Source organism: Schistocerca gregaria, chromosome 1 (assembly GCF_023897955.1).
Source record: "Schistocerca gregaria isolate iqSchGreg1 chromosome 1, iqSchGreg1.2, whole genome shotgun sequence".
Classification (NCBI taxonomy): domain Eukaryota; kingdom Metazoa; phylum Arthropoda; class Insecta; order Orthoptera; family Acrididae; genus Schistocerca; species Schistocerca gregaria.
The window spans coordinates 7,500,762-7,572,850 of record NC_064920.1 but is presented as its reverse complement, the minus strand read 5'-3'; positions in this window follow the sequence as shown (position 1 = coordinate 7,572,850).

Below are 72,089 nucleotides of genomic sequence, written 5' to 3'. Positions count from 1 at the left end.
TTCTAATTTAGCTGTAAGATAGTATCTTATGAGGACATTAGGAACAACGAAACCTATTTATAATAAGGCGTCTCTAGACGATGAATTACGCACGTTTAATTCCATAACTGATATGCAGACGTCTCGGGATTGACTTTAGAAACCACCTATATATCACACAGTGGTGGGTCCTCGATTGCAACTAATCGACAAGATGACTTTCGTAATTTCTTGTCATGCACTAGAGCACTGACAATAACAATTGGTGACGTATTGTGTCGTCTAAGCTATTGTTGGTATCCTCAAGGTTCTGGGTTCGAATCTCCTTAGATGCAGTTTCTTTTCCTTTTTACCGAAACGACTGTAATCATTATTCTCTTCTTGTCTTTTTTTCTTTTTTTCGTAACTGTAACGATGGTGTGCGCTGCTCCAAGCAGCGTTCAGTGTATCACTCCCACAACTGTACGCCAGGTTCCGAACGCCACACAGCGCTGACGAATGTCAGCATCGACGCGATATGCGAGCAGCAACGGCCGATCGTCTACGGATGACCTAGTTGTGTCATCAGGAACCACTGAGGACAACCTGTTTGCAGCAGGATTAAGATCAAACTTGCCTGTGGCCCGACTACCGTTGACACCAGACTTTGGCTACTCTGGTGTTCATAAAAGAGCTGACTGGAGAGTGGAATGGCGCTGTGTCGCCTTCACCGACGGCGGTAGGCTAGGTCTGCAGGCGAGTGATGAATGCACTGGTGTATGGTGCAGACGTGATGGGGCGCCCACCAGAGTGCATTCGCCCGCGACACAGAGGCCCCGTCCCGGGCTTCATCGCTTACATCTCGCGGGCAAATTTGGGGTTTCTGCACGCTAAAGTGACCAGCACCCGCTCGTGCTACAGTCATTCGTTCGACATGAGGTTGATGTGATTTTTCAGCAGGACAATGCTTGTCCTCGTAGGGCTGCTGCGAAGTGTTCAACTACACCACTGGCTACGAGGATCTCTCGCGGACTGAACGCGTGTGGAACGTGATGAAATGGGGGCTTACTGGTTGTCCAAACCTGCAAAAGGCACTGGGGAATTGCAAGAAAAGGCGCAAGACGCTTGGGAAATCTACCATAGGCTGCGGTTCGGCACCTTTATGGGCAGTGATATCACAAATTGAGTCCGCCTTGATGCAAAACACCTTGTTGTTCATTTATTTCTTTATTATCACCAACTAATTTCGGTGACAAATATCACCATCATCTGTGGGTTTTTTTGAAATCTAAAACATGGATAAAATGGTATGGTGGTACAAACACAGTAAAATATTATTACATGTTTACAAATCGTCTTTTGAAATATAGTTTTATACTGATATTTTTATACTAACTTATATATTGTATGCTACAGGATGTTTAAGCAAATTATTGCCGCTGTTTGTGCCATATTTTCCGAGCTCTTTTTTTCTGTTGCCATATTTTTCTTAGCGGACATCATGTAATCTGCAACCATGTGGACGGCTGTTAGTAAACAAATACTCAAAGGTGAACTTCGTATGTCAGCCGTATATACTTGGGGTTCTATTGGTGTTGTGAAAACCAGTTATTTTGGTGTGTATTTAGCTGTTGCTTCGCTATTCCTGTACTCATGTTCGTTGGAGGGTGTGTGGCTGGTTTTTACACAGAGAAACTAAACTCTTGCACTTTGTTTACGATCCAGAATATTACTGTGGTGTCACCGCCAGACACCACACTTGCTAGGTGGTAGCCTTTAAATCGGCCGCGGTCCGTTAGTATACGTCGGACCCGCGTGTCGCCACTATCAGTGATTGCAGACCGAGCGCCGCCACACGGCAGGTCTAGAGAGACTTCCTAGCACTCGCCCAGTTGTACAGCCGACTTTGCTAGCGATGGTTCACTGAATGAATACGCTCTCATTTACCGAGACGATAGTTAGGATAGCCTTCAGCTACGTTATTTGCTACGACCTAGCAATGCGCCATTATCAGTTACTATTGATATTGTGAATCATGTATCGTCCAGACCGACGTTCATCATTAATAGATTAAAGTTAAGTATTCCACCAGCTACGTCGGTTTTTCTGAAGTCTAATTTCCTTGTCCTGTTCCAGACCTCACGCCAGCCTGCGTGAGCTAAAACGCTTGCCTTTCGGCCTCCCCTAGTAACACGGTGTTGGCTCTCCTGCCAACCACAACAATTACGCCATCTTGCTGTTCGCGTGAGTCGCGAGAGGTGTATCGCAAGAGGCGAGAAAGGCTATGAAAATCTGTAGGGCAAATTACGAAGACTTCTGTTCATTATTTATGTCTCCGTGTGTGTTTTGCATCAGGGCGGACTCAATTTGTGTTATTACTGTTTTTATATGCAATGGAAGAGTTCCAAGATAACCTTTATGAGCGTTTGCAGCCATCGAGAGCTGCCTGGGCACCCTTTACTGTGACGAGTGTGTATCATTTTGTCTGAATTGGCTATAGTATACGTAATAGGAACTATGTTAAACTACACACCGCCACAGTTGTCAATAAAATGATCTTGCCTTCGGGCGTGTTGAATTTTTATATTTTTTACCGGCAGTGTACACGTTCACGGTGAACGTTCTGCTGATTCTCCCGTCTTCCAATATGACTACTGTGTTCACACGCTCATCGTTGATACGGAGAGTCACGTTAGCGCCGTTACCGTTTCATTCATTTTGGCTGCAACTACGGCGGTTGGCTCGTAAAGAACATTCACTGGCACAGAGCGTCGACGGGCGGCCCACTCGACGGCGACGCGGAGCGGAACGTGGCGCCGTAAAGGCGTAATTTTCTGTTAAAAGTACTTATTAACGGTGCGTCATATAGCCGACAGAATTCTTCAGAATCGTGCGTGATATAAACTCACCTGCCACGTTTCGTCGTGGACGGGAACAGTATAATCATTGTTATGCCCACAAATAGACGATCCTTAGACGTGAGTGCTTGTGTGCAAGAGACCCAGATTCGCCTGTAAAAGTGCAGTTCCTACGTCGAACAACTGGAGAATGTAGTGAAAGTTGTATTAATGGTGTGTCACCTTAACTGGTAGTATAGCATTAAGTCGTTACCTCTGTATTGAGCCTTATTTCAGATGAGACATTCCAGCAGATTTACAGTCACGGCGCTGCAGAGAAAGGGATCCGAGGATCCGACGGCTAGGCTAAACTCTTCCAGCCGCCCAGCATCGTCACTATATCCCAGCCGCAGCGCTGACACGGGTTGCACGCACGCACGCACGCACGCGTCACTTCTCTGACTGCTCAGGCACCGTAATGCAGATCGACTGTCCCGCTAAATCGGTCCATCTCAGTCCCGTGGAAAATGCCAGCGACTACGCGGAACCGTCGTCATCCAATCATCCTGACAACGTGGTAGCTTCGTGGGGCCTAATCCCCAGTGAGTGCCTCCACAAGGGGACCGCGCCTACTAGTCAATTCCGGTTTCGTCCAAATTCGCTCGATCAGAAATGAAAGTGGCGGAATTGGCAGCACAAAATGTCCAAGCCTTCCGAAGAAATATGGCGATTTTCGCGCGGGTTGCGCCTGCCATAAACGTAGTCTTCAGACAGCGGGTGGAGCAGCGGAAACACTACGGAACGGTAATGCAGGGTTGTGGGGTCGAGTTGTAAGGTGTCAGGCAAATCCAGATAGATAGTAAAAGTATTCAAGAAAAAGTGAGAATTCTATCAGAGACAATAGCATAATAACGTTATGAATTTTAATATCGTTAGAATTAAGTTTTCTCTCCAATGCAAGCGCACAGGTGGCGGATACATCGTTGACCAGTTGGTTCTGACCCAACAAGTAAGTGAATGTATTGTCAGTCTTGGTAGTGTCAAGTCGTGTGAACAAAAGGTTTATGAAACGCGTGAGATCGTATGAGCTCATGTTGACGCCAAGTAGTGCGCGTGAAGTGCTTCTAAAACAGAAAATAAGGGATTCGGAAAGATTAGCAATGGCATATCGAGACTTTGACCGAATTGAGGTAGGGACCCAGCATGAAAATGGACAGAGAATAGAGGACAATGCAACAGACGATGCAGTATCGCGAGAAATAGGACAGATAACGCACCATAACGAGAATAATGTACGTCGAGGCATAGAAAACCTAGGTCAACATACGACAGAGGAGCAGGAAAGTAGAGAGACAGTCGATGAGGATTTAAACTTGCGTCTTGAATACGTAGAACCCATAGTACAAGTAATCAGAGCTCCCTCACCACAGAATACAAGGAATTCGAGCAGAAATGTGTCACAGCACAGTTCAATGCAATCGGTTGCGAACCAACACTTGGGTGAAAACACAGAGCGTAGGACGTCGGAACAAAACGTAATAGGACCCACCAATCTGGCAGAATTATTACAATTAATTACGGAAACCATGACAATGCAAAATAAAGACATAGCGAACCAAATTCAAATTCAGAATGCAGAAACCACGAGACAAATGCGTGAGATTAAAGAACAAAACATAAAAATTCAGTTACACCTAAGTCATATTGAAGACGAGGCAAAAGAATATCGAGAAGTGATTGAGAACAGACGTTGACAAGGTACAAGCGGACGTACAAACACTGCGTAATAACACTCAGGACGACATCAAAACATTACGTAACAACACCCACGGAGAAGTCAAGAAAGTAAAGAAACAGATAAACGAAATTACTAGACAAGCAGCAGGTACAGCGCGTGAAATTGTTAAAAACAGTGTGTTACACAAACGTATCACAAAAGCAGCGCTGAAAAGATATGATAACCGCATAGTCAAAATAGAAGCGTAAATAAAGCGACAATTTCAGAAATTGCGAACAGAGTTGTTGCAAACCATTGAAAAGCGTAGTGAACAGGATCGAACAAGCACTGAGTCTGCAACCAAATCCGTATCGGTAACAGCACCGGAAAAACAAGCAATTAACAAAGACATTACGCATTTCCGATTCCAATCACAGGCGGAAAGTAGCATATGTGAAATCAGACAGCCTGCACCGCGGGTACGCGAAAGTTACAGTCGACAATATCCAATGGATCTACCACAACAGGGAAGAACGAGGGGAGAAATGATCAGAAACGAAAGTGGCGAAGAATCGCGAATTTCATATGGAACTATGACGAAGTACGACAACGATCATTTCCTCATAGTCAGAAAATTTCAACACTTTCGAGAAGGAAACTCATTACATCCACGAACTTTTATTGATCAATTCCGAGTAGGATTACCAGAACACTGGACGCTACCACACAAATTAGACTTTATATGTGCACACATGTCAGGAACAGTCACAGAAACCATGCAGAATGTTGCAGCGACATGCCGATCGTACGAAGATTTCAGAGAGAAGTTTCTCTCACGATATTGGTCCAGCGAAGCACAGAACAGAGTGAAGTACGAATTATTACAGAACCCATATTTTGAAAATTCAGGAGAGAAGAGTCCCGTGAAATTTTTCGAAGTAATGGCAAACAGAGATCAATGCTTAGATGTACCATAGACGGAGAGTTGATTAAATTATGCGCGATGAAGCTACCATTGAAATACCAGCAATCATTAGTAGGTCGCGGAGGTGATGACGTCGAAGCACTTAAAGGTATTCTAAGGGAACTAGAGTTCACATTTTCGGAAGATGATGCAAGAAAAAGACGAAGCGCATGTGAAAACGAAAGAAAAAAAGCAGTGGAACCTACAAGACACAGTACGAAGAAACAATAATTACGAACCACGTCATAACTTCGCACCAAGAAACGACGATAGATTTCAACAAAGAACCGGTTATAGGTTTAGAAGAGAATATGGTAATAACTATAATTCACCCAGGAACGGCAACAACTATTACAGAGGGAATAACGACAACTGGAACGGGTACTGGAGAACCAATAGACCGACAAATTATCAACAAAGAAACCACTATCAACAAGCTGAACAAGAAAAGCGAATACAGATAGAAGATGTGGAGGTAAGATCACCAAAGCCCGATAAGCGTTCGAATTGACAGCTAAGTGCCCATGCCAAAGAGAATAACGCACCGACCCAGGACAATTGCAGCACCTTGAACAGAGAAGTAAAAATCTTATCACGAGAAGAAGGAAGAAACAAATCCACAGGGACCAAATGAAAAGAAGACAAGAAAATAACAATATCGTGTTGGGACGAAATTAATTGGGAGAATACTGACGAGGGAGATGAATTACCAGAGGCATGCACAACGAATGTAGGAGGAAAGGACGAAGTAATGAGTATTGCAGAGCTATTTAACATGGAAACCAGGGAAAGCGAATTCAATGAGGATAATACGCAGTCGACAGAAGTTGAAAATAAGTTACGAGTGGGCACACAACCCAACGTATATAATGAAGGAAGTTATGAAGCGATAATTAGTACATTTAGATGCCATTATGTGGAAGTAGCGACGAAGAAGGACAAGATAGACGAGGAAGAGGAAAAAGTAGAGGATGTAGAAGAAAGCGCAAATGAAGGAAGAAATAGAGAAGAGGAAATAAAAGAGAGAGAAGTGGCAGTCGAAGCTTATCCTACAGAAAGTTTGAATTCACAAGGGAAATTCCTAAAAAGACTCATGTATGATTCAGTGGAGGATTCGTTGATGCAAGAAGAAGAAGAAGAACAGAACCAACCCTTTCAAATTCAACCAATTGTGAAGGCCATGGTAAAGCATATCCCAGTCAATATTGTAATTGATAGAGGAAGTGAACTGACTGCGATCTCAGAAAATTTATTCATGCAGTGTAATACCAATGAGGAACTGCCAGTTCTGAAAACACGTAAGATTAAAGTAAGAGGTCCTATTAGAAACAATGCTGCGGAAGTTACGAGACAAACAAGGTTAACTCTTTCGTGCCAAGGTCAAAAGATCGAAGCCAACTTCGTGATTATACCTAAATTAAATGTAGATTTGATTATAGGTGCAGATTTTTTAAATGAGAGACGAGCGATAATAGATATGGGGAAAGGTTGCGTAACATTCGGGAATGTCACACTTCTCTTTGAGCAAAAGCTAAAATTAGAAGAGATACCAGTTATAAACAAACAATTAAGAATGACACGAGATAAAGAGGATGAGGAATTAGAATGGTATGCACAAAAGAAGGAATCGCCTCAACTCAAGTCCATAAAGAAATCGATGAAAAATTGCAAGAAGTTCAAGGTATTTCGGAACACAGTAAAAGAGAATTAGAGGGTATTTTACGAGATAAAGCAGAGGTACATTTACCTAAGGCTGGCAGTATTAAACACTTTCAGTACAAGTTGAAGATTAATTTTATTACTCGTAAATAATCAGCACAATATTTCAAGATTATGTTGCAGATAAGATCGCCAGGAGAAAGAAGAATGAAGATAGAGAAAGGTGGGAAAAAGAAAGTAGTTTCAATAATAACACCAATAGTACCAGAGATTAAGGTGAAGGGATAAGGCGTAGATAATCTAACAGCATGAAATACTAAAATGCTATACACCACGACACTACACAAAAATAAAAAAAAACCAATTTGAGGATTCTTGAGTAGACATTAAGACTCCAAATATCATAGAATTGTAACACGGAAACGGAGCTCCATCGCAGTCTTTAACACTGGTAGCATGCCGCGACAGCATGGACGTGAACCGTATGTGCAGTTGACGGACTTTGAGCGAGGGCGTATAGTGGGCATGCGGGAGGCCGGGTGGACGTACCGCCGAATTGCTCAACACGTGGGGCGTGAGGTCTCCACAGTACATCGATGTTGTCGCCAGTGGGCGGCGGAAGGTGCACGTGCCCGTCGACCTGGGACCGGACCGCAGCGACGCACGGATGCACGCCAAGACCGTAGGATCCTACGCAGTGCCGTAGGGGACCGCACCGCCACTTCCCAGCAAATTAGGGACACTGTTGCTCCTGGGGTATCGGCGAGGACCATTCGCAACCGTCTCCATGAAGCTCGGCTACGGTCCCGCACACCGTTAGGCCGTCTTCCGCTCACGCCCCAACATCGTGCAGCCCGCCTCCAGTGGTGTCGCGACAGGCGTGAATGGAGGGACGAATGGAGACGTGTCGTCTTCAGCGATGAGAGTCGCTTCTGCCTTGGTGCCAATGATGGTCGTATGCGTGTTTGGCGCCGTGCAGGTGAGCGCCACAATCAGGACTGCATACGACCGAGGCAAACAGGGCCAACACCCGGCATCATGGTGTGGGGAGCGATCTCCTACACTGGCCGTACACCTCTGGTGATCGTTGAGGGGACACTGAATAGTGCACGGTACATCCAAACCGTCATCGAACCCATCGTTCTACCATTCCTAGACCGGCAAGGGAACTTGCTGTTCCAACAGGACAATGCATGTCCGCATGTATCCCGTGCCACCCAACGTGCTGTAGAAGGTGTAAGTCAACTACCCTGGCCAGCAGGATCTCCGGATCTGTCCCCCATTGAGCGTGTTTGGGACTGGATGAAGAGTCGTCTCACACGGTCTGCACGTCCAGCACAAACGCTGGTCCAACTGAGGCGCCAGGTGGAAATGGCATGGCAAGCTGTTCCACAGGACTACATCCAGCATCTCTACGATCGTCTCCATTGGAGAATAGCAGCCTGCATTGCTGCGACAGGTGGACATACACTGTTCAAGTGCCGACATTGTGCATGCTCTGTTGCCTGTGTCTATGTGCCTGTGGTTCTGTCAGTGTGATCATGTGATGTATCTGACCCCAGGAATGTGTCAATAAAGTTTCTCCTTCCTGGGACAATGAATTCACGGTGTTCTCATTTCAATTTCCAGGAGTGTATGTTAGATGATTATAAGTAAACCTTTTTGTAAGAACCATTGTAAAAACTCCAGCAAGGAAGAGATGCAACGATCCACAAGTTGCAAATCGAGAAGTATGAAGAAAGAAAAGGACGTAATTAGCAAGACACGATTCCTACATAGCAGGAGCGTCGACAGAAGGGAAAGGACAGCGAAACCAACAGAAGGTCCTTGTATAGAAAGTGGGCAATAAATTTGCCATCTTGGTGGAACCCTGCTGGGATGGAACACCGAGCTCCACAGTGACAGACCCCTGCAGAGACGCGACGGAATGCCGAACGTCAGTATGGACAAACAAGAAGACACCCCACTTTCGCCGCTCGTAAACCCCAGGGCGCCCTCCGAGTCAGCGGAGCGAACCAAAAACGGCCTGACGAGAAGACCACTTGGGCAAGCCACCACTGGCAAAAAAAAGCATAAAAGTCACACTACTGCTATTAAACAGCACGCTGATGCACGAAACTGAAGAAGAACTTCCACAAAGTAAAAATGATGCGCCCAAACAATTTATCAAACTATTACTAGGAGAAGAACTTCAAAGCGACTAGTTATCAATAAATATTTCTATATCCTGCCCAGAGAAGAACCAAGAAGCAAGTAAGAAGCAGAGAAAAAGCAGGAAGAACAGAAGTTGAAGATTCACAAGATTGAGACCAAGAAAGAAGATGAGTGAAGAATAGACGACATACCTTCCCAAATCCCTACCCTATTGTAAACTAGTCGTCTGCGAAGTATTACAACGAAAAACGACAGCTTTCAGCGACATATAACGATGACTTTCACGCATACAAAGCCAGTAAACAACGAGAATCTGCACTCACAGCTCCTTTCCATTATGGGACCTCCACAACAGCAACACACACTTGCAAAGCCATCAAGGAACGACGAACGAAGCTGTACATCAAGTACTTGCCCACATCCATCTCGCTCAAGTCCATCACCTTCGTGCAAAAACATTCGCCAACCTCATGCTTAAACATTCACAGGATTGTGTGAACGTGTGAAATCAAATTATGTGCTGTAGAAATTGTGCAAAAGAAATGTGTGAAAAACTAAATAAGTTAAGCACACCTGACAACTAATAAACTAAAAAAAATAACAGTCATTGACTATGGACTTAAGTAAAAAATAGACTGTCGATAAAAACAAGTCATTAGTTCTGAAATGGACAGTATATAAAGAATATAAACGCTAAAACTATATACCACTTAATTTATCCTCATAAAAATAAAAGAATAACTATATTTTACTTATTTTCTCCTTATAAAAACAAAGAACAAAAAATATCTTGTTGGATGTTTTCCCTTTTTTTAAACATTTGTACCATTTATTAGGATGATATCTCAATACTTGTGTATGTATATTTCTTTGTCAAAGCAATTCTTGGAAATAATTCTTATTTGTTAGTGCAACAATGTTTAAATGAGTGTGTAGAAACAAAAACATGTTTACTTATACATGATATTTAGAAAATGTGTTAGGAATAGATTTTATTTAATTAATATATTTATATAAACAATATTTCTAAGAAAATCGATGTGAAAGACTCCTCAGTTTCGATAACAAACTTCTTAAAAAAACAAACTTCACACTTAAATAAAGAAAGAAAGTAATCAAAAATTAATAATAGCATAAAAATATCCTTCTCTTGTCATTTTTAGTTATAATGTGGAAGAATATAAAAATATAAATTAGTAATACAAACTAGCATAGAACAGAATAACGTGGCTGAACAATATGCAACAAAATTTAGATAAATTAGAAAATTTTTGACTGACTTAGACAACGATTCAATCATTGCCTAAATTCAGTGCAAAAATTAAGTTCGAAGGGTGGTGATATGTAAGGTGTCAGGCAAATCCAACACCTTACATGCAAACCCTGACATGATAAGCAAATCCAGTAGTATGTCACATAGCTCGGAATAAATCATGACATTAAATTAACCAAAGTAATACGAGTAATGAGTGAGCAAATGGAATACGACTGACTAACAGAAGAATGCCTAAATGCTTGTCGTACCTTCCCACCGTGAGACAGACGTAGTTCCGAGGGGAGAAACGAGGACAGAAGCCGAGAGCAGAACCGTGTTAAGCTAGAAGGCCCTACGATAAGGGACGGACACCCACGTCGGCAGCATACCTCTAAGACTACCACCCGAACGTTTTAGCGTGAGACTTTTTCGCGTCCCTGTTACGTCAAGGACCACCACCCCAGCCCATGTTAAAAGCTAGAGCCCTCCAAAAAAACAGTATAGATCTTATGGTAACACAAAAAGGGCCACTACCACCCGCAAGTTTTAGCGTGAGACTTTTTCGTGTCTCAGGTACGTCAAGGACCACTCCCCAGCCCATGTTAAAAGATAGAGCCCTCCAGAAGAACAGTATAGATCTTACGATAACGCTAAAAGGACCACACCAGCTGCAGGTTTTAGCGTGAGACTTTTTAGCGTCTCTGTTACGTTGCAAACTTTAAAAACATTGCCCCACCACGAAAAATATAACGTTTCTCATTGGATAGACAGAATTTTTGTAGGCGGAGCTTAAGGTTAACATTGAGACCCTGATTGGCCAGATGAAAACACAGCCAGATGGTTTTTTTACACCAACTCCGGTAAATTGTAGTAAGGAGAAGTTAGAGGAGAGTTAGTCCCGAGATGGCGAGGTGAGCGCCGGCCGCTGTCGCCAAGACGCTGCCTAAACACCGACAAGGTAACGAACGCACGCGATGCCGCATTTTTTGAGCGCATAAGGCTTCACTCAGAACTGCAGAAGTCTCATCTGTTACACCCCTTTTTTCCGTAAAACTAATGGTGATCGTTAATTAAAAACTCATGGTGTTCACATTTGCCACTTGAAGAACAGATCTGAAACGCGATGATTTTTCTTTTATATAGTTATTGAGAAGCCACATCAGCCACTGTATTTTACGACAAGTTAAATAAGTAATTAAAGATAATTGAGGGTCACTGTAGACCATTTTGATAGTTTTCTGTTTTGTGAAACTTAATTTAAACCTAGATTATAGATGTGATATGGCATAGGTCATCCTTCGATCTATTGTAGAACTTGGAAACCCATTCAGGGAATATTCGTTCACATTTTTGTTGAACGCAGTTGGTTTTTACCATCCTGTATTAAAACATTTCCTTTTATCAATAGTGCAATTTATAAACGATGTTTTGTGAGTAGAATAAAATTTCCAATGGTAAACTTAACTGCTTTTTCGACGTTATTTTACCAGCTAACTAAAAATAGGAAAGCCTTGAACCCTTTCCACTATATTTAGTTAGTATTAAGATTCTTTTACAGGGAGTGCAGTGGAGCTGACGCTGAGATCATTTAGTATTTGGTTATATCATCGCTAGTCACTAAACTCTTCTGAGTTCTACATGTCATGTGTGGTCTGGCGTCTCGTTACCAGCAACAGGTCCCAGGTTTAAACTAGTCAATTCCCTAAAGAAACACGCTCAGAGCGTCGTTGCGCGAAAGTGGTAGGGAGACACGATATAGAACAAACAGACACCACCATGAATGTTTAGAGAGTTCCTGAGTGAAAATAATATTTTTCTTTCTTATTTTAAATTTTTTACCGTGTTTACGCTGCAAATAACCCGAAATAATGGTCAGTGTACTGTATATATAAATATTTTTATGTAAAGCTTGCAAAGGGAAAGCAAAGATTTATTTGGCGGATGAGCACGTGGCAAAATATAGATAGGAAAGACGTCATTACTCCGCCAGAATCTGGGAAACTTGCAAAAATCTTATGCAAAACTTCTCTGATTTACGTGATGAAGCCTATGATCAAGAGAGCAATTATCTTGTGTTAACTGCCTCGCTGCACGGACGAAGATACGATGAGATTTTCAGAACGTTAGCTTGCCATCGCTCAGTATTAAAATGATCGTCACCAGATACACTCATTAGTGCAATCCTGCGATGTCTATCTTTACCGTCAGGTTCAGAAATGGATTAAAAAGCTTCAAAACTGCCCAATCCCGAAAATATTTCATGAGGATACATTCCATTGCCGATATTTTATTGAAATGACGCGTTGCGATTGTCTTGCTGCCAACCTGTGCGAAGTGAGAGAATGAATGTAAAATGATTTCGTTTCTCTACAGAAATCATCTAAAAAATGCTGTATTTATGTCCTGTGCAAGATAGCTAGAAAGTTACTGCTTCCCTGTTTTTAACATGAACATCACCCCAGCATGTGTAAATCATCAACTGCATAATAATAAACTTGTCTAATTTTACATACGATGTTCTCGCGTACGCCTTTCACTTGAAATTAATTTGCAATCCCAAATTTTCGTTATTCATCCCTTTTCATGCCTTTTACGAAAAAAGTATAGTGTATTGAGCAGCCGACCGCGGTGTTCTCGCGGTTCTAGGCGCGCAGTCCGGAACCGTGCGACTGCTACGGTCGCAGGTTCGAATCCTGCCTCGGGCATGGATGTGTGTGATGTCCTTAGGTTAGTTAGGTTTAACTAGTTCTAAGTTCTAGGGGACTGATGACGACAGCAGTTGAGTCCCATAGTGCTCAGAGCCATTTGAACCATTTTTTTGTATTGAGTATTACTGCGGTTTATTTGCAGTGTAAGTAATATAAACATTGAAAGTAAAATAAAAAGTCCTGTCTGCATCAGAGAAAGTCGACCCCACGACGCCGGCCAGGGTGGCCGAGCGGTTCTAGGCGCTTCAGTCTGGAACCGCGCGACCGCTACGCTCGCAGGTTCGAAACCTGCCTGGGGCATGGATGTGTGTGATGTCCTTAGGTTAGTTAGGTTTCAATGGTTCTAAGTTATAGGGGACTGAAGTTAAGTCCCACAGTGCTCAGAGCCATTTTTTTGACCCCACGACAAAAGGACTGCCCTTTTTTTTTTTTTTTTTAAAAAAAAAAAAGAAACGCTCCTACCTCCTTTGCCTTGGTTTCTGGCCAGGGCCCGCACATACCAGGAATCTGCAAGAAACCGGAAACAACGAGTAGACGCCGTCCCGTTATAAGCTGCCATTTTTTAAATTTTTTAAATTTAGTTTGATTCATAACTTTCGTTTTCTGATTCTGTTTTGTTGACCTACTTTTTAATGTTTTATTTTTATTTTATGTGTTTTTAGCTGTAAATTGATTATAAAATGAAACAAACCTCGTATACCGTACCAAAGACATTTAATAAACATGGTACCTGACAAAACTTGTGTACATTGTTCCTCTCCGAATTTCGAAAGTTATTAAGACGAGACTCAGACGGTATTGGCATGACCGTGAGGTTTTTGTGTATGCGCTTATCGTCGCAAATTCAATGGAATGACGCATGTCCTGTGGTATATTATAGTTCCCGTGGAAATTTTAATCTTACTAAAATCGCTATTCAGCACGTATTTCGTTGGATTAATCTCGCAAGCTCAGATTTAATTATAACTTATCTTCTTGTTTGTTAAAACAGCTCGCCTTGGAGCTTACAGGTTTTTTAAATGACTAGTCGACTCGCCGTGGTCTTAGAACAGCTCACTCTCCCATGCCGAGAGTTATAACGTGACAATAACTACACTCGAAAATTCAACAGATCGTAGCAATAACAATTCATTCTCGGGATATTCAATATGTTGGTGCTATACCATCACTTCACAACGTGTAATGCAACATGTGACATAAACGTAAATAGTGAGTGCTGCGAACTGTAGAAGGTTCTGTTTGGTAGAGCAAGGCTAAAATTATGAAACAGAATCAACGGAAAAACTCTCAGTTATAAATAACCTGAATTATCGCTTTAGACTGAGAAAACACAGCATTGTAAATAACATTGTTGGCTTGTTAGTGTTAGCGTTCCGTGATTTTTAACAAACTTGTGTATTTAGTGACTTTACTAATAATTTTTTTCCTGATGGTAGACTGGACTAAGGAAGGATGTATTTTCAAAGGAGGTTTACTTCTAATGTTAAAAAATAGAAACGACAGCCGCCATTGCTGCGAGATATCAGAAAATATTAAAATTTTTGTCAATATACACTTTTGTAAGAATTTATAATTAAATGTTTCCTTGAGACCCTGAAGTCTCTTCATTATCTACGATAATGACAGAAGCAGAAGAAATGAATTAAAATTTGTGCTGCAGCCTGGACTCTAATCCGGGTCTGCTTGCTTACTAGGCAGCAAGGCTAACCATTACACCACCGCACCGCAATGCGGAAGGTACTCTACTTGGACAGTTACTGCAGCATTGTTGAACATTGTGGTTTAATGGTTAGTATTTCTCCCTAGCTAGCAAGAAGACCCGGCCGCAGCACCAATTTTAATTCCTTTCTTCAGCTTCGACCATTATCGTAGCTCTTGTAAGAAGCTGCTTATATACTGTAATAGTTGAGCGCTGAGAACTTTTTTTATGAAATAGTAATTGTTATTTTAAAATGTAAAATTTTTCTCATTTCTGAAGTGAATGTTATGGTCGTCTTCTAGTAATTTATATATATAGTGCAAGCAAGCAGAGGACTTAGGAATTTAAATGCTAGGTAGTACTGTGCGATCCTTGTTTTTTACAGTACGGTCTTTTGTAATGAACAGATTCTCTTTTGTGAAAAGCGAAAATTTGCGAACTTACCCTACCGACACAGAGTCTTCAGAGTCGTATGCGTTTGACTTCCTCTTCAATAACAGCTTCAAGAATTACGACGCAGATCTTGAAAAGCTGTTCCTTGCGCTAGCTGCTAAGAAGAACGTCAACCTTGGTTGCGCTCGGTTGCATCCCTGAGACGCCACGCACTACCGCAAAATTAATAACTTACTCTTTTTCAGCCACGAAGAGCAGTAAATATTTTATTTTTGAGGAAAAATTCAATTTCAATTTTAATATTCAAAAGTAACACCAAAGGACAGATTTATTTAAATCATTTAATACTAGGAAGGAAAGAGAACCTGGTAAGAGTAGGGAAGAGTAGTTCCTGTCAATTTTGCAGCGGAAAGTTTCGAGGCTACCTGTCTGCTTGTTCGTTTTGCTCTTGTCGGGAATACTTAATCATTTTTCTAGTGGCTAAGGGAGGGTCACTAGAGTGCTTAGGAAACAGCATATATTCGTGGTGTATAAAGAATAACGTAACACCCACCGAATGTGTGTTTCTAGTGAATACAACAAATACAATATGACATCTCGATTTCTGCAGCCTCAAGCTTTCTGTTTGTGACGCACGAAACGAACTGGTTTCCTATGGGTTCCACATCACGTGACACGTCGCGGAAGTATCGCAGAACTAATTTCGTGTTTCACTCGACGAAATGGCTCCTCAACGTGAGAGGAAGTTGTTGTAACTGCGACCAGGACGGTCACGGGGTAGCACTGAGGGAAGGCGCGGCGGGACCCGCGAACAACAACAACAACAACAACAACAACAACAACACTGCGGGAGAGGATGGACCCGACCAACGAAGGACAGAACGAATACGACCGGACCGAACAACAGAGTCACAAGGAAACAAACTCGTACACGAACCAGGAAGAAAGCAGTCTAGCGCAAGCGGGGTGCAAACCTACGTAAGCGAGGTAAGACTGACTGGATGAGCTTTTTTTGTTTTTTTTTTCCTTTATTGAATTTCGATTCCCCCGAAGAGGGGGGGGGGGGGGGGGTTGGGAGCAGCTTATGACGCTGCTCTGCAGCCTACAGACTTTTTAAAACGTGAGGAAGAAGATAAGAAAGAGTAAAAGCACGCGATAAAACGGTGACTGAAATTGTAAAACGGCGGAAAAATGTGGAAAGTTAAAACATAAATCAAAGGGCGGCAAAGCTAATAAAATACACAGGAAGCAAACAGGGAACGTAGTAGAGAGACATGGAGACAGTCTGGTTTCTGTTCGCAAGAGATAAAAAAAATCACACCCAGAGATAGTATGATGTCTGTTCGCAACACTTACCAAAAGACACACAACACTGAACACTCACTGTGAAACAGTGCACGAAAATGTCGGCACAAAGCCGACACTCGCTAGACAAGGGCACATGGGGGGAGGGGGGGGGGCATGGACAGATGAGGGGAAAAACAAGGACGGAGGAGAGGAAAAAACGAAAAAGGGGGGGAGACCAAAGGAGGGACAGGACTCATAAGGAGGGAGAGGGGCAGGGCAGATGCGAGAGGGAATGGGAAGTGGCTGAGCTTTTTTTCCCTTTATTGGTATTTTAAACACCTGTACAGCAGGCTAGCTGGCAGCAGCATCCTACGCTGCTCTTCAGCCTCTGTACTGTCAATGAAAAGTATGATAGAGACACATAGACTGAATAAAACGGTGGACAAAAAACAGTAGATACAGAATACAAAAAAACACTGACGACTTCGATGGCACAGGTGAACGTTGGAGCATGAAGGCGAACACAAAACACAAACACGATGGAGCACACACACGAGAAACTGATGGCGATGACCTCCGGTGCACGAATGTCCAAGTAACATGTGCGAGTCCGGGGACCTGCCAAAGGGGAAGAAGGGGGAGGGGGAGGGAGAGGGGAGACCAAAGATGCCAATGGCAGAGGAGATGGGAGGAGGAGTGGAGGTATGGGGGAGGGGAAGCCCGGGGGAAGAGAGGGAGGAGGGATGGGAGAGAAGAGAGAGAGGGTGCCTGTAGGAACAAACACAGTAAGAGGGAGGGGAGTATCAAAGTTGGTAGGAGGGGTAGATGGAGGGGAGGAGGGCATCATCAGGGAGGGAGAGCTGGCGGAAGCCACCTTGGGAGAGGGCAAGGAGAGTGGAGAGCAGGTGGGACGTGGGAATACATGCGCGGCAGCGGACGGGGGCGGGAGAGGATGGGAGAAACAAGTGGGTGAGGAGGATCGAGTTTACAGGAGGTGTAGAGGATCCACATCTGTTCTAGGAAAAAGAGGAGACACGGGAACGGAATAAGGTCGTACAGGATCTGCATGGGGGAGGGGAGACAGATGCGATAGCTGAGGCGAAGAGCATGGCATTCGAGGATCTGAAGGGATTTGTAAAAGGTAAGGGGGGGGGGGCGGAGATCCTGGCAGGGTGGGCACAACAGAGGATAGGGCGAATGAGGGACTTATAAGTATGGAGGATGCTGGAGGGGTCCAGACCCCACATACGGCTGGAAAGGTGATTTAGGAGACAGAGTCGGGAGCATGCCTTGGCTTGGATGGTCCGGAGGGAGGGGGGGAGGTCCAGGAGAGGCGATGGTCGAGGGTGACACCAAGGTACCTAAGGGTGAGGGCGATACTATGGCCATAGATGGTGATGTACAAATCGAGGGGGCAGAAGGAAGGGATGATTTTGCTTACAGTGATCGCCTGGGTTTTGGAAGGATTGACCTTGAGCAACCACTGGTTGCACCAAGTGGTGAACCGGTCAAGATGGGATTGGAGAAGGTGTTGGGAGCGCTGCAGGGTGGGAGCAAGAGCAAGGAAGGCGGTGTCATCGGCGTACTTCCAGAAGGTGGATGGGGAGTGACGGCGGCGGCATGTCCGTCGTGTACAAAAGGTACAGAAGAGGGGAGAGGACGGAACCTTGGTGAACAATGGATGAGCGAGTGGCTGGCGCTTAAGTGCGCTGTCGGGGCCGCCGCTATTGGCCGCTAGGACCACGTGTTCCACGGTGGCGCCCCCACACTAAAAGCGGGCCGAAAGGCGCGCGCCGCCGCAGCTTACGGTGCAGCAACCTCTACGGGTCTTCGACGTCCATGCCGTCTCGCGCGGATTCAAATTCTGCGGCGCGCGGTACCAGAGAAGTTACGTCAGAAAACCCGTAGAGCGTCGCGTGAACGTCATCGTCCCGTGCGCCGACGGTCTCGATCTAACCATCGCCTCTCGACGATGTAAGGCATCGTCACACGGTTCGAATTCCACGTAACTGTGGTACGTTGGGGACAGGCAACGTGCCCAAGTGGCGGCCAGCTGGAAGATACGCGCCCAGCTACCCAGCCACGCGCAGTTATTATTTGCCTACGTGTAAGAGTTTCGAGGTGGAAGAAAAGCATAAGAAAACGAGACGTCCCTGCTGGACACCACGTCTCCGCCGAAGGGTCTGCGCTCGTCGCCGACCGTGAAGAAACTCCGCCGGCCCGGCACTCGCCCAGCGTGGGCCAGCGGATGGCGGGAGCAGCGGCGACGCACCTGCGCGCGGGCGGCGCTTCGCTTCGCTTCCGCCCACAAATCCCGGGGACAGGTGTCGCGCGGCGACAGGAAGAGCCGACGATGCGGACGATTTATCGCGGTCACTCCGCCGCCGGTAATAAATCCCGCTGATTGCGGAATTCCGCTCGCCCGTCGCACAGCGCCGGATGGACACGGCTGGCGAGCTCGTCTGCGGAACCGGGCGCGCTGCGAGTACAACGGCTATTAGTCAACAATCAGCGACACGGCGGTGACAAGTGTAGGCAGTGCAGCGCGGGGAAGGGGCGCCGCCGTTCAGAGACGTCGGTCTCCGGACCTGTAGCCTTGTCACTCCTACAGGGACACTGCCACCACGTTTCGGAAGCTGTAGCCTTTCTCTCTCTTGGAACCACTACCTTGTGCGTGCACTTTACATCTAATAAGAAACCACGTCAACTTGACCCTCAGTTTTTCGAGGAAAAACTCAGACATGCACGATAACCTACCCAGCGATAGATCCTAAGCCCGCCCAGAGTGGCCGAGCGGTTGTAGGCGCTTCAGTCTGGAAGCGCACGACCGCTACTGACCACGATAGTCAACTTTTCAGACTGGAGAGGGGGACTCGATGTTTGCCTAGTAATCCCGCATTCTCTGACTATGTTTCCCCTTTCTCTCCTTTGTCCAAAGGACGCTGGACTTTTTACATGGTGATCTGTTCTGAAACCTCCTTTCTTTTAGTATCCTTCTGAGAAGTGCTCTGTTTCTAAATGTCACTTTCAGTTATGTTGAGTTCATGGATGTCTTGCTTGACTTCTATCAGCCACAGTGCCACGGTCTTCCTGCTCTTCCAGTAGTTGAGAAGGCGGTTGGTGAGTCTTGTTTGGTCCAACCTTGTGATATGTCCGTAGAGAGCGAGACGTCTGTTCCTGGCTACATCTGTGATTTTCTCGGTGTGGTTGTGTGGCTCCTGGTTTGACTGTCTTCTGTATTCACCGTATGTTTTGATCGGTCCCAGAATTTTTCACAATATCTTCCTCTCCTGAATAGTTTATCTGTTAAGCCTTTCTGTTCAGATTCTGAGATACATAGAGGGCTTCAGAGCGGGTAACAGTCTGGTAGTGCTTTCGTTTGGAATTGCGAGATAGGCATTTCTTATTATAGATGTTCTTGGTTGATCGGTATACTAATTTTAACTTATTAATCCAAGTTGTTAGTGCTGTGCCGGCCACTGTGGCAGAGCAGTTCTACGCGCTTCAGTCCGCAAACGCGGTGCTGCTACGGTCGCAGATTCGAATCAGTTCGGCGCTAGCGGCCGTGCGGAGCGGAGGTCCGATACTTCCGCCTGTGCGGCGTGTGCGAGTGTTTGTTTACTTGTGGACTTAGTCTGCGCGCGGGCTAATAACAACGATCATGGCGAACAAGTACAGAAAAACTACATTACGATTCAATTTCTGCAAAGACTACGAAAGACCAAAGGCTTTAGCAGTAGAACGATTCATACGTGAGGACGTCAAGATACCGCCAAACGATATTGTCGGAATTCACCTGTCCATCGTTAGTCCTACGGTGTATGTTAAGATGGTAAATGACGCGGCGTGTGAGAGAATTCTACAGGCGACAAAAGCAGGTCTCCGATTTTGCCATAGTGACGGGAATGTCGGCACGGTAACTGTAGAACATGCTGGTCTGGGTGTACGGACAATACGTGTTTTTGAGCTGCCATTTGAGCTCCCGGCTGACGAAGTTATTGAGGCTTTTAAGCCATACGGCACAGTACATTGTCACACAGCAGAACGCTGGACACAATTCGCCACGTACCCCGTGCTTAACGGAGTGAGACAGATCACTATTGATCTTCAGAAGCATGTACCGTCCTATCTGACAATTGGTGGTTGTAGGGCGGTGGTGATTTACGATGGGCAACCACGTACATGTTCTGGCTGTGGCCAGGAGGGACACCTCAGGTCGAACTGTATGCAACGGCGGATTACGCAACTGCCTTCAGATGTGCGGGAGCCGTCGCCAGAGATGACACTACTACCGATCACCTATGCCAAAGCCCTCACTGCGTCCGCTGATGACCGAAAGGACACAGCCCCGGTGGAAGTTCCCGATGGCACTCTCCGAAACCTTGTAGCAGACGTCGGGATGACAGAGGATGTTGCTCCATCGAGCATACAATCTACGGCGACAACATCAGTTGACACCGAACCCCTACCAAGCACACCGATAGTACACGAAGCAGTTCCAGCCACTACGGATGCTGTTCCGTCTGGAACGCACTCTGTGACGACAACATCAGTTTCGACCGAACTCCCGCCAACTACAACGATGGGACTCGAAACACTTCCAGTTCCTACGGATGCTTTTCTGTCGGGCAGCCGTGATTCCCTACAATCTGAGGACACGGAAGGAAGATCACGCAAACAACGTTCCCCGAAAAGGAGGAAACGGCGTCGTCGCACGACATCTCCTAGGGATGACTCCCCTTGCCCCGACGACGATGCGCCTGTGGAGCAAGACGACACAACAGCCTCTACGAAGCAGGATGAGGCAATGGAAACTGTTTGATCAGACCCGCAGCGGTCTGTCACATTGACGGTAGCGGGACGTGGTGATGCTGAAGAGGAACCACAACCAGTTGGCTCTCCAGACGCAGATGCTGTGGCTATGGACACGAATATATCACTGCCTGCAAAGATGTGGTATGACGATATTGAGGAGGCGCCGGACGTCATACAGAGGCAGCCGGCACTCACAAAGACGGCCTAGTAATTGCTGAAGGTGAAGAGAGAGGGGCGAGAGAACGTCTTCTAACTCAGCGCCCAGCGCCGATGCAGGGAGATATTGTTGCGCCTCGACAGAGTGGGATTCAACGCCATGCGAACCGTATTGCGACATTAAATATAAATGACGTGCGTTCACCAACCAAAATACACCTACTGAAGGAAACGATTTGGGCATCTGATGCGGATATTGCTTTGCTGCAGGAAGTCCACATAGCTGCACTCCCACACATCGCAGGCTACCAATCCTATTCGTCACATGGAGATCACAATGGGAGTGGGGTGGCAGTTTACGTGCGAGATGGCTTCCCCGTGGAAAACGTGTGTTACCTTCCGTCGGCCAGGGGAATGGCTTTCACGACGTTTGGGACACGCATCATCAATCTTTATGCACCGTCGGGAAACAATCGGCGGCGGGAAAGGGCGCGATTTTATGGAGAAGATATTGCACCACTTTTCCATGGACGTTATGAATGTGTAATAATTGGTGGAGATTTCAACTGTGTTCTCAGCCAGAAAGACCAATGGCCGCAAGCAAACATCAGCCAGGAGTTGCGAATCGTTGTCAGCGACCTTGCACTTAGTGACACGTGGGAATTACGACATGGAGATGCACCGGGATACACCTATATGACAAGTCATTCGGCGAGCAGATTAGATCGCACTTATATCTCACGGGCTCATGCAAATGATGTCCAGGACGCGGAACGCTGGCCATTGGCATTTTCCGATCACAGCGCTTACATCTGTACGGTGCTTCTTCCCCGTAGAGAGGTGTGGAACAGCAAGGCCCCGTGGAAATTAAACATTCAACATCTACATGATCCCGAATGTCGTCAACGGATCCTTGAGACATGGACGATGTGCGAGCGAAAGGTTGGAAGGTATGCGACGAAGCTTGATTGGTGGCTGACTTGTGCTAAACCGGCGCTTCGCCGTACGTCCATCTCATATAGCAGGGAGATGGCCGAATGGCGCCGCCGTACGACCGACTTTTATTTTGCAGCGCTGCGCGACCTGGACGATGGTCCGCCGGGACCGGACGTCTGGATCTGACGCAAAAGGATAAAAGCTAAAATAGTGGCTTTAGCTCGGAAACATCTTCAGGGAACCATGGTGCGCGCCAGATGTCACGATACGATACGACACGAGATTCCTTCCATGCACCACGTCGTGAATGAACGAAAGCACCGACGACGCATTTTGGTACGGGAGTTAATTACCCGCGAAGACCGAAGAGTGACGCGTCAAGCGGACATTGTCTCTGCATTCGTCGACCATTACCAACACATCTATCGGGAGGAAGCAGCCCGTGCTGATGACCTCGCACGTATAGCCACATACGTCTCCCGTACACTAACGGTGGAAGACGCTGGAACCTTACTGGAAGCTATTAGCTGTGAGGAAGTACGTGATGCGATCGCAAAGGGTGCGTTGAATCGCTCCCCAGGCATTGATGGACTTCCTGCTGAATTTTATCGAGAATTTCGCAACGAAATGGCACCGCGATGGACGGAAATGTACAACGAGTTGTTAAATTCCGATGCGCCTATTCCACAGGCTTTTATGGAAGGCCTCTTGGTGCCAGTACATAAACCGAAGCCAGGAATTACGGTCACACATTATCGCCCCATCACCCTGCTTAATGCAGACTATAAGATCTTTGCACGGATGCTAGCGTCCCGATGTCGTATGTTAATTCGTAGCGTTCTCTCCCCAGAACAGACGACACCGGGTGGATCGGTGAATGTGCAAACAGCTACTGGCGAATGCCGTGATGTAATAGCGCTGGCGGAGGAGTGCCGGCTTAAAGCGGCGATGGTGGCGGTTGATTTTGACAGTGCTTTTGATAAGGTGCGCCACAACTATCTGTACGCTGTACTGGAACAAATGGGATTTCCAGACTGTTTTACTGGTCTCATTAGAAGGATTTATGGGAGAGCACAATCCTTGGGCGTATAGCAGGGCCCATTCAAATTCGACGTTCCATTCGCCAGGGCTGCCCTCTTTCGATGCTGCTGTTCGCGATAGCGTTGGAACCATTAATTGGGAGGCTAACAAATTCTCTTTCTGGGGTGGAACTGCGGGGCTACACCTTCAAATGTCGTGCTTATGCGGACGACCTCCTGCTGCTCGTTCGTTCTGAGGAAGAGGTGAAGACGGTTCTTGAGCTGTTGTTGGACCACAGTGTGACGGCGGGTAGTGCAGTGAACATGAACAAATCGGCAGCAATGCCGGTTGGAAGGGGCCTTACGCCGGAAGAAATCAGTCCGTTTCCTTATGTGCAACGATTCCGCTATCTCGGCATAGACTTTACCTCATCTGTGAAACATACTGCGGCAGTTAACTACCGACGTATTTTACAGACAACACGTACCATGGTCCGCCAACATCTCCTACGACGCCTTGATCCTTTGCAGCGAGTCGAATATCTGAACACTTATGTGGTTTCTCGAATGGTGCATATTTCGCAGATCCTGCCCCTGCCACTCACGCTCGGGCATCGACTTCAATCAGCACTAGGCTATTTTGTGATGATTGGGTCGCCCCTCAAGGTGCGATACGCAACGCTCACGCTCCCTACGGACAAGGAAGGACTCGGACTTACGAATGTTCGCTGCCGAGCGACGGCGCTCCTTCTAGCCACGATGTACAAGCAATGGCGTAGCGGGCGTGATTCCCTTACATCCCGCCTACTGGATCTCCTAGTCCCAGCGTCCCTCACACCTCCGGTGGCGGTGGGCAACATTACGCCACATTTTGCGCATGTATCAACATTTATCGTGGAACTTAGTTATATCAGAGACGAGCTTCCGCGCACGGTACCACCATGCGCGAAGGACTTTTATGTTTGGCTGCTACGACGGATAAGTCGTAATGTCATTGAACTGAAACACCCCACGTTGCATTGGCCGAAGATTTGGAGACATGTGCACCAAAAATTCTTTCCTACCTTCGTTCGGGCACTGTGGTTCTCTGTCACCTGTGGCAAGTTCAACACCAACCAACGACTCCATGCAATTGGACTAGTGGACACTCCACTGTGCCCGAAATGTCGCCAAGTGGATGACGACCATCACCGCTTAACTTGTATCGCGGTGGAGGACGTATGGCTCCTAGGACGACAGATGGTGACTTGCTACCTCCGTGTGACCCCGCAACATATTACACCTGCTTCCTTCTTACATCCGGAGAGTGACTACTTTCCGGCGACAAAATCACAGTCGATCATCTGGGTCAAAGGTTGGACGATCGCGTACCTCTATGGGGATGCTGCCAAGTCGCGACTCGACTTTTGGTATTTCTTACAGCAAGCCCACTATGAGGTTCATAGATGGTGACACTATCGGAAAACCTTTGCCAACTATCTTCAGGCAGTCTTCCTCGACCCCCCACGCAGTTTGGATGTGCCGGGTGCAGTCGGTGTGCACATTTGACAGCTGATAATGAACCTCACGCTTCTCTCAACGCTCCATATGTAATGCACATACTATACCATGAAATGATCTACATGATCTACATGTTCCTTTTAACAGGGTGATTGTGGAAAATAAATAAATATAATAAATAAAAACAACATCCCTGTATCCCTGTTCCTTTACATTTTGTGATTTGTTGTACAATGATTTTCTTTTGTTTTTGTTTTTGCAGAGGATGCATTTCATTTAGTGTTTGCGAATTGCCCCCCCCCCCCCCCCAAAAAAAAGGGGTAGCGTCTAATCAAAACGCTTTCGGTCCCGGGTTCTATCCTCGCCACTGCCTGAATTTTGCTAAATAATCAGCATTGGCGGCCGAAGGCTTCCGGCATAAGAAGTCAGCCTCATTCTGCCAACGGCCTTGTCAAAGAGGGCGGAGGAGCGGATAGAGGTTCAGGGCACTCTCTTGTCCTAGGGGTGGGAAATTGCCCCTAAAGGCGGAAGAATCACCAATGATCAACGACATGAGGATGCAGAAGGCAATGGAAACCACCGCAATAAAGACACGTAACGTGTATCCACAGTACATGTGGCCTGTAGTTGAAGAAGTGTCATGATGATCTCTCCATTGGCAAAAGATTCCAGAATAGTCCCTCATTCGGATCTCCGGGAGGGGACTGCCAAGGGGGAGGTTACCATGAGAAAAAAACAGTGAATAATCATCGAAAGGATAATGTTCTACAATTCGGGGCGTGGAATGTCAGAAGCTTGAACGTGATAGGGAAACTAGAAAATCTGAAAAGGGAAATGCAAAGGCTCAATCTAGATATAGTAGGGGTCAGTGAAGTGAAGTGGAAGGAAGACAAGGATTTCTGGTCAGATGAGTATCGGGTAATATCAACAGCAGCAGAAAATGGTATAACAAGTGTAGGATTCGTTATGAATAGGAAGGTAGGGCAGGGGGTGTGTTACTGTGAACAGTTCAGTGACCGGGTTGTTCTAATCAGAATCGACAGCAGACCAACACCGACAACGATAGTTCAGGTATACATGCCGACGTCGTAAGCTGAAGATGAACAGATAGAGAAAATGTATGAGGATATTGAAAGGGTAATGCAGTATGTAAAGGGGGACGAAAATCTAATATTCATGGGCGACTGGAATACAGTTGTAGGGAAAGGAGTAGAAGAAAACGTTACAGGAGAATATGGGCTTGGGGCAAGGAATGAAAAAGGAGAAAGACTAATTGAGTTCTGTAACAAGTTTTAACTAGTAATAGCGAATACCCTATTCAAGAATCACATGAGGAGGAGGTATACTTGGAAAAGGCCGGGAGATACGGGAAGATTTCAATTAGATTACATCATGGTCAGACGGAGATTTCGAAATCAGATACTGGATTGTAAGGCGTACCCAGGAGCAGACATACACTCAGATCACAATATAGTAGTGATGAAGAGTAGGCTGAAGTTCAAGACATCAGTCAGGAAGAATCATTACGCTAAGAAGTGGGATACGGAAGTTCTAAGGAATGACGAGATACGTTTGAAGTTCTCTAACGCTATAGATACAGCAATAAGGAATAGCGCATGAGGCAACACAGTTGAAGAGGAATGGACGTCTCTAAAAAGGGCCATCACAGAAGTTGTGAAGGAAAACATAGGTACAAAGAAGGTAGCTGCGAAGAAACCATGGGTAACAGAAGAAATGCTTCAGTTGATTGATGAAAGGAGGAATCACAAACATGTTACGGGAAAATCAGGAACACAGAAATACAAGTCGCTGAGGAATGAAATAAATAGTGCAGGGAAGCTAAGACGAAATGGCTGCAGGAAAAATGTGAAGACATCGAAAAAGATATGATTGTCGGAAGGACAGACTCAGCATACAGGAAAGTCAAAACAACCTTTGGTGACATGAAAAGCACCGGTGGTAATATTAAGAGTGCAACGGGAATTCCACTGTTAAATGCAGAGGAGAGAGCAGATAGGTGGAAAGAATACATTGAAAGCCTCTATGAGGGTGAAGATTTGTCTGGTGTGATAAAAGAAGAAACAGGAGTCGATTTAGAAGAGATAGGGGATCCAGTATTAGAATCGGAATTTAAAAGAGCTTTGGAGGACTTACGGTCAAATAAGGCAGAAGGGATAGATAACATTCCATCAGAATTTCTAAAATCATTAGGGGAAGTGGCAACAAAACGACTATTCACGTTGGTGTGTAGAATATATGAGTCTGGCGACATACCATCTGACTTTCGGGAAAGCATCATCCACACAATTCCGAAGATGGCAAGAGCTGACAAGTGCGAGAATTATCGCACAATCAGCTTAACAGCTCATGCATCAAAGCTGCTTAGAAGAATAATATACAGAAGAATGGAAAAGAAAATTGAGAATGCGCTAGGTGACGATCAGTTTGGCTTTAGGAAAAGTAAAGGCACTAGAGAGGCAATTCTGACGTTACAGCTAATAATGGAAGCAAGGTTAAAAAAAATCAAGACACGTTCATAGGATTTGTCGACCTGGAAAAAGCGTTCGACAATATAAAATGGTGCAAGCTGTTCAAGAGGGAATAATAATCAAGAGGGAATAATAATCAAGAGGGAATAATAATCAAGAGGGAATAATAATCAAGAGGGAATAATAATCAAGAGGGAATAATAATCAAGAGGGAATAATAAGAGTGGACGATCAAGAACAAAGTGGTATTAAGAAGGGAGTAAGACAGGACTGTAGCCTTTCGCCCCCACTCTTCAATCTGTACATCGAGGAAGCAATGATGGAAATAAAAGAAAGGTTCACGAATGGAATTAAAATACAAGGTGAATGGATATCAATGATACGATTCGCTGATGACATTGCTATCCTGAGTGAAAGTGAAGAAGAATTAAATGATCTGCTGAACGGACTGAACAGTCTATTGAGTACACAGTATGGTTTGAGAGTAAATTCGAGAAAGACGAAGGCAATAATAAGTATTAGAAATGAGAACAGCGAGAAACTTAACATCAGGATTGATGGTCAAGAAGTCAATGAAGTTAAGGAATTCTGCTATCTAGGCAGTAAAATAACCAATGACGGACGGAGCAAGGAGGACATCAAAAGCAGACTCGCTATGGCAAAAAAGGCATTCCTGGCCAAGAGAAGTCTACTAATATCAAATACCGGCCTTAATTTGAGGAAGAAATTTCTGAGGATATACGTCTGGAGTACAGCATTGTATGGTAGTGAAACATGGACTGTGGGAAAACCGGAACAGAAGTGAATCGAAGCATTTGAGATGTGGTGCTATAGACGAATGTTGAAAATTAGGTGGACTGATAAGGTAAGGAATGAGGAGGTTCTACGCAGAATCGGAGAGGAAAGGAATATGTGGAAAACACTGATAAGGAGAAGGGACAGGATGATAGGACATGTGCTAAGGCATGAGGGAATGACTTCCATGGCACTAGAGGGAGCTGTAGAGGGCAAAAACTGTAGAGGATGACAGAGACTGGAATACGTCAAGCAAATAATTGAGGACGTAGGTTGCAAGTGCTACTCTGAGGTGAAGAGGTTGGCACAGGAAAGGAATTCGTGGCGGGCCGCATCAAACCAGTAAGTGACTGAGTAGACTGATGAAAAAAAAAAATTAGCAGACTACATCCAGCCTCCACTCCTTCACCACTCTGCAGCTACTGCTTCACCAATCGACTATCATGTAAGTAGAATTGTCCGATATTTATTTCAAAAGGCATTATGGAAAGTATGTGTGTACATTGCACTCAGGCCAGTCTTTTTCCAATCTGCCGCAGTGCGCTCATTAGTTAACACTGACAGTATGTAAATTTCGTCCAGATGGAATCTTTCATCTCTACTTTCAAAGATTTTCTTGACAAAGTCACTCAGGGCTCCGAAGTCGGCGAGGAGATTCATCGACGTTAACTGTCCACAGCCTCCATCGTCTAGAAGGTGACTTTTCTTCCATAGTTGTAGCCAACACGAACGACGCATGTCAGGGCAGTCGTCCGGACAGCCGTCTGCTCCAAGCGCGAAAGCTGCGTGGCACGCTCTAGGTTGCGGTATACCCTTCTTGCGTCAGTGCCCGGACTTGTCACTTGTGGCACTTCCTGCACTGGCAACGTGCTGGTTACTGTGCTGTCTTGTATCTGGTGCTGTGCTGTTCCATACGCACATGTAAGGTGCTGCCGATTGTTCCTGCTCTACAGCGGATGTCTATCAGTTTGCTGCCCTGGATCAACACTGGCTCGCCTACCACCGCTGGCCGCCCCACCTGTCTCCCTGCCACTGGTCAGGGGAGGAGGAGATGTCAGTCTCAGCCAAAGGCTCAGTCTAAATGCAAGCATAAACTATTATTACTCTTCGAGCTCTGGCTTCCGAAAGTGACTTCAAAAAAACTTGCACGTCATCTCAGCATCCCTCCGCGTTTTATCTGGAACTTCCTCTTCTTTGCCCTCCTAGTGACGATAATTGCCTCAGCCATAATCAGTTCGGGACATTAAACGTTGTTCTTCCATTTTGTAAGTGGGGCAGAACCTTCCAGTGGCACCTCACGTCTTCTTGCCCCTTCGAGTATATGGAATTCATATAAGGAATTTCTTGCAGTCCTTCCTTATATGGTCCTCAGAACAGCAATTTGAACACGCCAGCCTCCTGCTGCGGGGCTTGCTAACATGATCAATGTCCCAGAAACTGTGCCAACGAGGGGCCACTAAATAATCTTTCATTTTATGGCATGAAAGCCAATATACACCTCGCCCATAGTCGTGAGTGTTTTCCACAATTTACCTGAAATCTCGGTAACATGATGAACGACATCACGATCCCGTGGTCCGGTTCTGAATCTTAAGTTGAAATACTTCTTAAAAGTATCAATGTCCATATCGTCAAGATTCTGTCGGTGCAAGATCTCAAATAGGACGTAGGAACGTCCCCCTAGACCAAGGGCCCCTGTGAGCTGCCGGGTTCAATACGGCATCTCCAGCGGGTTACGCTGTCTGAAGAGTTCGCATTTCACTGCCTTACATAGTTTTTGATTACTCAATAACTTGTTCTTATCATTTTCAGTGGCAATATCAACTATCACCATGTTCTTCGTTGCTTTTACTTTGTTTACCTTGAACTTTACTCGCACCGAATTTGCTGTACTGGTAAATATTTCTTGCACCTTTTTAATATCTTGGCCAGGCATAAGTCCTCAGAAAGACCGCCGTTTGCGGCCTTTCGAAATTTTAGCTATAGTCTCTTTGGTGCCGCCTGCGCGGTCACGCCAGACCACGTTTTCACTGGTTGTTTTCGTAGCCTGTCATTTTCTTTTTCCAATTCCTCTATAAGGCCTTCGAGCTTCGCATTTGCGATAGCCCACGCAGCCAGTTCATTTTTAGTGGCTGAACTGCGGCCTAACTGATTTTACCATTTTTTATGATCTGAGTCATTTGCTACACAACAAAGTTGTGAGTGTGGAGAAGTGGAGTACTAGCTGCCTCATTCTACCTTCCTTAGCACCTTCAAAAATTTTGGCGTGCGAACACCGTTATGCTCTTACTGTCATGTAACTCCCACACCTGTAACTCGCACTCACCTACTAGTCCATCGCTGTAAGTCGCTCGCATCCATCCTGCCGATTTTCACTCAATCACTCTTCCAGCCCAACTCATTGTCATTATCTCTCAGCCTCCTTTCTCCCCTACTACTGCTGTCTCGTCTCATTTCACTGTCTCCTCCTTCCTCTCTATTACCGCTACTGTATCGTTCATTCCTTACCACTGCCTCCGTCTCTTCTCCTTGTCTCTATTTCTCTCTTCCTCGTTGTCATTCTCACAGACTCTGTGTCTCATTATCACTGGTTCTCCTATTTTCTCCTTCTCTTTATTCCTCTCCCACTCGCATCGCGTTCTTCACTTCCCTTCCAAGCACTGCTTAGTTACAGTCAACAATGTTCCAGCCCACTGTATCTCTCTCACACACTGCCATTGACTCCTTCGCTCTTTCTATATTGCAAATGTCTATTGTCTGCCGGTATTTATTAATTTTTCAGCTCTTTCCCACTGCCTTCACCTTGTCTCTCTCAGCATAAAAATGTGCGCATATGTTCTAGTGTCAAACATTTTTGGGAACATTTTTCAAGTTCCTGAGGATAGTAGACTCAGGCAGCTGGAGCTCACTTTCCAGTCGGAGTCTTTTAAACACCCAGATATTAGCAAGGACTTTTTTCGCTTTTTTGTGTTCCACCCGACCGGTGTGGTCGAGCGGTTCAAGGCGCTTCAGTCGGGAACTGCGCTGCTGCTACGATCGCAGGTTCGAATCTTGCCTTGGGCATGGATGTGTGTAATGTCCTTAGGTTAGTTAGGTTTAAGTAGTTTCTAAGTCTAGGGGACTGATGACCTCAGATGTTAAGTTCCATAGTGCTCAGAGCCATTTGAACCATTTATTTTTTATTTTTGTAGGACCATTTTTCCTCTGTTTCACTTCTTCCCCCTGCCGCAGCAGGGCATGTCACTCATAATAAAACAACTTTGGGGCTCAGTAAAATTTGAAAACTTACTTATGTGATATTCAAATAATTCAAAATTAATTTTGCACCTCAGATCTCATTTTACATCCACAAAAAATTTGCATCGGCTTCAGTGCTACTACATGATAATGGAGACACTTTACAGCATACTTCTCTGTGATGCGTCACTTCATAAACTACTTTTCGCGTCAACCCAGATGTTACCTATTTTACGTGTACGAGTAGCGAAACTTAGGTCCTGCATATCTCGGGAACGGTTAAAGATATCAAGGAAATTTTCAAGGTTTTTTCGAGATCGGCATTTTGGAAATATACCATAAAAAATCAGCCATTTGCTTTGCACTGCGATTTTCGAATCCGCAGCTCGGTTTTGGTACCTAAAAATTGTGTTTTGGGGTGCTTCTCGATAACGGATAAAGATGTTTGAAAAGTGGAATATGGCACTACTGCACAAATACCTAGAGAATACACCGTTAAAATTCTAGCAGTCTGCTGCAGCTAAATATTGAAAATGCGCTGCTGACGGCGAAAAATCATTAATAAGCACTTTTGGCCACGTGTTATCCAAAAAGAACCAAGCGATTTGCTCCATTGGCCTTAACTTGAGTGAATGTGGTATTATTCAGACTTTGATCCTGAAATGTAGGTTACTTAGACCTACTGTAAGACGATCCTTGTGTTGGGTATAGAAATGAACCCTAGCTTGACAGATATCCAAAAGAATTGATCCTACGTTTCTGTCACCAACTGAACCCGAGGTACGATCCCCGAAAAATTCCCGTCTGTGCGTGGCGCTTTGGAACATAATTAATTTTCATGCTCCACCGATACGTCGTGGGGAGTATCAATCGACTTATCAACAAAGTATCTCTGTGTGGCTGTGTGTAATAGCATTCGTTGTCAAATGCAAGTGTAATAAAAAGAAATCTTATTTTAGGCAAGTTGAAAAAGCGGCAGTACAGCCCCTGCGAAAAGGTGGCCGATTAGTTTGTTACTCGTGGGATGCGGAGGTGAAGTGATCTGGCCCGGTACCAGGCAGCGTCTGTCCAATAAATTTCACACTGAAGTGAGAAGCATTCCTGAAAGCGAATTATAAAGGCCTTCGTCTTGAAATGCGGAACTTATTTGGAGAAAGGAAAGTGAAATTGAGTTAAGGGGTATGTAACACAACGCAATTAGCATAAGAAAAACAGCGAACACTGTTAGATCACTGAGGTTGGCTCCTATTTGAAGAAAAAAACGTTCGACGAGAAGCGATTGTTTGGGATTCAAATTAGTCACCGCAGTGACACGACGTAGTTGACTTGCATCTTGCCTGTCTCGCCCTGTCTCGTGAAATAATATGCTTTTCTTAGTCACCAATGCCGCCGAATGCGAAAACCGAAGTTGTAGATTCATGCAAGACTTGCAAAGAGTTTTCCTTTTTACACAACACCTTCTCAAGTACAATGGAATATATGCAGAGAGATGTTTTCCGTTGCTCGCGGTGGCAAACACGCTATACATAGGCATTTAACACATAACAAGCATAAAAAGAGCGCTGACCGCTGCGAGCACATCGTCACCATCGTCAAGATAACTTTCGTCAAGAAAAATACGGCTATCATGAATGTGCAAGGTTTGTGGGCTTTTCTTCCACAGGTAAGTCACAATCAGAATTTTAGGTGATGGAGCCCACGTCTTAAATAATTCAAAAAGTTTTTGAAAAGAAGTTTCGCTGCGGAGTGCGAGGCAATTGTAAAGAGCGCCGGATTCTTTGGACCGCCTGAAGACAGAACTTGGTGATGCCCCATTTATCTGTATATGTACAGATCTTTCAAACCGTAAAGACATCAAAATATTTTCAATTCTAGTGTGACATTTTTTCCTACAACTGGAATTAACGTCGAAATGTTAGATACCCTGAATTTACTTGGCGGAGGTGCAGTCACTACATATGATTCTTCAATGGACATTCTTCAAAATCACGATCTTAAATAGAAAATGATTGGAATTTGTACTGATAATGCCAATACAAATTTTGAAGGAGCTCAACCTAAAGGACAATTTTTTTAATTCGTACTTATATATGCACACAGTGCTTGTAGAAGGTTTCGAATATTTTTGCGAGGAGGCAGAGATGCAGCACCAAAGAACTTTGGATTGTGGTAATACAAAATAGCTTGCACTTTTGCCTGCAGTTGGGAGAATCTTGCAAATGTGTGTATCATTGAAAGCTTACGTTTTATCTAAAGAAAAATGTGTAACCGTATCACATGCATTGTTCTCTAATGAAGGCTCGGAGCTGTTTATGTACATGTTCAAGCTACATTATTTAACGATTTAGTGAAAATGACGCAACGAGACAAAATTAGCTTTACGGAAGTTTCTCACTTGTTTGTGAATCTGAGAAACAAATACACAAACCGCTTAGAAAAGTTTACATTCCTCTGAGCATAATAAGTGAGTTTAAAAAAAAACTTGTGGAGAGCTGGAAAATTCTAAATCAAAACCCATAATTTATCAAAAAATATCACTCCTATCACAAATATGAATTTAAAAGTAAATGAACTCATTAGTAACTTACGTTTCGTTTCTAACTTCTGCGCAACCGAGACACTCTGTCACTGAACCTCAGCCTCCGCACAGATCCACAAAACGTGCCTCATGGAGGTTTCGTAAAGTTGGCCGCTTCAGTCGAATAGCCTCATACAATGATGCCCTCCGGTCACGACTTTTATTAGAGTTGCACTTTGGCCGCCGTGGCGCACCGCTCCTGCAGGGCCGCTCTACCATTCACGGGCAGCGACGTCACGGACACGTGCCTGTCACTAATCTCCGCTGTACAGCGCTCCGCGCCCGGACATTAGGCGGCTGCGGTGGGGCAGGGCGAGCGACAAACGAGAGGCGCGCACCGACATTAAAGGCACGATGTCACTGGCTACTGTCACAACTACGGCCCAAATTGTCCCGCGGAATCGATTGCTAAGGCTGATATGTAGCAGGAGTTTCTTTTCTCCATAAAGTAAGAGGTCAAGTTGGTAATGTTTCTCATTAATTTAAACTTCCGGGCTGAACTGCTGTGGTCCATATATGAAACTGCTTCTCCTTTCTGACGTTTCGTTGTCTACTGCAGGCGACATCTTCTGAGGTAGCACTTAGCACTTTCGCTGTAGGGCCCTTGTCAGTTTTTTATAGGTGGTAGGATCCAAGAAGTCACTGATCTTTCTATGATAATACTCACTCTTCAGCACGACAGTAGCATTACCCTTATCAGCAGTAACTTCTGTAGTATTCCTGTCCTCGTTGATCTCCCGTAACGCCTTCCTCTCTCCTAGGGATAAATTACTGATGGGTGGATTGGCTTTACGTAATATCCTAGCTGCTTCCATCCTGATTTCATCGGCAGAGTGCGGTGATAACAGGCGAATCCCTGTTTCTATATTGGCAACAATATCTTCCTTGGGAATCTGTGATGGGGTGATGGCAAAATTTGGTGACGTGGATGGCACCTTTGTGATATGGAATCATGCTGAATAGGAACTGAGTGAGTTTTTGGTGCACATAAAGAGTTTCAATCGTAATGGACAACTAAATGTTTTGGATGTGTTGGTTATTAAACGGGCAGATGGAACTTTAGGGCACAAGGTATATAGGAAAGACACACACACCGATCGTTATATACATAATGATTCGAATCATCATCTACTTTAGTGGACAGGGCTAGTAACATCTGTGAGCCAATTTATTTGCAAGAAGAATTAAGCCATTTGCGAAGGCTTTCAAGAGAAATGGTTACACTGACAACGAAATAGATCGAGCACTGTACCCTAGAAGAAAAGTGTCCGAAAATACACGACAACAACAACCGTTGGCTGGAAAATTTTTTCTTTCATAACACAACGGACCGTATTGGGAAAGTTTTGGCCAAGTTTCAAGTGGAGACAATCTTACGACCTACCAAGAAAATTAGTGAAAATTTAAGATCGTTGAAAGATGCACAAAACCCCTTAGCTACCCGAGGTGTGTATAAAATTCCGTGTAGGTGAGGCATGGTTTATATTGGAACAACTAAAAGGAGTGTTAATACCCGCCTAACGGAACACAAAAGGAACTGTAGGTTGGGACAAATTGACAAATCAGCTGTAGCGGAACACGTTTTCAAAGAGGGTGGTCACGAAATAAAATTTAGTGAGACAAACGTGATAGCTAGAACCTCACATTATTATACCCGCATGTATAGAGAAGCTGTAGAGATCTACAAGCACGAAAATAATTTTAATAAAAAAGAAGGATTAAAACTAGACAAGACTCTGTACCAACGAAGTGACTATCGACTACCTACAATCGAGAGAGATAGCACTAGCCAGAGATAGATTTAAATTCGAAAGCACATGATGAGTGGTGGCGACATCTAAGCGCTCTAGATATGTGAGACCTCCAGCGCCTAGCAGCCAGTCACCGACTCACCTCGGAAGATGTTGCCCGCAGTAGGCAACGAAACGTCATGAAGGAGAAGCAGTTTTATGTATGGACCACGCAATTCAGCCCGGAAGTTTTGATTAATGAAGATGCAGGCCGTGAAAGTTTACGTGTTATGGTAATGTGGTTCGGCCCGAGCGGATATCCAAGCGCGTTACAACTTAACTTCCGGCAGTTTCTTAGTCCGACTAGGCGAATATTGGGCTGCCGCCTGTGTCCTGCCTTCGTTATACGATCCTCACACATTTCGGAAACACTCGCACACGTTCACGTGTGATAATACCTGCCTGCTTCTAGCAGGCAGGGAGGGTAGAGGGAAAGAGGATGTAGGCTGGCAACATGGAGATCATCCAGTCGCACTCTATCTCTATCTCTAATCCCGTAATTAACACGCCGGGCCAATGCACATATGGGATGAGGGCCAGGAACAAGAAGAGGATTACATCTGGGCTAAGCGAGGCTGTAACAGTACATTTATGACGTCACAAAGTAGGATGAGGTAACAACGACAGGTGCTGTTACCTGTATGCAGCACTCGTGTGGATTTGCGCCAGCGGAAACTACTTGTGTTGTGATTATCTGCTTTAATGAAATCTGTGCGCGAAACTTCTCAGTTTCATTTATTTATAGTAACTAAATTTATATTCTTATACAGTCTAAAATGGTATGGGAAAAATCCGGTCAGTTCTGTATTGCTAGAACATCCTTTTATACTTAATTTTGGATAACCAGTTGATTCACTAAAAAGAGACGAATCAAGTCGAAGGTCCTCGGCAATGCAACGAATGTCCACCAAGCCAAATGTTTCGCGCCAACTTTATCCATTTGCATTTGATCTCATATTATAGATACGTCGGATGGCGACGTGATGTGCTTTATGGGCGTAGAGGAAATGTTTAGTGTGTGAATATTTCATTTCAGCTGAAAAGGAGGCGACATATGCGATAATGTTTAAGACGTAGCTAGTTTTGTCAAGAACTTTTTGACACGTGACTATTCTGAAGAGTCATAGAAGCCAGACTTTAATTACATTAACAATTTCCTTTTTGACAGTTTCATCGCTTTCCGAGTTGTCGTTTTGTCATAAAAATGGCGAAGGAACATTGGCACACGTCGCCTAACGGAGTTATGCTTTTATGTATTTAAAGCCACACTTGTGCTCATAAATTAAGGATAATGCTGATACATGGTGAAAAAACGCTCTGGTGGGCGGTTTTAGCGTTTAAATCACCTCTTGGTATGCCCATGGGGTGCATTTGATCTGTGGTCGTCGCACGCTGGCGCTGGCAGTAGTCCACATACTCAGAGCTGTGTTGGTGCATGTTAGAGTACGGTGCAGCGAGTAAGTCTGCAGATGTTTTCAGACGTGCTAATGGTGACTGTGTGTTGAAAATGGCTCAAAGAATACATATTGATGACGTTATGAGTGGTAGAATACTAGGGCGACTAGGGGCTGGTCAAACACAACAGGTCGTAGCACGGGCGCTCTGTGTCTCTCAAACTGTGGTATCAAGATTATGGCAACGATTCCAGCAGACGGAAACGTGTCCAGGCGCTACAGTACGGGACGTCCATCGCGTAAAACACCACAAGTAGACCGATATATCACCGTCAGTGTCCATAGTCGGCAACGGAGTACTGCAGGTAGCCTTGCTTGGGACCTTACCGCAGCTACTGTAACAGTTATCTCCAGACACATAGTCTACAGACGACTGAAGAGACACGGTTTATTCGCCCGGAGACCTGCAAGGTGCATTCCACTGACCCCCCAGTCACAGGAGAGCCCGTAAAGCCTGGTGTCAAGAACACAGTACATGGCCATTGGAACAGTGGTCTCAAGTTATGTTCATGGACGACACCAGGTATAGTCTGAACAGTGATTCTCGCAGGGTTTTCATCTGGCGTGAACCAAGAACCAGATACCAACCCCTTAATGACCTTGAAAGGGACCTGTATGGAGGTCGTGGTTTGATGGTGTGGGGTGGGATTATCATTGGTGCACGTACACCCCTGCATGTCTTTGACTGAGGAACTTAAACAGGTTAGGTGTACCGGGACGTCATTTTGCACCAGGATGTCCGCCTTTTCAGGGGGGCAGTGGGTCCCACCTTCCTCCTCATGGATGACAACGCGCGGCCCCACCGAGCTGCCATCGTGGAGGAGTAGTTTGAAGTAGAAGATATTAGGTGAATGGAGTGGCCTGCCTGTTCTCCAGACCTAAACCTCATCGAGCACATCATGGATGCTCTCGGTCGACGTATCGCTGCACGTCTTCAAACACCTAGGACACTTCAGGAGCTCCGACAGGCACTGGTGTAAGATAGGAAGGCTATACCCCAGCAGCATCTCGACCACCTGGCCAGAGTATGCCAACCCGTTGTGCGGCCTGTGTAATTGTGCATGGTGATCATATTTCATGTTGATGTCGGGATACATGTGCAGGAAACAGTGGCGTTTTGTAGCCCATGTGTTTCTGGACGGTTTTCTAAACTTATCACCAACAGCGTGGACTTTCAGATCTGTGTCGTGTGTGTTCCCTATGTGCCTATGCTATTAGCGCCAGTTTTGTGTAGTGCCACGTTGTGTGGCACCACATTCTCCAGTTATCCTTAATTTGTGAGCATGAGTGTAGATAAAGCACTAAAATCACGTCTTTGGCTCTTTATGCGTGCCACCGGATAGAAAACAATCGTTCTTGTGTACTCATGTGAGACAGTCCTCGTAACATAATTAATTGACCTGCAGTTATGTGAAAACACCAATCATTTATATAATGAAAAAGATCAAAGAGCGTGCTTGCTTTGAGACAGAAGAAGAGCAGGGCGCAAGCAGCTACGTATCACAGCTAATAAAGACGACTTCTGAATGTCTCGATATTATTGAAAGTGCAGCGAAGACAGTTTCGAGACAATATAGAGAAACTTCGTGTCCTGTAACATGAAAAAGAGAGTTCTTACAGGTGTCAGAAGTTTGCATTAGGCGAATTTACAAAGGGAGTCATGTGTTGTTGTTGTCTTCAGTCCTGAGACTGGTTTGATGCAGCTCTCCATGCTACTCTATCCTGTGCAAGCTGCTTCATCTCCCAGTACCTACTGCAACCTACATCCTTCTGAATCTGCTTAGTGTACTCATCTCTCGGTCTCCCTCTACGATTTTTACCCTCCACGCTGCCCTCCAATGCTAAATTTGTGATCCCTTGGTGCCTCAAAACATGTCCTACCAACCGATCCCTTCTTCTAGTCAAGTTGTGCCACAGACTTCTCTTCTCCCCAATCCTATTCAATACCTCCTCATTAGTTACGTGCTCTATCCACCTTATCTTCAGTATTCTTCTGTAGCACCACATTTCGAAAGCTTCTATTCTCTTCTTGTCCAAACTAGTTATCGTCCATGTTTCACTTCCATACATGGCTACACTCCAAACAAATACTTTCAGAAGCGACTTCCTGATACATAAATCTATATTCGATGTTAACAAATTTCTCTTCTTCAGAAACGCTTTCCTTGCCATTGCCAGTCTACATTTTATATCCTCTCTACTTCGACCATCATCAGTTATTTTACTTCCTAAATAGCAAAACTCCTTTACTACTTGAAGTGTCTCATTTCCTAATCTAATTCCCTCAGCATCACCCGATTTAATTTGACTACATTCCATTTTCCTCGTTTTGCTTTTGTTAATGTTCATCTTATATCCTCCTTTCAAGACACTGTCCATTCCGTTCAACTGCTCTTCCAAGTCCTTTGCCGTCTCTGACAGAATTACAATGTCATCGGCGAACCTCAAAGTTTTTACTTCGTCTCCATGAATTTTAATACCTACTCCAAATTTTTCTTTTGTTTCCTTTACTGCTTGCTCAATATACAGATTGAATAACATCGGGGAGAGGCTACAACCCTGTCTCACTCCTTTCCCAACCACTGCTTCCCTTTCATGCCCCTCGACTCTTATGACTGCCATCTGGTTTCTGTACAAATTGTAAATAGCCTTTCGCTCCCTGTATTTTACCCCTGCCCCCTTTAGCATTCGAAAAAGAGTATTCCAGTCAATATTGTCAAAAGCTTTCTCTAAGTCTACAAATGCTAGAAACGTAGGTTTGCCTTTTCTTAATCTTTCTTCTAAGATAAGTCGTAAGGTCAGTATTGCCTCACGTGTTCCAACATTTCGACGGAATCCAAACTGATCCTGCCCGAGGTCTGCATCTACCAGTTTTTCCATTCGTCTGTAAAGAATTCGCGTTAGTATTTTGCAGCCGTGGCTTATTAAACTTATAGTTCGGTAATTTTCACATCTGTCAGCACCTGCTTTCTTTGGGATTGGAATTATTATATTCTTCTTGAAGTCTGAGTGTATTTCGCCTGTCTCATACATCTTGCTCACCAGCTGGTAGAGTTTTGTCAGGACTGGTTGTCCCAAGACCGTCAGTAGTTCTAATGGAATGTTGTCTACTCCGGGGCCTTGTTTCGAATCAGGTCTTTCAGTGCTCTGTCAAACTCTTCACGCAGTATCGTATCTCCCATTTCGTCTTCATCTACATCCTCTTCCTTTTCCATAATATTGTCCTCAAGTACATCGCCCTTGTATAAACCTTCTATATATTCCTTCCACCTTTCTGCCTTCCCTTCTTTGCTTAGAACTGGGCTGCCATCTGAGCTCTTGATATTCATACACGTGGTTCTCTTCTCTCCAAAGGTCTCTTTAATTTTCCTGTAGGCAGTATCTATCTTACCCCTAGTGAGATAAGCTTCTACATCCTTACATTTGACCTCTAGCCATCCCTGTTTAGCCATTTTGCACTTCCTGTCGATCTCATTTTTGAGACGTTTGTATTCCTTTTTGCCTGCTTCATTTACTGCATTTTTATTTTTTCTCCTTTCATCAATTAAATTCAATATTTCTTCTGTTACCCAAGGATTTCTAGCAGCCCTCGTCTTTGTACCTACTTTATCCTCTGCTGCCTTCACTACTATATCCCTCAGAGCTACCCATTCTTCTTCTACTGTATTTCTTTCCCCTATTCCTGTCAATTGTTCCCTTATGCTCTCCCTGAAACTCTGTACAACCTCTGGTTCTTTCAGTTTATCCAGGTCCCATCTCCTTAATTTCCCACATTTTTGCAGTTTCTTCAGTTTTAATCTGCAGGTCATAACCAATAGATTGTGGTCAGAGTCCACATCTGCCCCTGGAAATGTCTTACAACTTAAAACCTGGTTCCTAAATCTCTGTCTTACCATTATATAATCTATCTGATACCTTTTAGTATCTCCAGGGTTCTTCCACGTATACAACCTTCTTTCATGATTCTTGAACCAAGTGTTAGCTATGATTAAGTTGTGCTCTGTGCAAAATTCTACTAGGCGGCTTCCTCTTTCATTTCTTAGCCCCAATCCATATTCACCTACTATGTTTCGTTCTCTCCCTTTTCCTACACTCGAATTCCAGTCACCCAGGGAGTCATAAGAAGGGAAATCTACGACCTCCATATGGAAAAGCAGTTACTAACAGTAGCAGAGGTAATGGAAAAGTTGAAGAATTTAGTGCAGCGTTTTCATGGCAGGTGTGAAAGAACCGTTTGTCGTTATTCGGAAACTAGGTTTCATATAAGTTCAACAAAAAGCCCATGTTAGTGGAAAATAAACGTTTACCTGGTGAAAGGTACAAGACTTTCGCGCGAAATAACACACTTGCGAAACACGAGATGGAATATTTACTACACTGAGCTGGCATGCTGCAAATCATTCCAGAAAGTCTGTGTGGAAGGAACAATAAATGCATTATGCATCAGAAAAGCATTCGATTGTCAGAGAGGAACTGTTGAAGAGTATAAACGCTGGAAAGGAGTATTCCAAAATTCGCGGGTTCTGTAAAAAAGTTTATGATGTGTCTTTGTGGGAACGAAGATGGGTTCGTGCTAAATGCTGTATTACTTAGTACTGGGCAAAAAGTAGGTACAAATCACATCATCCTGAGATGAATACCACACATTTCTAAGAGTGGTTTATATGAGCACTCGCAGAATTGCACAACACATCTGTGATTTATTGCCGAAATGCAGCTTAACTGTATTAAGTGTAGCTGTAAACGAAAATTTGTACCGGACAACAGGGACTGTAACCAGGATTTCCTGTTTACTGCGAGCTGTCAGCTTCCCCCATAAAGTCTATCAGAGCACATTCCCCGGACTGGCCCAAACCTCCATATGCCACATACTTACCTACTTCTCCTCGTAGATTATCAATTCAGTTATCCACACTCGCACATATCGTGATTTTCGTTTTAGAATCTAGACAACGAGAAGTCACAGACTGTCGTTGTCATTTTCACGACAGGCCCATCTTCGCCTTATGCATATCTATACTTGACGAAAATTATTATCTATGATTTCTCGTTATCTTTATTCTAAATCTTATACAGCAATCACGAGGTGAGCGAGTCAGTGTAAATGAGTCAATAACCCGTGAGAAGAACCAGATAGCTGTGTGATGTGTGGAAGTCTGGGTCGGTCCAGGGTGGAGAAGCGTCGCAGCGAGAAGTTCCCACGCAACTGCCGATGACGTACGTGCCGGTGGCCCGCTGGGAGGTGTTGCCAAGTTCGGAGCGTGACAAGGACGTGTTGATGCAAGAGCAGACCGAGTTAGGGAAGCACGGAGCTGATAAGGATAATGCCCCTAGACACAAGTGACGTCAGTTGAGGGAGGAACTTTCTGCACCCTCACACGTAGCACGCAGTGTGGAAGTAGAGGTGGAGACAGTGGAGCCAGCAACGGACCAACTAACGATCGACGAACACAGTGAGGCAGCAGAGGCAGGGCACGCAAACAACGATCGCCGAAGCTATGCAGAAAGGGTGACACGTCCTCCCCTAGCCTAGAGGACACAGAAGTTATTCTAGCCGATGAACTGTCTGACACGGAACACATGCCTTTAGGGGACGCTGACAGGATGGTGAGCGGATGTCCTGCCTTAGAGACGGTCCCTCTTCATTGACACTTACTGACCCAGCGCTGCCGACGGAGGAGTCAGGGACAATGTCCTGGTAGCCACATCAAAATACATGGACGTTTCTGGGATTGATTACCACTGCCAATGGGCGGAACCAGTCGAAGAGATACAGGAATTGGCACCCCCAATTGGTGACGACTCACTTACATAGCCGTGCGGTTCTAGGCGCTACAGTCTGGAACGGAGCGACCACTACGGTCGCAGGTCCGAATCCTGCCTCGGACATGGATGTGTGTGATGTCCTTATGTTAGTTGGGTTTAATTAGTTCTAAGTTCTAGGCGACTGATGACCTCAGAAGTTAAGTCGCATAATGCTGAGAGCCATTTCAACTATTTGAACCAACTCACTTACAGGATGCACACCACGGAACGAAAACAACCGAGGGTAGCCCGTTGGCGGGCAACCCTCTGAGCACGAAGAGTAACGCCCTTGAAGTTCACAATGATATCACACGAACATGACAGCGACAATGGACCAAGCATGTGACGTGGGCACAGTGAACATTAACACCGCAAGTTCGCTTGTAAACATGCATCTTTCCCGGGACATGATATTTACGCCACAGGCGTGGATATTCTGCTGGTACAGGAAACCTGCAGTGATCCCTTTGCCGACGTGCATGGATACAACACTTATCTAGCGCCGACTCCAGATGGAGGACGTGGCACAGCGATATTAGTCCGGGAAGGGATTCCGATGAGTGACCTCGGATACCTCCCGTCGGCTCGGTGTTTGGTTATGATCGTGAACGGCATTCGTATTGTCAACATCTATGCACCCTCCAGATCTGACAACCGACGGGTGCGACCACGATTCTACTCGGAGGAAATTGCCCCCGAATTCCATGGGAGATATTGACCACATCTTGACGGGAGGGGACATTAGCTGTGTTCTCACACCGAAGCATGAAACCCCTATTACGGCACCTGCTACGCGTTGCACATGATCTGCCGGGACATGGCACTAATTGACACGTGGGAAAGGTCCACGGGAAGCGATAGGGCTACACGTTTCTTACTAGCCACTCGGCGAGCACGCTGGATCGGATTTATGTTTCTGACGGATTAAGAGATCGGCTGCTGAACATTGGCCCACAACTTTTACGGTTCACCCTGCATATTTATGCACGTTATCTCCTTCTCGGCAGCGAGTCTGACTGAGCCGTGTTCATGGAAACTTAATTCCTCCTTATTGGTGTATCCCGAATGTCGCCACCGGTGCGAAGAAACATGGCAGACATGCACTCGCCGTCTGCCGATGCACCACACGGTTCAATCATGGTGGCTCCAATATGTAAAACCGGCTATACGATGAGCTACCATAACGTATGGCATGGAAAAAAAACGAAATGGCTCCGAAATACACTTGATTATTACTACATGGTGCTCCATCACCTGAGAGTCGAGCGCAAGTCCATCGTGCATTTTATCGATCACGAAACGTCCACTGGAGGGACTTTCGAGCCGTACTCGTTGCTTGTACATCGTCGATGGAGAACGTATTAGCATGCCTCATGTGTCCAAGAAACATGGGCGTAATGGTCTATCCTTGACAACAGTGCTCCATGATGATGATGGTCGCCCCTTGACGTCACAACAGGACATTGCTGCTGGGTTTCTGGAGCATGACGCCTGCTTTTCACTGGGCCGCCGACGGACAGTCGGGTAGGAGAAGAAATTTTGCGACATTTGCAAATGGAGGTGGATGGTCCGGATGCAGAAGCGTTATTGCAACCCGTAACGGAAGATGACATACGGAGGGCACTCACGAAGAGTGCGGTGCATAAATCCCGTAGGCCAGATGGGTTGACATTCGAATTTTATCGCGCATTTGCGGATTTAATGATGTCCCAATTGGTGTTGATGTATAATGAGGTATTGAGCACTGACGCCGACGTTACGTCGCAGTTGATGGCGGAACTGCTTACACCAATAGTGAAATCCGTAGCGAGAGTCAGTGCACATCAATTTAGACCGTTCACGATGCCAGGTTTCGGAGCAACAACCATTCTATAATAGGCGAATACCGTGACATAATTTTCCTGACGGAGCCGGACGGCATGGCCGAGCGGCTCTAGGCGCTACAGTCTGCAGCCGCACGGCCGCTACGGTCGCAGGTTCTTTTCCTGCCTCGGCATGGATGTGTGCGATGTTATTAGGTTAGTTAGGTTTAAGTAGTTCTGAGTTGTAGGGGACTGATGGCCTCAGAAGTCCCATAGTGCTCAGAGCCATTTGAACCAATTTCCCTGACGGAAGCTTGTCGCATGCGAGTGTCGTCCGTATCACTGTACCTTGATCGTGCCTTTGACAGGATCAACCATGGTTTCTTCCTTGACTCGACCATACGACGCATTGCGAGACCTCAGGATCTTACTACCGTCCTCATGCGCCTCCTTCGCGGAGCTCCTGCGACGTTGAGAGTCAATCGCCACGACAAAGGAACGACTCCTGTTTGCAGCTCAGTTAGGCAAGGATGCCCCTTGTCAATGGTGCTGTTTGCAATAGCGTTCGAACCACTGATGCAGACTCTTACACGGAAGCTTATATAGGCGTTCGACTCGGTGCGAGTTCCTTCACGTGTCGTGCATATGCCGACGACTTGCTGATACTCGTCCGGTAGGAGAACGAAGTACGTACGGTGGTTACCATTCTTACTACGTACGGAGTAGCAGCGGGAAGCAGGGTCAGCATGAATCAATCCAAGATCATGCACATCGGACAAGGGCTGGACGCTCTGCACAGTCCGTTTACGACGGTGGACATCTTGCGATGCTTAGGTGTATCGCTACGGCAATCAGCGGCGGCGAGCTGCCGACGTCTGCTCCAGCACGTCCAACTGCGCATACGCAACACTTCACTCCGAACCCACGACGTGTTCCAAAGGGTGGAATACGTTGATATTCGCCTGACTTCGCGACTGCCGCAGCTAGTACAGCTACTGCCAATGCCACATGATAGTGTTGAGAGATTAATGGTGGCCTTATAGAATAAATGACGCATTGACATACTTTGCCGTGATTTACAACCAGCATTAGTTATCATTGGATAGATCGTGCATCGTATGTATGAATATCTAAAGAAGGCTGACATTGTCACGTACACCTTCTAAATAGTTGTTGACGCTTATTGCATGGAAGGTGACGGAGTGTCTTTATTATCAAAACGGCGTAATGAGACTGGAACGCCAGTGGAAATGAAACGGCAGGCGTAACTCAAGCCCTGGGTGGAAAAGTCCGTGAAGGTGTGTTGGTCCTGCTTGACACAGGAAGTAGCCAAGAGGGACGGTCGGGGCACCTGAGCACTGAAGCACAATACAGCGGCGGCTGGCCGGTTTTGTAGCAGGGTCGGAAGGATAACCGGACAATACTTCAGAAACTCTGAAAATCGTGGTCGCAGCAGAAAGGAAGAGGAAGCGTTACCTCGGAAATCACGCAGGCTAGATTATTTCTGAGGATTTTTACTCTGAGAAGCGCACCATTGTATGTATTCCTAATTAACGGGGATAAGTGTTTCCTCGCAAACTTTCCGCGATAGGCGACAAACGACTTCCGCTTTCTGCAGTTACGAGGTAGTGGAGCCGAAATTTGCTGGGAAGCCAGTGGTGGAGAGAAAATAGTCTTCCGTTTTGAGCACCCGTGTTTGACGGTCGGTCTGTATCAGGCTTGTTGCTACAGACGGACTAGCAGATTTTTATACTTAGAACGGTTAGCCACTGTACTGTTACGAACTTACACGATTCTGGACTTCACCCCTGGGTAAGAAGTTGTCACTCAGTACACAGCGTTCAGTGGTTGAGAGCACTTCTGTCCATGCTCATGTTCAGGTGTTACCTGAACTCCATCCTTGTGGCTGGGAGTTCGAGTTTCTCGTCTGTAGAACACAGAGAGGAGAAGACAGACTATACTAGTGAGAGGACCGTCTTCTGCCATCCTAGTGTTGGAATGAGGTATTTTTTATATTTTGTGGCTGGAGTTCTCCCATGGTCGCAGGCATGTACGAGAAGCATCACTCCCAAGCACCGGACGCAGTACGTGTGGCGAATGGTTTCAGCTTATTAGATTAGGGCTATAAAGCTAAACAGCTGTGATCCCACAGCTGTAGTTCATCTTTGAAAGTAGTGTCTTCTAGTGTTTGGTACGGTAGATGTCAGTCATCTCGCGTTATTTATATTAGATCGCATAGCCATACAAAGGGCCAGATTTGGGCAATTGATATATTAGTTAGGAAATCAACTTGTATCTCTTTATTTCTATTGGACATTGATATATAAACATTTGTAACATCTAAAGGGGTTTTAATCTACAATAATGTATAAGCAGAAACAGCATTTACCATGTGTAGTTAGTTACTAGTTCTCTTAATCATTCATTTATGTTATATAGTTAAAGAGGAAGGAGGAGGAGACAATATCACTCTTAAGAGATTCTAAGATCTGCTTCAGGGGGTAGTCAGACAGGGCCAAATCTTTATTTTGGCGTTCTGCGTTTTCCGTTGCGCACATTCATTTTACACTCACCTGGAGTAGCATCTTGGAACCTAACCGAAAAGATTAGATAGTTGCATCACAATGAATATCCCACAAGTAGAGCATATCATATGTGTTGTTCAGTGATCTGCTAGGATATTAAGACTTTATTTTTGTCTTCAAGCTCATCCAAATTAACTATTAAGCTAGTAACAAAAAAATGACAAAAATTAATGATCAAGTGAAACTAATCTCTGCTGAAAGAACTGAGTGCAATTGTGCATTACACAAATTGTATTTTAAATCAGAATCCATTTAAATGAAGATGGAACATGACGTAAATCGACCAACAGACGTAATACAAAAGAAAGTCATTCTAAAGTAGTAGTAGCAAACTACTGCCTAGTTCTGCACTGTGTTTCTGTATTTAATTTTGGAACTAAACCACAAAATAACAGACATCACCTGATCACGAAAGTCTAGAAGAGACTACTCCGAAACAATCGGAATAAAACCGCTGTGGAGGTAAAAATTACGTGATCAGTGAGCACAGCAATTTACTTTTACAGTCCTACAGTGCCGTAGTGAATCGCAGTATGACCACGAAAGTAGCGTGATGGCGAAGCAGGGTGACGATTCTCGAAGAAATCTGCGCCGTCGGTAAAGCCGCTGTCCTGCACAATTTTCTGAAAGCTAAAATACAAGACCTTACGCAGCGAACTTGGCACCACAAACTCCTAAACTGAATAATGTCTTACGGCTTCTCTGCACACCAAAGATGTGAACTCCCAGGGAGAACGGCGAAGATCAAAAAAGTCTCAGTATGAGTTCAGAATCGTCCAAGTTTACAAGTACTCGCTAACAATAAATACAAGTTCGCCTGAGAACAAAAAGACAAGAAAATCAGTTCGTCGTCTGACACGGAAGAAGCTTGTTTCTCACGTCCGTCCCGACGGAAGACGTTCCCTCAAAACTGCTTGCTGTCCAGCAAATCTCTGACTTCCTGCCCCATAAGTCTAGGCAACGAATCGTGATCATAGAATTGCTTGTACATTCTCCTTCCGTGCTCATTCTGCCAAACAACCACCGACTTCAGTTTGGTTTCTGGCCTCGAAACTTTTAGGATTTATCCCCGTGTTGCTGTCCGAACAAAGTTCCACCAACCGGAGGTCACTCAGTGAGAAATTCGCTAAAAACAGCCTGGCGTACCTGACCGCCGCGCTAGCGGGTGCTGGCGCCGCCGAGTCGCTCAGGACATTCCAAACTTTGTGCTGCTCAACAGGATTTCCAAACGCGACTGCAAGCCGTGACCAACCTTCAGCTGTCGGCACGCGGACCGAGCATCCGAACGTTGAGCGTTGAGCGCGCCGAGTTTCTGACGTCACAGCATGGAATAGCACGTTCAAGCACGCCGTCTCCCTTCAGTACAGAGTTGTGAGGCGCCATATTGGGATTCATTTCAAGCCTATATGTATATATGCCGTTCCGAGCAAATTGAGAATCACTGCAAAACCCGTTGTTAACTGTGACATCATACGAATTGATAGACATATTCGTGGCAAGAGAATTACTGTAACTCGCGTATAATGAGAGTAGGCTATTTGAAGGCAACGACACACTGAAGAACCAGCCAAAACACATTGTTCTTGGTACAATGTGCTATAATTAAATTTCAGTTAGAAAAATATCTACGATTAAGGTTTTTAGCGAGAGGTAAGAGACTATGATTAGATGAAAAAAGTGTAATGTTGATTTCGCATGCCGGCACAGTAGCTCAGCGAGTTCGGTCAGAGGGTTAGCAGCCCTCTGGAATAAAAAAACTGAGCTAATCGATCAACAATGAACTTAAAACGGATATCTTACGACGTCCGCCCCGAGCAGATGCAACGAACAAAAGAGAACAAAACGATATTATTAAAAAAAAAAAAGAGGGTTAGCTGTCCTGTGTAATAAAAAGACTGAGTTAATGGATCAACGATGAACTGAAACGGGTGTCTTGCGACGTCCACCCCGAGCAGATACAACGAACAAAAACGAACAAAATGAATAAAAATAAAACAAAAGCGTAATGAATACCGCCACTGTCTATCAATGAGTTTTTTCGTAGGGGCTCGTCCTGACACAACCAATCTTTTTCCCCTAACATTCGCGTTTTTATTAGGATCTGATACTTTAGTATTAGTTTATTATAAGTACAGACTATAATATTTGACGTTACGTAAATACAAGTTCACCTTTTCTTGAGGGGTGACTTTGTTCGACTGACTTAATCTAAGGGACAGCTTACGCTACTTGTATAAAGATATTTTGGTCCTTCTTCTTTTACGCTTAGTAATTCGCATGTTGCAAAGATTCTGCTACTGGGTAGGAACAGTGATCAAGTAAGACTGACGTTGGGGTTTTACTAAAATGTGGGAATGATGAAATAATGTTTATCTTGTGCGGAGAAGTATTCCAAATTTGTAACATGCTGTTTGTAATGGAACTTTTATATGCTTGTGTCCTTATTCATTGGATACGGTACTTTCCTTTTCGTGGACGATGGAAGAAATGTGCGTTTTAATAGAGCTAACGTGGGAATTCTAGGCGCACCCGTTGAGTAAACAGTGTGATTAACGAACTAGAAAATTCCGTCAACTGTCGCTGGAGTGCGTTGCGATCGCGTATACCACGTTGGGGTCGCACCATTCCTGAGCGCTCAGCAGCACGTTGAACGTGGCACGCTCAACGTTAACGTTAGGCAGCACGGTTCGTGTGCCGATGGCTTTAGGTGCACATTGTGTCCCTGCTCTCTCAGTTCAGTCTGTGACGTCGCTGACCGCTCTAACACGAAAGGACCGCGGGTCCCTGAGGGACTGGGAAAACGCCGTTCAAACGTGTGCCGCTGCATCCCCCACACCAGCTGCCGCTGCCTGGCTGACGAAAGCTGCCCCCACTCGCGCCGTGACCTACTGTGTGTGCCGTTGCTGTACCTTATCCCACTGAGCTCAAACTCTCTGATAGACAACCAATCACCGGTCACACAGTGGACACTATGAATCAGTGGAAAAGTAATGATGTCAGTCACATTCAGAGGTCCTCATAAACCATGAAGAACCTGTCAAATATTTACTAATCTCTGACTAATCACGATGCAAGTGGTGGAAATTAAATCTCTGTGGTTGAAAATGCTGCCATGAGTAGAACGAAACTCTAAAGATAACACAGTGTGATTCAGATTAAACTGGAAGACATTGAGGAAGAATTGAGAAATTTCCTGAAGCGGAAATAATCTAGTCACAAAACTTTTTTATCAGCAGTTTCCCCACCATTAATCGTTTTTCCCTTCCGCTTTATTCTTAAGATTCTGTTTTTATATCATCATAACAAGGTGCTTTAAAATTCTTATTCAGTTTGTGATTATTCTGATTTTTTCTTATTTTGAATGTAGAGATATTTCGTGGCTAAGCTTTACTAATTCCAATCTTTCTTTTTGTTTCTGACAATTTTTTATCAACATATGTAATTTTACAGACTCTGGAAAGACCTGAAGCACCGCTAAATTACATGTACATCTCCCAGTGCTTCTGAGCAGCGCGTTGTGCAAGTCGTCTGCAATTGATTGTAGGGTATCTATAGGTTTGGTAGATTGCATGGGACCTTTGTTAACTGCATTGAGACAAGTAGCACAGTCTCACACACCCTGTTACTTTCCTGGCCAAATTGTTAAAAAAGAAAAGTACCGCTGAAATGTTGTCTACGCACTACCAAGCACCACGACGGCCATAAGCTAGGTGGAAATTGTTAGTTACCTCATTAACATATTCCGCAGGCCAACATACTCGCCACTTTTCTGAATCTTCACTTTTTCGTTCATAAAGTTCATTGTTACGAAATCTGTAATTTCTTTTTTTGGGGGGGGGGTTATTTCTTGTCATACTTAATTTTTACTATTTTATGCGTTCGCCTTGATTCCGATAATGCTTTTACAAATAACTTAATTTCCTTTTCACTTCTATGGAATCTACGTAGTCTGTCTGAAGTTGACCTTCATTTTCATCACTTCTAGTCGACTAAGACAATTAATCTGTGGCACAACTGTCAGTGCCCTTTACATATGTAATTATAATATTCAGTCGTTGTAAAGATAATGCCCTACATTTTAAAAGGCCATGAAGTAATTACAGTCCTTCAAAATGTGTTAGTGCTTGGTGGTCTGTACATATTACGGTTTTATGCCCCCACAGGTAGTTCCTGAAGTTTTTGAATCCCCACACTATAGCCAATACTATCTTTTTCAAGACTGTATGATTGCTCTCATATTTGTCTAATGTTCTAATTTCGGAGGCTATAGGCAGTTGCTGGATCAACATTTTCTTGAAATTAAACGATTCCAAACCCTTAACTGGAAGTGTCCGATCTAAAATGAGAATGTTTATTCAAATTTGGATTGCGTAACATGTTTCCTCAGATGGGCATTGCTTTATTTTTTTCAAATGCAGATTTTTTTGACAATGCCTCACTTTTTCAGTTTTAGTGCGATTTAATTAGTGGTTTAAAGACATTGCCCAAGATTTCTAAATGCTCTTTCCAGGTTTTTGTGGTATCAGCAAATCGTCTACACACACGGTTGAGTGTGAACCCAACTGTTTTCCTAACACTTTATTCAATGCTTGTATAAATTCAGAAACTGAAGTATTTGAACCAAACGGCACTAATTTATTCTAACAATATTTCCCTGAAAATAGAAATGATGTAAATTTTCTCGTTCTCATGCCAGGTATGACTGCCAGTACCTGGCTGTCCGATCGACACTCGTCATGAATTTTGCATCATAACATTTTTGTAGACTTTGGTCTAAATTTTCCTACCAGTTTCTCTTTTTACTATTTTATTCAATGTATGATCATCTATAACACTTCGTGCATCTACATCTACATGACTACTCTGCAATTCACATTTAAGTGCTTGGCAGAGGGTTCATCGAACCACAATCATACTATCTCTCTACTATTCCACTCCCGAACAGCGAGCGGGAAAAACGAACACCTAAACCTTTCTGTTCGAGCTCTGATTTCTCTTATTTTATTTTGATGATCATTCCTACCTATGTAGGTTGGGCTCAACAAAATATTTTCGCATTCGGAAGAGAAAGTTGGTGACTGAAATTTCGTAAAGAGGTCTCGCCGTGACGAAAAACGTCTATGCTTTAATGACTTCCATCCCAACTCGTGTATCATATCTGCCACACTCTCTCCCCTATAACGTGATAATACAAAACGAGCTGCCCTTTTTTGCACCCTTTCAATGTCCTCCGTCAATCCCACCTGGTAAGGATCCCACACCGCGCAGCAATATTCTAACAGAGAACGAACGAGTGTAGTGTAAGCTGTCTCTTTAGTGGACTTGTTGCATCTTCTAAGTGTCCTGCCAATGAAACGCAACCTTTGGCTCGCCTTCCCGACAATATTATCTATGTGGTCCTTCCAACTGAAGTTGTTCGTAATTTTAACACCCGGGTACTTAGTTGAATGCACCACCATATTTCCTCACAACAATTGTCAGCAGGCTGTTGCATGGGCTCTTACTTCTTCGGACTGTCCCCCCATTATGTTTATTTCTGCCTGTACTTTTGCCCTTGACAAAGGTATGGAATATGGGGAAAAAAGTTTGTGCTCAGTTACATCAAAGTGATGTTCTCAATGTTTTACCCATCCTGGTTTACTAGAAAAGACTTTTCTCTCTGCTCATAATGCTTCACACAATTCCGCTTTGTGTCTACATGTCTGGTGTTGGACTGATAACTTCGCTGAAATCACCTTCACCATAATCTGTGTCTATCCTTCTCAAATGATATTTTTATGAACCAATCCAGTGCCATTGTTAAGTGAAATCAAAATGAACCATGCTACTTCTGTCTGCTTCACTTCCTCGGTTTCTTCAATCCTATTTGGAACGTTCACCCTACATTTTCATCTCTAATTAGTCTCCTCTTACAGTCAATTAACTATCTGTTCCTTTATCAACAACTCAATGCCTAGTATTCTCTCTGCACTTTATTTGGGCTGAACTTCAAGTTTATGAATAAATTATACACCCTTAATTACAAAATCCATTCCTGTCTGCTTCTTAACTGCCTTTCTCATTTTTCCTGCTGTCTCTACTACCTCCACATGATCACTGAAGTTATTTCTAATTCTGAGTGATGTTTAATTACCTTATGCAATGCATCAGATACGATTCTCACCTGCTGTCCACCATCCGTAAGTACATGCAAATTGTTGTTGTACACTTGATTGGGAACAACTGTTTGCATTCTTGTTTTATTGTTTTCATTCTCACCTCTTTCCCAAAGCCTACTTTTTTTAAAACTATGTCAGCTCATGTTATTCATTCAGCTGTCAATTTTTCTTTACCTCGCTGCACTGTTTTTCGGATTATGACCTCATTAAACGCCTTCAATCTGTGTTGCTTATTTATTTCTCTTGTCCTGTTTCAGTATCAGAATTCTCAAAGTAACTGTCTACTCGCCGTCGTACTGAAATTTTCACCTTATGTTTTGCTGTAATTTAAGGTACATATTATTCACTAGAACTAATTTCACTGCACATTCCTTCACTGAATTTTAACTGGTTTATTATGTCTTTAATTTCAACATCAAATGAACATTTCAAACTCATTTAATGCATCACTTTTTCTTCAGATAGATATTCGACATCATGACCAGTCAGCTAAGTTCTCGCTTTCACTTTGTACCCATTGTAAGCTACATGGCTTTCTGTTAATTCCATCTCCTCTTCATTCTGCCTTTCGCTAAACTCACTGTTCTCAACTTATGGATCAGTGCTCACTTTTGTTTTGTGAATGGAATAATGTTCTTAGATTTTGTCAATGTGAGTATTGGGGCAAGGCAGTTCTACCACAAAGTACCGCTATCCAAGATGGTGACGATGACGTCATCCAAAATGGCGCTGTGACATCATGTGACGACATCGTCCAAGATGGCGGATTTTGGCGGGAAGTTTGAATTTTGGCGGGAAGTTTGAATTTTGGCGGGAAGTTTGAATTTTGGCGGGAAGTTTGAATTTTGGCGGGAAGTTTGAATTTTGGCGGGAAGTTTGAATTTTGGCGGGAAGTTTGAATTTTGGCGGGAAGTTTGAATTTTGGCGGGAAGTTTGAATTTTGGCGGGAAGTTTGAATTTTGGCGGGAAGTTTGAATTTTGGCGGGAAGATTGAATTTTGGCGGGAAGATTGAATTTTGGCGGGAAGATTGAATTTTGGCGGGAAGATTGAATTTTGGCGGGAAGATTGAATTTTGGCGGGAAGATTGAATTTTGGCGGGAAGATTGAATTTTGGCGGGAAGATAGGTCAATTGGGCTACCTCCACTAGCCTAATCACCCTCCCCACCACCTGTCATTACATCGTGACACTTTTAAATCTGTTACCATACATCGACAAGGAGTGCTAACCTCGACATGGGTGCACCTTGAGGAATCTTGTATACTTGGATGGGTGCAGGCTTGCAAAGCTCCATTCATTCACGAGATGTGGAGTGCAGCGGTCTACTTCTGATCGGTTGCAGATGAATTCAGTAACGGTGCTGCAGGACAGGTTGGTCAATCACAGTGTGATGAGGCTCTTTCACACTCTAATTTTACCCTAAGACAGTGAGATTCCTCTGTGACTCTCATACGCAAAGAGATAGATCGTAATTTAAGCACTGTGCTGGAGGTCCTAGAAACATGTAGAGTGCTGTCTGGTATACTTTGATGATTTATGTGTTTCGGAATTAACACTGAATGGACATACTGTGAACTCATCTATTTACATTCGCAATGATACTCGCAAAGTAGAGAAGCGGTGGTTGAACTATGTTAGTGAAATTGGAAGAACAGGCTGTCACTTCATTGACCATCGTTGAAGTTACTGTCGAATTGCTGAAAGTGCTCGCGCTATCAGCTGTGATGCTTGTTATTACAGTGCATTGGCGGTGTCTTCCATCCCACCCGTGAATTGGTGCACTGCTGGCTACCACAGAATGACTGAATGGCAGCGCTTGTCGGGGAATGAGTTTTGTGGATGGGTGACACCTTCTGTGGATTTCTAGAACCAAAACAGTGATCGCGTACATGAGTGCAATATGAGGAATCAGTTGAAAGGGAATGCAGAGCCATCGTCTATTCCGTCACTGTGAAAGATGAGTCTAAACGTAGAGGTCGTCAATCACTTTCGGATATCAGTTTCGAAACTCTCCACAATGCTGCCAAACTCTGCTTGTTTCCTTCTATTGCAATTGTCTTTTATTTGAAAGTATCCACTGTGTGTTGTGTGTTATGTGTTATGGTAGCCGCAGGAACAAAATGATTTTCACTGTGCAATGTCTAGTTTTCTGCGAGAGGCTGTGGATCAGGGCGTCTTAATGTCAGTTCAGGACCTGAGACAGATCTTGAAGTCGAGGCACAAAAACGAAATGCAGCAGGGTTAAAGCATGTTAGAAGACAATGTTTCAATGACACAGGGTCACGGGGAGTGTCTCTTGCGACTTACAGTATAGTCTGTGGGATACGGTCATCATCCTACAGTATGGGTGATGAAACCTTAAAATCCCTCTGCAATGGATCCAAATCTGTATATTTAATATTATCGTCCCGCATAGGCTGCAGTGGCAGTTTGAAAGGTAAATTCGATGATGGACACGGTGTCCCTTTAGGAATGCTATTCTGGGGAGCATTACAACAACTCTCTCTCTCTCTCTCTGCGCCTGATCCACATTGCACCTATGCAGCATCACGCCTGCAACAGCACCTAGGTGAGTTCTATACTGGATGAACTTAGAGGAGCTTTTATAGTTCGTAATTTTTCTCTATTGGATGGTACAGAATAATGATGATGTGAATGGACACAAAACTGCCTTGGACTGTAGTATCTGTATCTAGTTTGGAGACATACCACATTGCGGGCATTTTCACTGAATGGTCAAAATACAGCCCTGCTGCACTAACTCAAGTCGTTCTGTTTCTACATGGGTTGCAGAAGGTGGTCGATATGTCTTTCTCCAACTTCTGTTCAGTTCTGACTTAAATTGGAATGATCACATGCGGAAAGCTGTAGAAATGGGAGCAGTTGCTGACTAAAACCAGGTTGAAATTTTACTGTAGCAGGCAGGTTCGAGAAAGGTGGCTCGTTTCGTGATATGTGAGTTACAGAAGTACGATTGAGCAGTGGTTGTAATCATTAACGGAACTGTCAATTGGATCCAATGCAAGTATGTGCTAGAATGGAAAGACCTGATTCCAAATCATAGACATAAATTCTAGCGGATGGCATAACACTAGAGGTATGAAAAGCTGGTGTACGTTTTGTACATCAGCACACCATCTACTACCGTCTGTGATCCTTCTCAATCAACCATCGCCTATAGGTCAGTGAATATATCACCGAACCTCTGACATGGGATCGAGACCGAGTGCGCTACAAATACTATGTGGCGTGAGGGATTCGCAGATACCGGTTTCATACCACGTTCCTTAGCCGAATCACTTTCTAAATTGGGTAATTTTATTACAAGGTTGCACCGTCCGTGACGTGTAAGTGCGCTGTTGGTCTGATACTATATACTACTGCGATCGCCGTCACGGTATTTGTCTGGACAAAAAACCACCTCATTCAGAGTTAATGTCGTATCTTGATTTGTAAGGCGTTTATAGCTTTTAACACTCGTTCGCACCTGTAGAACCAAGACCGCTTGTGACAGTATCTGGCTATTAAACCTCTCTTTCTAGGACATGGTGGTAGCACTCGCAAGAAAAACGTATGAGACATGTCCACCCATGGTTGATTTTCTCTCAGTATTATTTCGTATCACCAGTGATCAGTTATTGGCGAAGGATTATATGATATGTTCGTATCTGAGTATCAGGCTTATAAAGTATGCGTCTGTGTTCCGACATGTGCAAAGGAAATGTCCAGTCGTAAGGAAGAGATTGATTTGACGTGGAGTAATGGAGTACTGTGATAGGTTGGGAAGCGTATGTCAATTCATAAGAATGGGTACCGGTATTTATTCCAGATCCACAGCCGTCAGCAGGGTGTATTTCCAATACTTCGCTCATTGACAAGTGGCATTCAACTGAGACTGAAATGGCATCAATTAGTTGTAAGCACAGGGATAAAATATATATGTGAACGATTTTGTAGGATCATTCTGTCTACGTGTGCTTGGCCTGCAGCGCACGTGATCTGTGTTTGAATGATTCACGTTTCCCATTAACGGCTGCAGCCGTGTGAATGCAAAGGCCTGTTGGAATGCAGGAATGTATCTGAGTTAACTTTTCCATCCTCTAGAGGCCACAATAGTGAACTAATACTTAACGCGTGTTGGGCAGCTTATGTGATCGCGTATAAATTTGAGAAGATTGAATACAGAGCGTGATTGCACTGGACCGTTATTCCTTTCCACGTAAATTGTTTAGTTGACTGCTTCTGCACATGTCGTACCTTTATTTAGTTGATGGAACATCGATTGTGGTGTGTGCATCTATCAGATGAAAGAGTTGCTTGTTCTCTAGACATGAGAAACACCTTAGTTGACTTTGTAAATTACAGGGCTGATTTGTAATCTGTTACATCACCGACATCGGTATTCGCAAGTGGAAATATCATTTCCCTCCGTTAGTTTCGAGCACTCAGGTAAAGGTCTACGCAGACGGGATAAGCGCTTAAAGTTTTGGATATATAGATAAATAATTTTCAGTCTATATCTTTGGAATTACGTTGTGTAAGCGATCGGAAGGCGCAGACCACGCAAAAATTCATGTGTTGTTGTAACCCCAGAGTCTGGGCATGTGTGCAGAAAAAAACAAGGAAGCAAGCAGGTCGGGACCGAAAACAGTAACGCGTGTCGAGGGGAACGAGCCCGATTTTGTAGAACAGTTCTGAGAGCGACTTCGATCCACTGAGGGCGCTCTGGTCACCCGGTGGGGGTGGACTGGATGACCGCCGACATCGCAGGGGGACATCTACTACTGGAAGGAGTATATACAGTGCTGTCTGTCTTCACAGTATATGTACGAGGGTCACTCCAAAAGAAATGCACACTATTTTCGTAAAAATACAGTTTTAATTTTGCATGTGTGAAAGTGTTAGAGTATGTAGATACATCCTTCCTGCTTGTTTTCAATACTTAGTTCAACATGTTCTCGCAAGTCGCGTTGTCACAGCATGTCTTCTAGGTGGCTGCTACACTCTACGTTCATCAGAAGCAACGTACTGTCATAGAATTCCTGTGCTGTGAAAACGAGACAATGGGAAACATCCACAAGAGGTTGAAAAAGGTGTCTGGAGATGCTGCTGTCGATCGCAGCACAGTTGGTCGGTGGGCATCCAGGTTACGTAATGAAAGCAGGCACTGCAAGATTGAGGATTGACGTCGCAGTGGCAGGCCTCGTACTGCACACACTCCAGACAATGTGCAGAGTTAACGAATTGGTGACTGCTCACAGAGGCATCACAGTAAAGGAATTGTCACGCTACGTTGGGATAGGGGAAGGAAGTGTTTGCAGAATACTGAAAGTGTTGGCGTTAAAGGTTTGTGCCAGGTGGGTTCCCACGATGTTGACAGTGGCTCACAAAGAAACAAGAAAAACGGTATATAACGAACTTTTGGAACAGTATGAGAATGGTGGAGATGAATTTCTTGGAAGAATTGTGACAGGTGATGAAACATGGCTCGATCATTTTTCACCAGAGACGAAGGATTCAGTCAATCGAGTGGCATCATGCAAATTCACCCAAGGAAAAAAATTCAAAACTACACCTTCTTCTGGAAAAGTTATGGCTACGGTGTTTTTGGATTCCGAAGGACTCTTGCTTGTGAACATCATGCCAAGTGGAACCACCATAAATTCTGATGCATATGTGATGGCACTGAAGAAACTTGGAGCTCGACTGAGTCATGTTCGACCACATCGGCCAAAGCGGAATGTTTTGCTGTTACACGGCAATGCACGGCCACATGTCAGTCAAAAAACCATGGAAGCGATCACAAAACTCGGATGGACAACCCTGAAAAACCTGCCTTACAGTCCTGACCTGGCTCCATCTGACTATCATCTGTTTGGGAAACTGAAGGACTCTTCGTGGAACAGGGTTTGAAGATGATGACGCTGCCAAATAGTGGCCCCAACAGGATAGTCCATAATTTTAGAGTGCGAGTATACAGGCGCTGGTTCCAAGATGGCGTAAGGCGGTTGAATGGGATGGAAATTATGTGGAGAAATGAAAATATTGTTCCTAAAGGATGTGTCTACACACTGTAAAACTTTCAAACATGTAGAATAATGTAGAATAAAAGATTAATTTAAGAAAAAATAGTGTGCATTTCTTTTGGAGTGACCCTCATATTAATGTAAAAGGGGCTATTTCGTATGTTTACTACATAGACATGGTATGTGGTGGTATATTACTGGGCTGGAGTTCGGTTTCATCGTCTAATGTTCAAGCTCCTGTCCTCAGTGGGAGAGCCGTGTAATTGAGTAAGATTCTATCCGTATTTGACGATATGTAAGGGCACTTTGCATGGTTTAATTGTCGATGCAATATTCCTATCTGTGTAAAATAACCGCTGAAACTCTACTCTGCAGAAAGAAAAGAAAGGTAGATTTTTCTTTCGCACCTGTGGCATCAGTAACTCGGCTGGTAAATTCGATAAGAGATAATCATAACGCTCTATTCATTCACATCCTTTATGCTGGGATATAGGAGTGTCTACATAGCGGTCAGAATGTTTGTGTGTGGTCAAAGCACGGGGTGCCACATTAGACCCATGAGGAAGACTGCATTTGACGTTATTCCAAGCTATTTTCGTAAACAGGTTCTGTTAGGGCAAGAATTTCCATGCATACAAGCTGTGACATCAAAGAAAGCAAGAGTTAACTATTTCTGGGATGCTATACAATTTCCGAGATGCCAACTCGGTTCTTGTTTTCACGAGGGACAGGTGTGAGTGCGAGTTGGACTTCTGTGATGTCAGTACAACTCTAACTGTATACTCGTAAATAGAAACAACTTTCACCCGGTCATTGTAGGCAGCAGCAGTGTGAGAGCGATGGGTCATGCTGGCTTGCGTCTGTCAGTGGCTTGCAGCTGTGTCGGCATTCTCTGCAAATACGTCTTCACTCCCGCCTGGTCGCATCAACAACAGTGCCTAGGTGAACATGTATTTCGAGAGGAATTTCTCAGGTACCAAGTATGAAAGAGATGTCACCGCTTCACACTTGCAGGACCGGAACAGTTACCTGTGCATGGTTTGACAGCTGACAGCCACGTCACTTGGCAGGGTTGTAGGTAGCTTGCTGTGGAGTCTGGGGTGATGGACGGTGCTTGTGCATCTTGATTGTGAGTCTGCTGCATTATTTTGCGAGCAGGTCTGTAGCCTGTGCTAGGTGCTGTTTGGACGGTTTATGAGTTGATTTCGTGTCTGCACATCTGTGTAGTGAATTATTTATGAGGAGCTTGCATGTCTGCACTGTTATTTTTTTCTGTAATTTAGGAGTTTTTTGGTTGTCCGCAGAGTGTTATTTAGGAGTAGTTTACAGGTCAGTGGGCTGTGTGACATGAGCCCAAGCATGTCAGAGCATATCAGTGTGATAAATATATTCCATTCCTAAATAAATTGTTCCAAAATAAATAAAGTAACACGTATGTTATTACTATTGTCTGCACACGCCGATCATAACTCGATTTCTGTCTGGCTACGATTATTGCGCCCATTTTTTTCATCTCTGTAAGGAAACAGGAAACGATTTGTGATTACTTCCCAGATAACGTTTTGTGTCATGAGGTATTTTTTTCCATACCTCCCACACTATTTCTGATTTTGATTTTCACTGTTTCAGGTAGTCAAGTTTGCGAACCAGCCCTCACAATAATCTTTCATTGAAGTTCTCCTGTGAAATGCCGTCAAATGAGCTACCACGAATTTTCTCCATAAGCTATCCTCCTTTTGTTCAGACCAGGATTTCATAGTAAACTGTACAAATCTCAAATACTAAATGTTCAAATTAAATCCCAAACTTTTTGCATTTCCTGTTGTAGTATTAATTACCACAATGATTATTAGTCTGTCACTCATTCCGAGAGGAATGTTCTTTCACAAATAAAATAATAATACTTGGAGAATGCCATATCTTGTCGTTTTTGAGAGCTGAACATCATCTTGTAAAAGAGGTTCCACACCTTGTATCGGTATTTACATATTACAAATCCAATTGTGCACATGCTTTCGCAAATATTCCATCTCTTCCTGCAAATTTGTGGTAGCTTTTTCAATTGTTCCTTCAATTTCACCTTGTTTTCTTTCGTAGCCCTTGACATTCGTGTCCTACAGTTTCTTAACGTTCACTATCGTGTTTCTTAATCCCGAGATTTTTCTCTCAGTTTGCACCTCTGTACCGTCTTTAATGAGGGAAACACTGTTGTCTCAGTTACTGGCTCAATACTATTTTTGATCGTATTTATTTCAGAATCAGACCTTTTGTTGATCTCATCGACTTGGTTTCCCACCTCATCTAATCTACCTCTGATCGCTTTTACTTCGTTATTAATTTCTTTATTTGTGCGTTTTGTTTCCTTATTGGATCAGAAAGTTTGCGGTGCCAATCAGCTATTTCCTTTCATAACTCTGTCATGTTCTTACTTTACAAATTTTTCTTATTATAAAATTCACTTGTCTGCATTTATATCTGACCAGAAAGCTTACTTTTCTTCTAGTCTGTCCACCAGCAATATCTCGTATTGCATTTTGTCCATCTCTGGCACGGTTTTCGTACTGACTTTATACATACTGTGTGCCTCTATATCTTCACTTCTTAGGTTATAGCCCCAAGTATTTTGTCCACACACTCTCCGATTGTGTCAGTTATGCCTCACCTAAAACATCACACCTTGTATCCGATTCTGGCGAGTCTGTTCCCTCTTTTAGTTTCACATCTCACTACTCCATAATATTAAATTTGGACTGTAATCACCAACAACATGTTGCACCAAGCATCATATGTCTCGCACTTAGCCTACGTGTCCTTCACGAACTTTTAATTAGAGCAATGTTGATTAATTATGTACCGCTTGCAGGAACGAGTCCTCACATCTTAATGTAAATTAGTAAGTTCTGTCATGTGATGTCAAGTCTAACGGTGCTACCCTTTCTTTCTTCCTATTCACCGAAATTCAAAAACCTAGTTTAGAAGACACAACACACTGCAAAAAGGCTGTTAATCAAAACTATCTCTTCCCACCTGCTTTTGCCCCTTGTTTTGAAGTACAGTTTGTTGCAGTGCAGTACACATAGTTGAGACGAAGCCAGTACTTAGTATTACACTTTTCACCTGAAATTTCCGTTAAGCTAAAAATATTTTGAAAATTTGCTGATTTGAGAGGAACAATTATTGTGTCAGAATCTGAGTGAAGAATTTAATTTTAACTTGAAAAGGTAACGCTAATACTGTACAGTAATAAAACTCTGACCACTTTGGAGATCTGTAATGGTACCTTAAATTATGAGATAACAATGTTAATTTTCTTTTCAAGTAACATCTCTGCAAGTTCTACACTGTTATAATAATCTTCCATGCAGAGGTTATGCCACTTTCCATCACAAGGAGTCAATAGTTCCATCACTGTCTTTGCTAAAGGCTGTCCAGCGCCGAATAAGGAAATGTATCCCGTACTCGAATCACACAGCATCCGAATGAGTATGCCGTATTTCGTAATTTTCGACGGATTGTAAGCTTTAAAATTTAACCGTCCATGCCACGGTATCATTCCTTCATCAATTGAGATGTTTTGACTTACATTAAACGTTTCTTTAAACTTTTTGGAAAAATAATAAATTTCGAATTGCACTTTGACAAGCCTGTCGGTATTATCCGGTTTATTGTTGCTTTCGGAAAAATGTAAACATCATAATATTTGACAAACTGCCTATTGGCTTCTGTCTCGGGTTCTTCGGCCGACGTTCATCTAACGATTTTTCTGACGTTTCGCCAGCACGAGTGGCTGGTATTGTCAAAGCTTCACCCTCCATTGCCGGTGGTGAACTGGAGCCGAGCTCGCGGCCGCAGACTGTATGTACCTGGCGCGCCAACGTCCGAGGGCTTCTCCGCGGTCATTTCCGGTGCGGTTCTCCTCTTGCTACCTGCGACGGTCGTTCGCGGCAGTACGGGAAGCCAGTATCCGTTTACCTTAAGGCTTTCCTCTTTCTTGTTCAAACTGTTCGCGTGTTTTTGTATTTCTACAGCGTCTCTGAACAAGCGCGTGCGATAGTGCTTCTCTACACCCAGAACTTACGTGTCGGCGAATTTTATTACGTGGTCGGTCTCATTCAGTGCGTGCTCTGCCACGGCCAGTTTCTCCACCTGCCCCAACCTGCAATGTCGCTTATGCTCTTTGATCCTGGTGTTAATGGATCGTCCAGTCATTCCGACATAAACTTTTCCGCGTGTGCATGGTATACGGTATATTTCCGACACTGCAAGTGGCTCTCTTTTCTCCTTCGCCGATCTAAGACACTCTTTGATCTTCCTTGTCGGTTTGAAAATCGTCTTTACGCCATGTTTGCGCATTATACGGCCGATTTTGTCCGTCACTCTGGGAATGTACGGCAGAAAGGCCGTACCCGACATTTCTTTTTCTTGTTCCTTACTTCGCCGAGTGTTTGGCTCTGTTACGCTTCTAATATAATTTGTAGAGTACCCATTGCTCCTCAGAAGAGTTTCCAGGTGTTGCATTTCTCGTTTGAGGTGCTGCGGCTCACATATTCGTCCTGTTCTCGTTACGAGCGTATTAATCATGTCTCTTTTCTGGCTCGGGTGGTGGTTTGACAGTTTGTGCAGGTATCGGTCCGTGTGTGTCGGTTTTCGATAAACGCTGTGTCCCAGGTTTTCGCCGTACCTAGTGACCACCACAACTAGAAATGACAGTTTCTTGTCCTTATATTGGCATGGAGGCTGTTCAAGTGTCTTACGAAGTCACCGAGCTGTTCTTCACCATGGCTCCACACCACGAATGTACCATCGACGTACCTGTACCACACCTTAGGTTTGCAAGTCGCCGAGTCCAGTGCCTGTGTTTCGAATTGTTCCATGATGAAGTTGGCCACCACTGGACTGAGAGGACTACCCATGGCGACGCTTTCCAGCTGTTCGTAGAAATCGCCATTCCATGTGAAATAGCTCGTGCTGAGATATGCATGGAAGAGCTTTTTGATGTATTGCGGGAAAATGGGACCGATGGGCTCCAAAGCGTCACTGAGTGGCACTTTCGTAAATAACGAAGCAACGTCAAAGCTGACCAGGATGTCATTTGGCGCTAGTTTCAGTTTCTTCAGCTTCTCAATGAAATGTCCTGAGTTCTTAATGTATGTGTCGGTCTTCCCCACCTGTGGCTGGAGCAGAGAGGCCAAGTTTTTTGCCAGTTTATATGTCGGTGAGCCAGGAGCGCTAACGATCGGTCTCACTGGAACGTTGTTCTTATGGATCTTGGGTAGTCCATACAGCCGAGGTGGTAGGGCTTCTGTGTTGCGCAGGTTTCTCTGTATGTCCGCTGGCAGAGAAGACGCCTTGATTAATCGATTCGTATTCCGTATGAAACGCTGCGTCTCCGTTACCTAAAACTGATCCCCATATCTTCCTCATTACTCTTCTTTCAAATATTAATAGTTTTTCCTTTTCTCGCTTAGTTATACTGCGTGTTTCTGAACCGTACATTACTGCTGGGCCGATCACTGTGCTGCAGAATTTCATCTTAGTGTTCACTGAGATCGATTTAGAGCCGAGCGTCTCTCTGAGGGAATGCACGCATTCCGTTCCCACTGCTATTCTCCTTGATGTCCATTTTTATGTTGCTGTCCGTGGTAAACCAAGATGCCAAGTATTTGAAGTGGTGTGCTCTCTTGAAGCTCTTCCCATCTATTTCAAGAAATTCTTCCTGTTCTTGTCTTCTTCCTAATGGCATAAATCCTGTTTTGTCTTGATTCACTTTCAGACCTACCTTCTGTGCATAGTTGTCCACTTTCTGGTACATTCCTTTCAACTTATGCTTTGATTCACTTAGTAGTACTATGTCATTTGCATATGTGAGACAGCTGAAGTTGCCGTCCATCTGTACTCCAGCCAACTCCTGTAGTACTTCCTCTAAGATGACATTGAACAGAACACAGGAGAGAGCATCCCCTTGTCTGAGGCCCCTCCCAATCTCGAATGTTTCTGATGTGGCTCCTACTAAACGTTCTGCTGCCTTTGACCCCTCCATACAATTTTGCACCATTCTCACTAGCTTCTCAGGGATTATGAAGTCACGCACTCCATTTTGTCATATGCACGTTGGAAATCGGCGAACAGGCTGTAGATATCTTTATCATATTCCCAATGTTTTCCAAATAATTGTCATGTGTGAAAATGTGACCTGTTGTCGATCGGTTTGGTCGAAAGCCAGCTTGGTACTCCTGTATGTTGTTCTCTATGAATGGTTGCAATTTTCTAAGGATAATGACAGCACCTTATACGTTACTCTGTAGTTACCACATTCCACTTTGCTTCCCTTCTTGTGTACTGGGCATATTATAGCCAATTTCCATTCTTCTGGTAGTGTCTCCTTCTCCCATATCAACTGGAACAGTTTATATGAGGGTTGGAACTTTAATAGTTGCAACTATTTATTTACAGTTCGTAGAAAATAGATACGTGTTTCAAATTTTTACTGACATTCAAAGTAGTTAAAAGGATTGTGTATAACCCGTTGCCAGCGATGTGGACATCGTAGAATACTCTTAGCAGTGCCTGTTGTGTTGACAGTTCGAGCGGCGCGGTTTATTGTCAACGAATTTGTAGCAGTTCTGAAGCGTACGACGTCAAGTATTTCTTTCACTTCAGAAATAGAGTTGAACTGACGAGGGCTTAAGTCAAGGGAGTACAGTAGGTGGTATAGCACTTAGCAGCCCCATCAGTCAAACAAATCAGTAACAGTTTGCACTGTACGTTCATTTTTGGAACACAACCTACGACCTGCTTAGAGACAGAAGTGATGACACTTTCTGCAGTACTTGACCATCATTTTGAACAACAATGCTCAAGCACGTACAGTGCGATCTGTTACTGATTTGTCTGACTGGTGGGTCTGCTAAGTGCTGTACTACCTAGTGTACTCCTTGTTCTAGCAAATTGGTTAGATATATTCTCTTCTCTGCTCGTAGCATTAGCTTTGTCTCCCTTCTGACGTTTCTGCTCATTCTCCCTGTCCTAGCCACTTCTCGCTCATGTTCCTTCTCTTTTCTGTAGCCTTCTGGCATGTCTCGTTGAACCATTTCCTCTTCTTCATTATCTTCTTTCTTCCCAATGTATCCTCCGCTACACTTAGTACTATGGACTTTATTTCTTTCCGCTTTCCCTACACGTTCTCTATTGATTCCAGGGTCTCTAGGACATCAAAACGATTTTTGATTTCTATAGAATATTGTTCTTGAATGACACTTTCTCGTAGTTGCTCAAAATTCAAAGCAGGTTCTAGTGTCTTGTGCATGTAGGTGAACATGAGTTGAAGCCTGCACACAATGACGATGTGGTCTGACGCACAGTCGGCTCCTGTATACGACATGACGTCCATGACTATGGCTATACAGCTGGTCCACCAAGATGTGATCTATCTTGTTGGTGGTTCTTCCAACCGGTGAGCAACATGTTCCCTTATGTATTCTCTTGTGTTCGAAGTAAGTCGAACTTACTCTCATTGCCGAATACGTGTCTATCTACACCAATCGCTAAATAATTTCAGTTAGTACAAACACAGTGTTAAACAGTTGCAAACAATTTGAACATTACATGAAATAACACCCCAGAACGGCAAATATTCAGGGAATGACAACAGGAACCATAATTCAAATGAACAGTGTAGTAAACTTGGGCTCTGAAATGCATTCCTTAGGAGTTAGGACAGTTTTTTCATCTTCATTACCTTGAAACTCACCTTGTCTACTGATCAAGTGCTCATAGCTGTTAAGAAATGCACTTTAGAGTCCATGCTTATAGGACACTTTTTTTTCTTGTTTTGGTCCACAGTACCATCTCTCAAAATATGGAAACCAAAGTGATTCAGTAGAAGAGGTTTGTTTCACACTATCGAAGATGAAGAAGTACACATAGTTCCTAGGGCGTGCATTTCAGAACCATGTTTACTGAACATTTTTACTTCGAATGAAGGTTCCTGTCATATTCGTGAATACTGACCGATTCTCCTGGGACAATGTGTTTTAACTGTGATACAAAATAGTCTACAGATTTTTAAAATTCATAAAAATACTTTGTAATATATTTTGAAAATACATGATTTATTTTCATATGCTTTTCATATTTTTTTAAAATCCCATTAAATACGAAGACGTTTTACCGAAGAGTGCCATTATCTGCTACAAGCTAGCCCGGTCGTGAGGAACTGAAATAACAATAAAGAAGAAAAAGCTTTGTCGTCAGTCTCCAAGGCTCCTGAACGGGTTACAGCCGGAATGTTAGCAGAAGTCTGAGTACGGCTGGATCCTGCTGTTTTATGGACCAAGAGCAGTTCGTTCTATTGATCCGTGCCGCTTGATTCCTGTATGAACCAACGCCGTGGCCGAGACAGTAACATTCCTTCCTCCAAACACATGTACACCGACAACTTTATTTGTTTTGCAGATTGAGTGACTGTCAAAATCGCTATGCTAAAGGGAACGGATAAACATCAAATGCGTAATTAATACAAGGACCCGTCGCATGTTCTAGTCTTTCTAAATAGATTTCCATCTGATTTTTACAGAGACGTACACTGGGGTGAAAAGGTCATAGGACAGCTATTTAAAGTTATACAGATGGCGGTAGTATTGCACACGCAAGGTATAAAAGGGCAGTACATTAATGGAGCTGTAATTTGTGCTCAGGTTGTTCATGTGAAAATGTTTCCGTCGTGATTACGGTCGCACGACAGGGATTAACAGATTTTGAACGCGGAATGTTGGTTGGAGCTAGACGCATGGGACATTCTATTTCGCAAATCAATATGAAATTTCATATTCCGTCATCCACAATGTCAAAAAAGGTCTGCCTACAATACCAAATTCCAGGCATTACGTCACACCACGAACAACTCAGTTGCGGACGGTCTTCACTCAACGACCGAGAGCTGCGGCGTTGTTATTAGTTGTTAGTTGTTAGTTGTTAGTGACAAGCAGCACTGCGTGAAATAAACACAGAAATCAAAGGGTGAAGTACTACTATGCGTTTGGACTGTGACAAAATTCCGCGTTACTGGACTATGGCAACAGTCGGCCGCTGTGGCCGAGCGGTTCTAGGCGCTTCAGTCCGGAACCGTGCTTCTGCCGCGGTCGCAGGTTCGAATCTTGCCTCCGGCATGGATGTGTGTGTGTTGTCCTTGGGTTAGTTAGGTTTAAGTAGTTCTAAGTCGAGGGAGCTGATGACAGATGTAAAGTCCCATAGTGTTCAGAGCCATTTGAACCATTTTTTGACTATGGCAACAAACAACCTGCGCGTGCCGCTGCTACCAGCACGATATCGCATCCAGCGCCTCTCCTAGGCTCGTGAGCATATCGGCTGGAGCCTAGACCAATGGAAAATCGTGGCCTGGTCGGATGAGTCAGATTTCTGTTGGTAACAGTTGTGCTAAGATGCGAGTGCCACGCAAATCCCACGAAACCATGGACCCAAGTACTGTTGAAGATGGTGGCGACTCCACAATTTTGTGGGCTGTGTTAACATGGGATGGTCTGGTGCTCTGCTGGAAATGGTTAGGACTGGTTAGAAATCATCTGTAGCTATTCATTGGCTTTATGATCTCAAACTACGATGGAATCTTTATGGATGACATGTCACTGGACCAGAATTGTTCGCGGCTCGTTTAAAGAACAACATGGGCAGTTCGAGCGAATGATTTGACAACCCAGATCGCCCCACACGAATACCATTAAACATTTATGAGATATAACAGAGGTCATTTCGTGTACTGAATTCTGCGCTGTCAATACTTTAGCAATTATGGTCGGCTACAGAGGAGTGGTGGCTCAGTGTCTCTGCAGGGGACTTACAGTGACTTGTTAGCCCGTGCCAAAACCAGCTGCTGCAGTACGCCAGGCAAGAGAAGATCCCACACAATATCAGGAGATACCCACGCCTCAGTGTACCTCAAGATCGTCTGTGATCTTTACTGCTAATTAACAACATGCTTATTTTTCTATATATATATATCTCCACTGCTGTTCCATTACGCGCTATCCCAACACTCAGTGATAAAACACGCTCGTGTCCACCGAGATAGTTAACACCATCGTGTGAGCGTATTATCATCCCACCTTAGAATATGTAAGCGGCGCGCCGATGCTCCTGATACGATTTGAGGCACTGTCGCCGCAGCTCATCATTCTCGCACACGAGACAGTCGGCGTGAGCAGTGAGACAGGGCCGTATCGGAATGCAAATCGACTTACATGCAATGTCATTCGAGTATTGTGAAGAACCGGATGAAAGTATTTTTTATAAAAATGTACTGTAATTACGGTACGAATGGAAAACGGTCTTTGATTACAGGTGTACACGGGAACGTGGGTTATTACTAAGATATTGACGAGTGTATAGTTACGGAACTTCAGTAACATTAATACAGTAAACGGTGGTTATTGCGTATAAACCCATTTACCGACAGTAAAATGTCGCAAAAACATTCTGAACTAACTCATACAATAATAATCAACCAAGTAACAGCTCTGGTCTGACCACACACCTGTTGTTAACCGATACGAAATGTGCAATGCAATTTATTATTTCCAGAATACAGGATTCTCGTAATCGACCATAAATCAGTGTTACTCGGACCCTAGGGGATTACTTGAGCCCTAAACATTAAAGGGTACCTGCTTATATTCGGCGTAGTTTTTAGTTCATCCCCGAGGAGGCGACACTAAGCAGGTTGTGGCACATTCTACGATTTTCCACGACTTGCTACTAGAGTTTAGTGGAGGTTATGGTAGTGATCTAACACAGAGACTGTTTTTCTTGTCTTACAACTTTCTTGCCCAAGAAGAATCCACATTTTCCATACAGTAAGGGCACAATTATTGCTTAAGCAGCACATCACGTAATTTCTACATAAATATTTAAATCACCTTAAACGTGTTATCCATCAAATACACTACTGGCCATTAAAATTACTACACCACAAAAATGACGTACTACAAACGCGAAATTTAACCTACAGGAAGAAGATGCAGTGATATCCAAATGATTAGCTTTTCAGAGCATTCACACAAGGTTGGCGCCGGTGGTGACACCTACAACGTGCTGACATGACGAAAGTTTCCAACCGATTTCTCATACACAAACAGCAGTTGACCGGAGTTGCCTGATGAAAGGTTGTTGTGATGCCTCGTGTAAGGAAGAGAAATGTGTACCATCACGTTTCCGACTTTGATAAAGGTCGGATTGTAGTCTATCGCGATTGCGGTTTAGCGTATCAAGACATTGCTGCTCGCGTTGGTCGGGATCGAATGACTGTTAGCAGAATGTGGAATCGGTGGGTTCAGGAGGGTAATACGGAAAGCCGTGCTGGATCCGAAGGGCCTCGTATCACTAGCAGTCGAGAGGCATCTTATCCGCATGGCTGTATCGCATCACGCAGCCACGTTTCGATCCCTGAGTCAACAGATGGGGACGTTTGCAAGACTACAACCATCTGCACGAACAGTTCGACGACGTTTGCAGCCGCATGGACTATCAGCTCGGAGACCACGGTGGGTTCAGGAGAGTAATACGGAACGCCGTGCTGGATCCCAACGGCTTCATATCACTAGCAGTCGGAATGACAGGCATCTTATCCGCATGGCTGTATCGCATCGTGCAACCACGTTTCGGTTCCTGAGTCACCAGATGGGGAATTTTGCAAGACTACAACCATCTGCACGAACAGTTCGACGACGTTTGCAGCAGCATGGACTATCAGTTCGGAAACCACGGCTGCGGTTACCCTTGACGCTGCATCACAGCGCCTGCGATGGTGTATTCAACGACCAACCTGGATGCACGAATAGCAAAACGTTATTTTTCGGATGAATCCAGGTTCTGTTTACAGCATCATCATGGTTGCATCCGTGTTTAGCGACATCGTTGTGACTGCACATTGGAAGCGTGTATTCGTGATCGCCATACTGTCGTATCAACCTTCCTGATGGTATGGGGTGCCATTGGTTACATGCCTCGGTCACCTCTTGTTCGCATTGACGGCACTTTGTACAGTGGACGTTACATTTCAGATGTGTTACGACTCGTGGCTCTACCCTTCATTCGATCCCTGCGGCACCCTACATTTCGGCAGGATAATGCATGACCGCATGTTGCAGATCCTGTACTGGCCTTTCTGGATACAGAAAGTGTTCGACTGCTGCCCTGGCCAGCACATTCTCCAGATCTCTCACCAACTGCAAACGTCTCGTCAATGGTGGCCGAGCAACTGGCTCGTCACAATACACCAGTCATTACTCTTGATGAACTG